At 37.6% G+C, this 72,089-nt stretch overlaps 2 protein-coding genes across 11 annotated transcripts in view; one reads left to right on the top strand and one right to left on the bottom strand.

The window, feature by feature from the left end:
- Positions 1 to 8,171, bottom strand: part of Nep2 (M13 family metallopeptidase neprilysin 2) — a 96,644-nt gene extending 88,473 nt beyond the window's left edge. For 2 of the 8 annotated variants that reach the window (XM_073984119.1, XM_073984159.1), the window contains exons 1-2: positions 7,965 to 8,156; positions 7,594 to 7,714 (exon numbers count right to left, since the gene is read on the bottom strand). In XM_073984119.1, coding sequence (XP_073840220.1) covers positions 7,594 to 7,610 — 17 coding nt within the window. In that variant the 5' untranslated portion in view covers positions 7,611 to 7,714; positions 7,965 to 8,156. Of the gene's footprint in view, positions 1 to 7,593; positions 7,715 to 7,964 lie in introns of all 8 variants that reach the window. The other 6 variants (XM_073984149.1, XM_073984112.1, XM_073984169.1 and 3 more) reach the window with 6 other exon arrangements.
- A 25,899-nt stretch (positions 8,172 to 34,070) lies between these two features.
- On the top strand, positions 34,071 to 55,200 carry Wdr33 (WD repeat domain 33). Of its 3 annotated transcripts, none has more exons than XM_073984078.1 (8): positions 34,071 to 34,368; positions 34,476 to 34,774; positions 34,949 to 35,218; positions 41,304 to 41,455; positions 44,099 to 44,196; positions 52,885 to 53,011; positions 53,083 to 53,316; positions 53,383 to 55,200. In XM_073984078.1, exons 2-8 carry the CDS (start codon positions 34,490 to 34,492, stop codon positions 54,596 to 54,598), a joined length of 2,382 nt encoding a protein of 793 aa, XP_073840179.1. In that variant the 5' UTR covers positions 34,071 to 34,368; positions 34,476 to 34,489; the 3' UTR covers positions 54,599 to 55,200. The 3 variants fall into 3 exon arrangements, with proteins under 3 accessions (XP_073840179.1, XP_073840187.1, XP_073840198.1); XM_073984086.1 differs by having other exon boundaries at positions 34,074 to 34,411; XM_073984097.1 differs by having other exon boundaries at positions 34,075 to 34,368; positions 34,457 to 34,774.
- The last annotated feature ends 16,889 nt before the right edge of the window (positions 55,201 to 72,089 follow it).

The following is a 72,089-nucleotide window of genomic DNA, read 5'->3' as shown; positions in this document are numbered from 1 at the left end:
AAAGGATGATCCGACCTTCAAATGTTTTTGTGAGATTATTATACATATAAAAAGCGAGAGACTTTTAAAAAAAAATTTGACGGATTTATGGCGAAAAAAACTAAAAATTTTCTAGTTAAAATCGAAATTTTGACATTGACAGTTCACAATTAAAAATGGATTTTTTAATTCCGTTTCGCTTAAGTACAAGATCATTGGGTTCTTATTGATCCCACAAAAACATATGCTGATCGGTTTATTCGTTTTCGAGCTATAGTGGGCACCGCAAACTGCTTTAGTAACACTGTGCAATACTTTTCAGTAAAAAAAATCCGAAAGTAGCTCAAGATGTGATCTATCAGACGAAAATAAAATATTCGTAGTTTTCTTGTAAAAAACTCATGAAAAAAGTCATTTTTCGGGCTGAATAAGTGTCCATAACACCTTAAGAAAATAATATCGCTACTATCGGGAGTTTTAATGTACTAATTGTTACTAGTTTTTCGATAACATAAAGGAAAATTTGTTATCGTAGTAAAAAATTGCAGATTCTTGCAAGTTCTGGAGGGAACATAATATTTTAATAAATTTATAATAAAACTATAAAAGCTTAATGCAAAAGAAGCTTTTACAGCGAGAGCCTTAGGCTAAAATCCTATACTAAAGATTTTTTACATAATGTCTCTATTATGTCAGGAAACATGGACTTGCCCACGAAAAATGTTTTATCGTTGTAATCGAAAGCACAAGGACTACCTTTGATAAAAGTTTCAAAACGATACTCGAGTAGACCTTAAACTACATTTAAGCGTATATTTTAAAATTTTCTGGAACATAATGTATATTTGGAATATGTTTTCTACATCCAATTGCATACTCAGTTCGTAAGTTATCGAGCTCATCTGTAATTTTAGTTCGTTGGGTTTGTGGAGCTTTATTTTTATTGTCAATTAAATGAACCATCAAAATTGTCCTTTCGGGAGCGTATGGAGCTATTAGAACTATTACCCAGCAAAATGTTCGATGCCAAAGATGCCATTCAATCATGGGTGAAAGTGATCTGGCATGTCATCTTTTTAGCAAAGCAAAGCAAAAGATGCTATTCATTTTTGGATCCAATGCATGTCATTTACACCAATGCTTTGACATGTCATTTTCACCAATGCTTTGGCATGTCATTTCCACGAATGCTTCGGCATGTCATTTTCACCAACCCTTTGCAATGACATTATCATTACCACGAGAGTTTTAACAACGTTGGTTGTGATTTCGAGTCTCCGAAAACATCAAGACTATTGTAAATAATTAATCTTATATATTTAGAAAAATTTGTATAAATAAAAACACAAAATTCATCTCTATTGGATCGATGGATTAGGTTCAAATGCTGATGAAAAGATCGGATCTTTCACGACTTCCTTTGCATGGGTTCAAATGCTAATGAAAAGATCGGATCTTTCACGACTTCCTTTGCATTGGTTCAAATGCTAATGAAAAGGTCGGATCTTTCACGACTTCGTTTAAACCAATGCAAATGATGCCATGAAATCACGTCGTCGCATGGAACCCCTTCCTTAAAATTTTGCTGGGTATATTTAAAGATTGACTATACAATGGACTCCTATGGTAAGTTGGTCGTAAGTTTTATTTTTCTTTTTCTGGCCTCAGACGTTCCAAATCTTTGTCGGCCATATTATCTATTGCAAATGCATAAAGTCCGTCCAATGTTTTTTTCTTCTGAACCTTCCGCAAGAAAAAGGAAAGCAGCCGCCATCAGCTTATGCCGCCATAGGTAGCCAAAGCGTACCGCTCGCTTGTGTTATTTATTTTTTCTTAACATCACAAAAAATTTCACTATGCAACACTGAAAATGCATACTAGAAGTATGCATTTTTTGAAAGACTCCAAAAACCCTAGTAGGGTTTTGTCCTGTCAGATCCGGGCTAAATCTACACTTTTTTGCATTTATCATGCCTTTATCTCAGAAACGAATAGGAATTTGGCCTTGCTGTCTTTAGCAATATTGTAGCCCTAAATTAGTAGAACCAGCGTTTAAAAAGCTATTAGCAAAAGCACCGAATTTTTGCAGCTTTGCCTGCTAAAATTTCTTCGAAATATGTTTAGCAACAATGAACAACGAAAACATGTAGCAACAAATTTCACAAAAATATTGCTAGCGATGCTGATGCTATTTGATATTGTCGCTATAATAAAATAGCATCGGTCACGCCTACTCATATTTTGCAACACACATGATCAACACATATCAGAAAAGACAATAAGCAACAAAGTTTCAACGGCTTAGCCAGGTTTTCAGCAAATAATTGTTTTTGAGATCAGGGTTACCAGTGTAATGCATTAAAATCACGACATAATTAATTCCACTTTTTCGTTCAAAGGACATGTGAATTTTTGGTGCAGCCGTTCAATATACATACATATATTTTTATTTTTAAACAATAATAATTAGTATTCTTTAGGTTCTACCATATGATGGAGGCATTTTGACATTAAATGACACCTGACTGCGTTGGCAACTCTAATCACAAAACCACCCTCGGTTTCTAATTCGCAGCGACGAATGGTCAGCCGACTGCTAAATATGTAGCGTGGTTGTCGATTATGCCTAACGAAAAAAAGATTAGGCGTAAAAAACGAAATAAGCAAAAAATGCACAAAAATAAATATGCGTTCGGTTGCTTATTTAGCCGTGTGTGTCAATATTGTGTAGCAGTTGAAGTGTACAGCTAATGCTAATGTTTTAAGATGCTGGCCTTTAAACCATGAGTAGAACTTATCTTTTGAAAAAACCACATAAGAAAAACTCCATCTAGGGCATCAAAATCTATAAAATATAGAAATTTTTACATAATTGTTGAAATTGTGGTCAGTATCGGCTAAACTATTGGGAGTTGAACCAAGTAACCTTTTGCAAAAATCTTCCAAATAAAGTTCTCAACAATTCTGTAGAACATTCTGAAACTCTAAAATGCTTACTTCATGTTGTTTCAGCGGTATTTTGCATCATATCTTTTACAACACGTATTTCAAACACAATTCACACCATCCCACAGTAGAGTTGTACAATCTAGTTCATTTGAAAGATCTAGTTCAATAGATCAGCTCTTTTAACCGAAAAAGCTTTCAGTAATCTAGTTCAAAGTTCACTATCCAGTTCAATCATTCGTATCAGATTGTTCGTTTGATGAAGAGGCAAACATACACCAAATAGAACAAACAGTTGAATAATGTAATTTAACTACTCCAGAACAAAAATATTATATTTACATAGTTTTATTCCATTCATAAAGAAAGATTAACTTGGTATTAATTTAAGAAAAAACGTCCTTCATTTAGGTGGCTGGCAAAAAATCGTATGTTGTGTGTGTGTAGAAATTGTCATTTCGAAAAAGCTTTGAGCGTCGTGTGCGTTTCTTCTTTTTATTTTTTCTATCCAAAACAAAGCACTTCAATAGGTAATGGATTCGACATATTGGAATATGTTATGTCTCTATGTTTCTGTAGAAATCTTCATTTTCGAGCAGCTATTCCATGTACTTTGATCCAAAACGTAAACAAACTCATCACATACGAAGGCACCACTTAAAACAGACGACGGCGTCACTTTGCATTTGTGAACGACATGTTGAACTAGATTGTGAATCGTTCGTTGATCGTACGGTCACCGACTGATTATAGTTCAGTGAACTATAATGAACTATATCGACTGATCTAGTTCATACGCTCTTTTCAATGAATCGTTCAATTGAACTAGTTCATTCATCAACTGTACAACTCTATCACACAGTGGATGCGCCCAACGACAAAAATCCAAAAAATTCATGTCATCATTTTAAAAATTCAAAGATGCAAATCGCTTCAAAACATTCCAAATTTTTAGAAACTCAACTTATTTTTTCCATTTTTCGCGGTTCTTAAGATGAAAAGGCCTTATAAACTTGACTAATTTTGAAGAAAAAAAGTGTATTGAAAAATGAGAAAAAATGGTTATATTCTAAGCGAATTTATTAAACAAAGGACTATTTTTATCACCTTACCTTATGTTGAATCATTTAGTAAATTGCCCAAGCTAAATTTTACTAGTTATGAAAATTCCTTTAAATTGCCAGGGTTGCCAAATATTTTGATTATAATATTGGTAAAAATGAAATTATTTATTATGGATATATGGATGGATAAAGTTTTAGTCACTTTCCAAAAATACGCAAGAATGGCCACTAGTACCAAATGGAAGCCTAGCGCCTGTAGATTTAAAAACTGCATAGACTTGTAGCGGAAATTTGCGGTTTTGGCAGTTATGACCACAAGTTATCTCCCCTTTTTAGTTGCTGATTTTATATTTTTTGAATTTTTAAAATTATTTTTATCAAACTTTCTTACATTTATGTTCAATATAATATTTTTGTGCTATTAGTGATTTATTTTATCATGGTAACTTGGAGCCGCACTGAAAACTCGCGATTGAAAAATAAAAGGTTTTGGGGGTATACACTTTAATAAATATTTTTTCTTGTTTGGGACACCCTAATGTTGCAACACGTCAAATCGTGTAAAAATTTTCCCGCACTGCAAACCAAAAATACGTTATTACAGGTAATTCTGCAGAAAAAGAGAGATTATATCTTATAAAGTACAGAAAAATATATGGTAACCCTATGGAGGTTGTGGCCAAAAAAGGGATACGTAATCGATGTCAATAATCGACTATTCGATCTTTCGATTTTTACCTTCAACGGAAAAGTCGACTTTTCGATCATTCGATTTTCACCTTTAACAAAAACGTCGATCTTTCGATTAGAGTTGTATAGTTCATGAACGAACTAGTTCAATTGAACGATTCATTGAAAAGAGCGTATGAATTAGATCAGTCGATATAGTTCATTATAGTTCAATAGTTCACTGAACTATAATCAGTCGGTGGCCGTACGATCAACGAACGATTCACAATCTAGTTCAACATGTCGTTCACAAATACATACATAAAGTGACGGCTTCGTCAATGTTAAGGGATGCCTTCGTAATGGTGATTATGTTTTTGGATCAAGGTACATGGAATAGCTGTCCGAAAATGACGATTTCTACAAAAACATACGAGACATAACAGCTTACTTTACGGATAGAAAAAGAGGAAAAAATAAAAAGAAACACACACGCACAACGCAATAACATAAGATATAAGATTTTTTGCCTGCCACCTAAATGAAGGATGTTTTTTTTTTTTTTAAATTAATTAATCTTTATTTAAGAATGCAATAAAACTATGTAAATGTAATATTTTTGTTATGGAGTAGTTAAATTATATTAGCCTTTTGTTTGTATTTGGTGTATGTATGCGTTTTCATCAAACGACCGATTAAGAGCCGGTGAACGATTTTGATCCGAATGATTGACCTGGACAGTGAACTATGAACTAGATTACTGACCTAGTTTAGTTTTAAGAGCTGAGCTATTGAACTAGATCTTTCAATTGAACTAGATTGTACAACTCTACTTTCGATTATGATCAAAGTCGACTAAAATCAATTTTTTTATCTTTTGATTTTATAGCTTTTTTGATACATATCGCTGTCAACAGAGGGAAATATTACAATATTTGTCATATAAATAATGTTGGGTAAGAAAATCGAAAGTCGCTCATTAAAGGTCGACTTTTCGATTACTCTGTAACCAAAGGTCGACTTCGATTTTTAGACTTTTCAAAACAAAAAGTCGACTTATCGATTAATCGAAAGTCGACTTTCCTTTCCCTAGGCCAAAAGTGGACCAATTTCACATTTATTTTTAAAATCCTGTTCACAATTTAAGCCTAATCGGTTTAGATTTTTTTAAATATCTGTGAAATACATTAAATCGAGATAGAAATCATATATGGGGATATAGCAAATCATGGACCAATATTGACAGTTTCTCGCGGGGAGGTTTACTATGCAATAACAACTCCTAGTTTCGGAGTACAGCGAATTCGGTTGAACAATATGTTGGCAACAGTAAAATACTTCAATTCAGAATGATTCGTTACATGAGAACCACGCGAAATTTTGGTCCTAGGACTTCAATATTTTTGTTAGAGTGTTTTTAGTCCCCTAGGACCAATTGATAAAAATTTCAGTTCGATATATCATCTAGAAGTATTTTTGTCACACCTTCCCATGTAAGTGCCACCACTGTGCATCAGTTTATTCTCTCATTTCGGATTTCACTACTTTATTGACATTTTTATTAAATCGTCGTTGAAAAATGTACTGAAAACAACGGCATAGAAGCATTTTACAACAATGACATGTTATGAAGAGTTGTGTATTACATTCCAGGGAATATTTTTCCAAAAGAAAATTTTCAGAAAAAATAAACGTTTTTGGAGATACGCTGCTAAATGTATAAAAATTGTGGAATTTTTACATATATTTTGAAATTTGAGGCAATAAATGTAGTTTTTCGAGTTCATTATTTTTCCAAATATTTTATTCTTGTCCTTATTTACAAATTTACTTTAGAGGTCAAAAGAAGATTCGCATTGGTTTCAGAGATATAGCCCCGAATTTCTTTAAAAACTCAATCTTTAACCATGTTTAGATGGGGCCATAAAATCCGAGCTGGATCTGACACAACAAAACCCAACTAGGGTTTCCTGTTGTTTGGGTCTGTACATTCAAAAAATCGTCAGTAAGAATTGTTTGCACAAGATAACCTTAAAAATGTTGCAAGATTGACTATAAAACGGACTGTTTTGTTACGTTTTTCGAAATTTTTCACTTGTTTCTGGTCTCTTGCGTTCAAAATCTTTGTAGGTCATATAACCTATTGCGATAGAATTAGGTTCTTCCAATATTGTTTTTTGAACCTTCGAGAAAAAAGGAAAGGAGCCGCCGTGCTAAGGTAGCCAATAGACACCACAGTTACTACCTATGCGATAATGCAGTGATCGACACCTGTAGAGGGTCCGACAGACGAATTAAACTCCTCAAGACAAACACGGAGGAGACTGACTGGAGGAAGGTATCGACAAAATGGTCAACGACAAATTCAGCAAAGATCTTCCTTGGCGTATCTCCGGAGTGACGTTCTAGGCCAGGGAGTGAGAAACTCACTTCCAAATGCTGGCAGGGCATATAATAATAACCCATAACAACATGGTCGGAAATCGAATAAAAGTGGTACATGAGCGTAGATTTTCAAACTTTTCCCTATTTTTATTTATCTCCAAACTTATTCAAAATTTTCTATTGTTTTGGCAAGCAATTTTTCCACAACCACAAACCTTGGAATCAATTTTTTTCTTGGATTCTAAATTTAGGTATTCAGGTTTGTTATACAATCATTTTACTAATACCTAATTAGAATTTATTAAACACAGTTCGATGGTGTTTTAAGAATATTTTTAAAGTCACTTAAATATATATTGACGGCTTTTTTATTATTTATTTTTATTAAACTCTCAAATTGTCTAAAAAACATTAAATTCTGTTTTGATTGTATATGTTTTTGAAGCACTTTACAACCTGTTCTTCTTCTCCTTTAAAAACATTGCAATAAATGTCTGGTACATATCATAAAAATAAATATTTATGTATGGATTTTTTTTTCAAAACTTACTTGATAACAGTTTGCATATTTGCAATTTTTTTAAAAATTCAGTTATTACTGGTTTTCAGTTGATGCCCGTTGATGCCGGTTCGCAAAGCGTAGTTATAAAATTACTTTTGAACTCTGTTAACTTTAAGCAAAAATAAAACAAGAAAAAAATTATTACTAAATTTAAAATAATTTTGAAAATATAAATTAATATTTTAATATTTATTTATTATTTTTTTTTTTCAAAATTCTAAAACACATTAAAATTAATATTTTTTCCAAAGCATTGACACAACTTCAATTTATGTTCACAGCTTAATTTTTTCATTAATTGTTTTCTTCTATTTTTTATTAAATCTTTTTAGGCAAATCAAAAAACAAATAATCTCTACCGTTATGTTCAATTGAAAAAAAATCACACACCCGCACACGCAATGCTAAAGTTGATTTGTTGTTGTTATTGTTTTAATAACGGTTCTCTCTCACTGTTAATTAATTTCTGTTTTTTCACTTGGCTTGGCATGCGTTGCTGCGTTCATCCGTGCACTACTGGCGATCAACTGAAGTTTAAATGTTAACGAAACATTATTTTTATATCTGCGAATCGAAAGGCGCCGCGGCAATTCGGCCAACACCGAACACTGACAGCGAAGTTTACAGTGCGGCCGACGTAGCCGGCGCAGCCGGCGATGTTGTTAACATAACAAAAACCCGTAAACAAACACAACAACACACAGCCAACAAAGAGCAAAGCGAAAAGTCAGCCAGATATGATGCTAACCATGCAATTCAATGGCCAAGACCGACACGCACACAAACATGAACGTAAATTCAACAGTAAAAAGTTTGTATGAGGAGGATACAGCAGGACTTTCTTGGGAGTTTGTGTTAAAGAAAAAGGGAAATTCTATTTTCATTAAATGTTTTCTTCTTTCCTCAGAGCTCTCCCTCTCTCAATACTTGCCTTTCAAGCTATTACGTTAACATAAATAGTTTATCTGCCAGCGTTATGTTAACAGAGCGGCAGAGGATATATGGTATTGTTGCTGTTTGCGCCACACTTTTCTTTCGCTGTTGGCAATTCCACAGACCGGAAATAGTGTCCAACAATGAGAGAGCAGTATTGCCATATTGAAATTTAAAAGTAAAACAAAGATAACATTTCGAAAAAAAAAAATATTGGAAACTAAAACATAAAATTGGCCGCATTCTTCGTTATAGAAAGAAATGTAAAGTCGGAGCAACTAGTTTCTGATCTAAATAGCACAAGTAATTTCCTATAGAAAGAGTCTATAGAAGCACCCTTTCTCACGGAAAGGGTCTATAGGATCACCCTTTCTTAAAGAAAAGCTGTATAGGAGCACCCTTTCTTGCAGAAAAGCTGTATAGGAGCACCCTTTCTTGCAGAAAAGCTGTATAGGAGCACCCTTTCTTGCAGAAAAGCTGCATAGGAGCACCCTTTCTTGCAGAAAAGCTGTATAGGAGCACCCTTTCTTGCAGAAAAGCTGTATAGGAGCACCCTTTCTTGCAGAAAAGCTGTATAGGAGCACCCTTTCTTGCAGAAAAGCTGTATAGGAGCACCCTTTCTTGCAGAAAAGGTCTATAGAAGCACCCTTTCTTTCAGAAAAGGTCTATAGAAGCACCCTTTCTTGCAGAAAAGGTCCATAGTAGCAATCATTCTTTCAGAAACGGTCTATAGAGCAACCTTTCTTTCAGGAAAGGTCAATAGAAGCAACGTTTCTTTCAGAGAAGGTCAATAGAAGCACCCTTTCTTTCAAAAAAGTCAATAGAAGCACCCTTTCTTTCAGAGAAGGTCTATAGAAGCACCCTTTCTTTTAGAAAATGTCTATAGAAGCACCCTTTCTTTCAGAGGTCTATAGAAGCACCCTTTCTTTCAGAGGTCTATAGAAGCACCCTTTCATTCAGAGGTCTATAGAAGCACCCTTTCTTTCAAAGGTCTATAGAATCACCCTTTCTTTCAAAGGTCTATACAATCACCCTTTCTTTCAGAAAAGTTCTATAGAAGCACCTTTTCTTTCAGAGGTCTATAGAAGCACCGTTTCTTTCAGAAAAGGTCTAGAGAAGCGCCCTTTCTTTCAGAAAAGGTCCATAAAAGCACCCTTTCATTCAGAAAAGGTCCATAAAAGCACCCTTTCATTCAGAAAAGGTCTATGGAAGCACTCTTTCTTGCAGAAAGGGTCTATAGGGTCTTTCAGAAAAGTCTAGAGAAGCACCCTTACTTTAAGAAAAGGTCTATAGAAGCACCCTTACTTTAAGAAAAGGTCTATAGAAGCACCCTTACTTTAAGAAAAGGTCTATAGAAGCACCCTTACTTTAAGAAAAGGTCTATAGAAGCACCCTTACTTTAAGAAAAGGTCTATAGAAGCACCCTTACTTTAAGAAAAGGTCTATAGAAGCACCCTTACTTTAAGAAAAGGTCTATAGAAGCACCCTTACTTTAAGAAAAGGTCTATAGAAGCACCCTTACTTTAAGAAAAGGTCTATAGAAGCACCCTTACTTTAAGAAAAGGTCTATAGAAGCACCCTTACTTTAAGAAAAGGTCTATAGAAGCACCCTTTCATTTAGAAAGGGTCTATAGAAGCACCCTTTCTTTTAGAAAGGGTCTATAGAAGCACCCTTTCTTTTAGAAAGGGTCTATAGAAGCACCCTTTCTTTTAGAAAGGGTTTATAGAAGCACCCTTTCTTTCAGAAAGGGTCTATAGAAGCACCCTTTCTTTTAGAAAGGGTCTATAGAAGCACCTTTTCTTTTAGAAAGGGTCTATAGAAGCACCTTTTCTTTCAGAAAGGGTCTATAGAAGAACCCTTTCTTTCAGAAGGGGTCTATAGAAGCACCCTTTCTTTCAGAAAGGGTCTATAGAAGCACCTTGTCTTTCAGAAAGGGCCTATAGAAGCACCCTTTCTTTCAGAAAATGTCTATAGAAGCACCCTTTCATTCAGAAAAATCTAGAGAAGCACCCTTTTTCAGAAAAGTTCTTTAGAAGCACCCTTTCTTTCAGAAGATTTCTATAGAAACAACCTTTCTTTCAGAAAAGTTCTATAGAACCACCCTTTCTTTCAGAAAAGGTTTATAGAAGCGCCCTTTCTTTCAGAAAAGGTCTATAGAAGCACCCTTTTCTTCAAGAGATGGACTGTAGAAACACCATTTCTATCAAAAAAGGTTTATAGAAACACCCTTTCTTTCAGAAAAGGTCTATAGAAGCACTCTTTGTTTCAGAAAAGGACTATAGAAGCGCCCTTTTTTCAAAAAGGGACTATACACAGAAAAAAATTGTAACCAATTGATAAAAAAATTCAAAAATCTGATTAATTTTTAATTGATTTTCAGTTTAAAAATAATCGATCTATTATCAATCATATAAATCAATCAATAGACCGATTATTTTTAAACTGACTAAAAACTGGCTGAAAAGTTATATAGAGATGAACCACTTTGAACAGAAAAAACATTTCGGCAACTGTCCATGTCTGCATTACTTTCCGACTAACTTTATATTGGTCGAAAAGTTATCTAGAGATCAACCACTCTGAAAACAGAAACATGTACCTTCTGCAAAGTATTTGTGTTTGTCGAAAAAATAAGGCACAAATGTATAAATAATTCACACTTTCTTTTTCTTAATATTCTTCGTATAAATGCAGCATCCAGTTATAGAATACAGTGTTGATGGACTGAACATATTCGTACATATTATTCATATCGTTCTGGTATAAAAAAGGAACACAAAGGAAATATACAAATTTGTCTCTTCTTCTCTATAACAAAACATAACAAGAGAGAGATAAAGATAGGGAAAGCGAGAAGAATATGAAAAGTCATAAATAAAAAACACACAGAAACAAAAATTGTTTTTTTTCACATTATGTTTTAAACTGACTACAAATAGGCAAAAAAAGTTAGTTTATTATCAGTCGAAAAGTTATCTGGCGTTGGACAATACAGACTACTCAGGCGCTCATCGCCATGTAAAATTTGTCAGTTGGCATAAGGGAAAATAATCGATAAAAGGCCACTTATGTTTAAAAAAAGCTAGCTTTATGTGGGCTTTAAATCGGCCACAGTCCCTACAGGGTATCTATCTTCTTGGTGCCACGGCGAATGCTTGTATGTATACTAAAACTTTGGTTTGTTGTTTTTATGAACCTAACAAAAGAAGAGGGAAAGAAAAAAATGTTTTGTTCGAAAGAAGCATTTATTTTTTTAACCAACAGTTTGGTGGCAGTTTTTTATGAGGAACCAAATTTTGTAATGTAATGCAAAAATCGGAAAAAGGAGAATCGAAATACATATTTTATTGGACGAAGAAGCAATTGCACGGTAGTACTATTTTATATATTTGAAATATGATGCACCTATTTATTACAATTTATTCCAGATGCCGATTTTCCGCTGATGATTTCTAATTTAACAGGAGAATTTGTTTTATTTCACAACTAACGAGAAGCGTTCAACGAGATTCCTGTATTTTATATTTAAAAGAGTTTTATTTGTTTTCTTCCATTTAAATTCAAGTGTGACGCAAAATTATTACTTTTGTTATAAATTTTTTCATTACGTTTTTCTTTCATTTATTTCTTGTATGATTTATAATTGTGTATGTACCTAGCGTCTTTTGTTGTTTTGCATTTGGCATTCCATACATTTCAATAAAAAAAACAACCACCACCATTTATAAATGTGTGTGTATGTATCTATCTTTTTGTGGCTTTTGGGTTTGTATTTAACAAAAAATCGACAAAATAATTGTAAATATGAACATATTTTTATCGATATTTACTTTGATATTTAACAAACCTTATTGTAGGTATATGTGACAATTTTTTTATCGAAGAAAAATTAAAAAATCGATAAACCAGTTTATTAATATAAAAATATTTTATCACTTGAAAAAAATAAAATTCAACAAAATTCTTAGTTAATATGAGAATTGCTTTATCAAAATAATTTCTAATGAAAATAACAAATTTTTTATCGACGATTGTCAATATGAACATTACTTTTATCGGCAAAAAATTAATTAAAAATTAATCAGATTTTTGAATTTTTTTATCAAATGGTTACAATTTTTTTTCTGTGTGTAGTCCCTTTTTGAAAAAAGGGCGCTTCTATAGAAAGTTAGTTTATTATCAGTCGAAAAGTTATCTGGCGTTGGACAATACTGACTACTCAGGCGCTCATCGCCTTGTAAAATTAGTCAGTTGGCATAAGGGAAAATAATCGATAAAAAGCCACTTATGTTTAAAAAAAGCTAGCTTTATGTGGGCTTTAAATCGGCCACAGTCCCTACAGGGTAAACTAAACGCCACACACAAACCCAGCACATTGTTGTAGCAGAAAATCTCTCTGTGCCATAAAAAGTTATTTTTCTAGCTCTTGAGAGCGAGAACATGTGACAAACGTTGAAAACCATTATAACAACAAATATTGGTTAAAAAACTTAAACAAATTTCAATGAATTATTTGTTTGAACTCGTTTGTCGGTCGCTTTTTGGTAAAATTTTCATGTTTGATATATGCTTTGTTCCAGAATCTGCAAGAAGCTATTATTTTTTACTACGATAACATTTTTTCCTTTATGTTATCGGAAAAAATAATAGTTCTGGAACAGACCAATATACTTTCCCAATATATTTTAAATATTTTATCGACATTCAACAAAAATATGGTGATGAAGCTTTTAATCAAAATTTTCGGGGTGTCTTTTTTTCTGTGTAGAAGCTAATGAAGCCAGACTAAGATGCCAACAGAGGAGATTATACTCGTCGATTTAACTTTTGTTGCAAGTAGAGAAGATTCGAGATGCACTGCTCCTTTCCATGATGCGATGTTGTTTTCTCGTTGCCCAACATCATCATGCATTCCGAAAAATGGACACTGCCACAAATGCATTACACGCCATAACCACACATATCAGTCGAGGAGTGAATCAGAACAGGTAATGTGACCAAACAGCTATGGTGGCTCTTAAACTATTGAAGACTTTCGATACCATCAACCATGCCAAGATGTTCGAGGACAAAACAAGTTAAAAAGCGTTAACTTCGGCCGGGTCGATCTTTTTATATTATACGCTGATCAAGAATATATATAGATTATAGGGTCGCAAATGATTATAACGATGAGTTACAAACGGAATGACAAATATACCCTCCATATTATGGTAGAGGGTATAAAAAAGTCCTTCCTACAACCGGGTTGTAAACTTTGAATATTCAACTATATGTGTGGACGCCATTTTTTTTTTTTGTTGAGAAGAATTCGAGACATTTCCTCAATCTCAACCTTTCTGAAACTCCACACATTCCAAATGGCATATTGATCTTGATATATGCTGACGACTGTACAATCGTAGCGTCGGGTCCTATCGTCGATGACTTATGTGATAGGTAAAATATCTACATAGCTGACTTAGTGCCGATCTTCCATCATTCCAGGGTGTCTCCTCATGACACCAGTGGACTACCCTCATGAGGAGGCGAAGATTTTAGCGTTGTGTCAACCCAGCAAGATGTTGTCGATGAATGTAGTGTAGTGGACAGGCTTTCTCCTCTCCTAGGCAAGTCAGGAGAGATTTTCGAAATCTAGAGAGAGAGGTCCAAACGTATTGACGTGATCCTCTAGATCAACGAGGGTATCAGTCTGGCTTTGATAAGGCTCCCAGTTCCAAACTTGTAGACAGGAATTTGTCAATCAATAATCTTTCGACATAGTGAAACAGGCCCTAAATTCTCCATGTTCCTCTCAATATGACCCACTACCTAATGAAGAGCTGTTTCTCTTGATTTGCCTTTAATGTGGCCATGTTGCGAGTTGATTAAAGAGGCGGTGTCTGTATGGCTCCTAATAGCCAGGTTGAATCGTTTTCGAGTATCATGAGGAGAAAGGAGGATAAGCGAATTGGTCTGTAGCCCTGCGGTTTGCCTTTAATGTAGGCATGTTGCTAGTTGCTTAACGAAGCGGTGTGTATATAGTTCCTTATCTTGAGGAGAAAGGAAGATAAGCTAATGGGTATATAGTTCTTCGCTTCAGAGTGACTAGATTTCCCTGACTTTCACCTCTTTCCACAGGCAGAGTACGCACGAAAAAGACATCAAGCACTATATTTGGCATATTCGCGGTGAGGCAAATTAGAGCATTGCCGGTGTTATACCATCAGGACTAGGTGATTTATAGGGTTTGAATATATTGACTGTCCATTTTATCTTGTTTCTGCTAACCACTTTTCCACATCTGCCTGGTCTTCACACTCCGTGTGCTAGGAGGCTCCCTGCTAGGAGGCTTGAAGCCTCACGATCAGAGTCTGTTCACGTACCATCTGGTTTATTGATGCTCTCGATGGATTTGGGGTCCATGGAGTTGAGCTGGCAAACTATCGATTTTGATCGCTGTCGCAAAACTTTGCTTGCATCGGATTCCAACCCAATTATTTTTCGAATAATTCGCGACATATATCCCAAAAAACATGTTTTGGCGATAGCAATCAAAATGAGTTAGTTTGCCAGCTCTACCTTGGAGGGTATTATTCGAAACCCAGCTGCGTCTTTGACTCCTATCAATTCGCAGAAATTAGCCCAAGGATTTTTCTCGGGCCAAGCGAAGAAGTCAACGTTGGCATTGCTTAGTCCAGAAATCATATTCTTGTAGATATATGGCTCCTGAACTAAGGCAATGTCTACATCAGAAATCGTGACGGACATGAGTTGTTCGGTGGCAGCAGCTTCACAATGGTACGTGCGTGAGGTGGATGTAGACGGAATCGAATTAATCCCAAACCGAAATTTTGCTTTCCCTCACGTTTACGTTAATAATCTTCCCTTATAGAGTTCATAGCGCAAACTTCAAATAGATCCTTATAAAGAATGTTAAACCGGCAAAAAGCTCTAGTGAAAAAGCTGTTTTAGACTAATAATGGTCTAGCCAGATGTAATGAGATATGTGTTCTAAAGGTCCAGCATTTTCAGTAAAAGCTCCTTGTCCACGGTAGGTGGGGGAACCCATGCTGGAAACATTTGACAGATATTCAATATAAATGACAACTTAAATGATGCGTTCCATTAAAATCAGTTTGATGTAAACGCAGCTCTTGTAAAATTCGCGTTGGGCGCCGTTTTGCATATAAATCTAAAGTTGCATTTAAATCTCAATAGGTTTTTTTTCAAACAATGCGTAATTTAAGTTGTCAGTTCCATTGAATATCTATCTATTTTCCCAAAATACTCGTTTTAGGTGCTAGTGTGAAATAGGTTTAACAGTACGGTTTAATTAGAAAGTTTGGCTAATGGGTACTTTACACGATATGTTTTTTGCATATGAGTTGTCACTTCTCCCATACAAAGTGACAACTCATGTGTAAAACACATATCGTGTAAAGTACCCATAAAGGTAGAAACACAATGAAATACGCCGCTTTATCACGCTCAGTTTCATGTAAAAGACTAAAGGCCAAGTACTGAATTAGGCATCATTTGAATTAGGTAGTAATTGGCCTTTAATCTTTGACGTGAAACTGAGCGTGAAAAAAGCGGCGTATTTCATTCTGTTCACACCTTAAAGGTTTAGCTCTGTTCCAGAACTAAAAAGTTTTTACAATTTTTACCACTTTTACATATTTTGCGTTCCCGTACACAAAATTTATATGAAAATCGTTTACGACTTTTACCACTTTATAAATTACGGGAACAGGTCATTTGTGTCAGTTTAATTTTTTTCTTTCGAGTGTTCCTAAAACTTACAACATACCATGGCAGAACTACCAGGTAGTGGTATCACACCAGCTGATCGAACATGAAAAGTCAAATCCCTTTATAAAAAAATTATTTTTGTTGTAATTTCCCCAACAACATAAAGAAAGTTTTGACATAACATATTCAAAATTTTACGATGCCACTACCTGGGTAATTGTGCCATGCAACATAAATAATCTGTGTATTAGTAAGTTTACATTTACGAAATCCACCCATTTCAACTGTCAATTCCATTGTTTAAACGTCAAATGAAATCCAACGGATTCTCAAAGAAGGTATTATAAACACACACACCCACTTGTTTCTTTTGTGTTTACTAATTTTGAAGCTACATGAATTCAGGAAAAACAAGGGTTCCATAAATTGCTTTCACTTAAATCTACCTCATTACTTTTACTATGCTTAATAAACTGGATTTTAACTGTCAAATTCATTGGACATACGTCAAATAAATCCTCAGAAAATAGGTTACGCCGTCAAAAATCTCTTGTGTATACATTGCTTAATACAAATTTATATTTTACAATAACGGCATGTTCACATTAAAGCATTTTAAATGGTTAACCTCCTTTATGAAGATTTTTTTGACGCGCAGGCAATGGATTTGACAGTTGAAACCAAATTGATTCAGTAAATGCAATTATATGTAAACGTACTGCAAGGATATCACATTGAACAAGGTATTCTGGTATATAAATCACAATGAATTGCGTTTTGCAACCTAAACTAAAATACACCTTTATTATTTATTTAACGATCATGTTCAACTTGATTATTATTTTTATTATGACAAAATTTGCATAGAACAATAGATCATTTTTATCACAGTCAGGGACCATAAAAGCCTCATTGTTTTCCTTATGAAATCCTGCACTTTGAAGTTAGAAAGAAATAACAAAAAAGCAACAGTACATAATAACAAGAAACAATTCAAGTGCAATTCATTGTTTCATTTGAATTGCGAGTATCGTGTAAATTATATTCTATAAATCATTTTAAATGAACTTTTACAGAAGTCCAATACCGTTTGCCATGCCACCAACCAATAAGCAGCAGCAGCAGATCATGAAAACAAATGGCCCAACAAACGTGCTTAGAATAATGAGCAAATTTTTAATCAAAATAAAACAAATTACAAAAAGCCGAAAAACGTTTATTTGTCGATTTCAAGATTCCAATAACGCAGCAAAAGAAGCAACAACAAAACAAGGAAATTTTTACTTCTCCAAAACATTACGATGAAAGTCAATGACATTGAATTGCAAAACAATTACCTGACAGAAGGGAAGATTTACGAAAAAACGAAACGAAGGAGTACATAAAATATGTGACAAAATGCAAATGATCAAACTTGCTGTTCTTTTATTTGACCCTTTCGCATGACAGGTGCCACTATTGATACGAAGATTTGTTGGTAAGATCGTATATAAAAAAGAGAATTAAACATTTTAAAATTTTAGAGATAAACAGAACAGAAGCCTGATAGTAAAAGCTGGACTACACGGCTAATTCTGAAGTAGACATTGCCTTAAGCCCTAAACACATCCAACGTTTGAGTAAAGTTGGACGTCATTTCTGATAGAAGAATGAAGAATAATTCAATCTATGTTGCCCTTGCTCTTTTATTCTTCTATCAGACCAACTTTGCTGAAACGTTGGATGTTTTTAAGGCTTTAGTTCAGGAGGCATTTACATACGTATGTACATATCTACAAGAAAATGGTTCGTAAGCTTAACTAGGCGTTTACACCAGACAATTTGTTTTCAAAAAAACTCTGATTTTCTAAAGGCCTGGGTACATAAGCTGCTCTGTCTGATCAATATCGTCTTCATGTTTCATTCCACCAGCCATCATATCCACAAATTTCAATTTGACCAAACATAACCCGATTTAATTTCATAATTAAAACGAATGCGAATTAAATTCTGACTTCCAGTATTGAACTAAAACACAAACACACACTTATTGTCAATGCTTGGTTCATTACACTTTAATTACCCAACGGAATTGAAAGTGTAAACATCATTTCATCATCGATTGTTTTCATTTCGGGGGTTGACTTATCGTCGTCTTACTTATGTAAGTCAGGTTTTCACAATTCCGTCTAAACGTTCACCTCCATGTGAAGTACCAAAAAAAAAAAACGAAAAAAGGCCATTGATTTTTAAAGTTATGGATGTTCTGAAGAAAACATTTGTTTTTGTAATAAGCCGTAGAACTCTTGTCGAAAAAGAAAATGCTTTGACTTCTTTATAATTATTCATAATGTAAATAAAGTGATGAAGCGGCATCAGTAGGTTAAGGCCCTGGCACAATCGGTCCGTTGTGAGTCACGCGTTGAAACAACTACCACATGAAAAAAGTGTAAGTGATGCCAAATTTTTTCTTCTAGTTTGCATGCGGTTTTTGTAACGTATCGATTGAGCAGAGACCTTTAAGGCCGTACATGGAATGTATGAGGGTAGCAGTCATGGTTCAATTATTAGAAGGTTGGGCAGGTTCATGAAATTATAAAAAAACAACTCTGCTTATACATAACTTCAAAATGACTAATAACAAATGCAACAAGTTTTGTTTATTTGTCAATGTTTCTTTTGTTTTCATTTAATTTCAAATATTACTTTTTCATTTATTAAACAACCAAAATGTGTCTCATCGAAATAATGTTTTTAGACCTTCAGTATATGTGGACGAAATCCGTATCAGACAATTTGGAGTCGAGTTAGCCATGCCCGGACGTCTGTCTGTCTGGAGAGCACGATAACTCTCGAATGAATAGACTGAATCGGTCTAAAATTTGCCCAAACATAGATCACTTCTCAAATTGGATCAAATCGATTTCATGGAACACGTTGGATTCCCTATTATGACGGTACAGGAGCAAGTCCATACGTCCTAAGAAAATTGCACGAAAGCTGCAAAAAACTCCTACGGCCATCATGTGTAGTGGCTGGTGAGGACGACAACTCTCGAACCGAAAACTGCGTTGGTCCAAACTTTGCATATCATAACATTTCTAGTTTGAAGATGGTGCTCTAACGAACCACTACTTCCGGCCCCTCCCCCACAAAATTTCACCATTTTAGTTTAAGAACAATTTACAATTTGTGTTCAGGATGGAGATAGACATATCCCGTTTCTATATTTTTTTGTTATTATATTTTTTCATGTACTGCCCTGTTGATAAGCGCAAATTCTTAGTCTCTTCCAATTTGTCCATTTGTTCCAGTTCAGGTAAAAATCTTCACCCACATATTAACAGCCCAATTCGATCACAATGTTTCACTTCAAATCCTACATCATAATTAAAGAGCACCACACCAAAATTGCCGCAATAGTCTTCATCAACTACACCGCCACCGACGTCATAATGTCCTTAAGGGCCTAACCTGTACCTGGAGAAATCCATCCATCTATCCATCAGTTCAAACTATCTGCAAAATATATAAATCGGTTAAAAATAAAACAGAAAACAAATATTTGGGCTTACCAATCAACTAGGAATCATTGGAGTGTCGTAAGGCTTCTGGTGTAGTTCCAAGAAGTGTCCATTTCAGGCACAATAACATTTCTTGTGTGTTTTACTTTTTCTTTTTTATTTGATTTTGAATTACTTGTCAACCTTGTTAAAAATCAATGTATACAAACAAACAACTTCAAAACTGTTTTGACACAATAGGCGGACCACAAGAAAAAATTGTAATCAGCTGCTTGCTATGGCCTACCTTGTAATGATTGTACCATGGTAGCAGTCAGGTGTGGAACTGGCAAGGTAGAGTTGTTTAAAGTATATATCCCGATGTACTCTAGGTTATAGACCCAACATTAGCCCTTTCATAAGGCACTGGTCATAGGAGACTAATGGTCATGACGAGTTACGGCATTCGGTCCTCTACAATGACCAAAGGGGCATAGCGCTGGCAGAGCAGAATGATAGCTCTACGTTTTACACGATCAACGAGGACGCCCCTGCAAGAATTAGCGGAGAGTGTCACAGTTCACAGGATATAACCATCGGGACACCCGGTCTAAAACGGCGTTTGCACTTCAACTTTTTGCCGGGTTAACCTTCTTTATGAGGATTTATTTGACGTTTACGTTTATTTGAAAAATAGTAAAACAGTTTTATGTGGCAATGATTTTGCGAAATCAGGGCCAAACTTCATGGTAGAACAAATATAAGGTAAAGTTAATACTACAACAAATACAACTCGAACAACAACCACAAAGGAATTTGTTTTTGTTTGTAACGTTACTGCCAGTTGTATTTGTAAACAAAACAAGGAAATGTCTATAAATTATTGGAATTTAAAAAACTAATAATTTTTCACATTTGGTTCAATATTTTGGAAAACATGAATGAAAATTCGTTACATTTTCAATTTGAATGTTTCAATATCATTCCACTAAATGCATAAATTCTCGCAGAAAGTAGAATTCTTGCAGAAAAGTTTGGGGTCGCTGGAAATTCATAGAAAAAGGAGAAGCTGTTTCAATGTTTTGTTTTAGAAATGAAAGAAGCACATGTTTATTAGGGCTTTATTTTTTTTTTAATTTTAACAAAATACCTCACATATTAACAAACGTTGTATCGCCTCTACAAGCGGGGATTTACTGCGCGGCTTATCGTTCGAACTTAGAGGAGGTTACATATCATTGATATGAAGAAGTCTTTCTGGGAAATGTTTTTTTTTCCGAATGATATATTTTTTTTCTCAAAAAATATATGTCCCTAATGTACATCGAAATAGAAATAAATGTATAAAATGTCATATGAAATTTGACACTAACGTTACAACCCAGTTCAGTCAGCTGTGTATTACTGCTACCTTTTCTTATTCTACCATGGCCAAACTTACCCCCAGTTTTTGTAACTTATTTTTGTTCGTTCGTCTATATTCGTAATAATTTAGGCATTCATAGCTCAGCCCCCAGATGACATACACATCTAATTTTTAGTATACCCGTTCCATATATCGTTAAGGATTCCTCATTTAAAAATCAGCGCTCTACATTTGCGCTAAAGCGAGTAAATCGATCTACAAAATTTGACAATTCGTGTGAGAAGAATAAAAATTTTTACAAAAACTGGGGGTTATAGCTCTGCGTGTTCTTCCACGCAGAGCTATAGGTTTGGCCCTCATGAATGAAAGTCACCAATGTTACCACATGTTTTCAAAAATTGCACGCATCTGTAAACGGTAGAGTTGGGCAATCTAGTTCCTTGTACTAGTTCCAAAACGTATGAGTAACATCATGAAATGTAATGTGTGATATTAATAGTACGTTTATATATAACCGTATTTAACAAACCCACTGGGTTTCAAATGTCAATTCCATTGCTTATATTTCAAATAAATCCTCATAAAGAAGGTTAACCCCGCAAAAGGCTATAATATGAACATGGCCTAAAGCTCTGTTCCGGAACTACAAAGTTTTTACAATTTTTACCACTTTTAGTAACAATTTGTACAAATTGTAAGTAATCGAACACACATATTATCAAACGCGTAGGTAAAGATTACTAAAGATGAAAACACATCCAACGTTTGAGTAAAGTTTTGTGTCATTTCTGGTAGATGATTAAAAGACAAAGTGCTGCCAACTGCCAAGTTTAAATTTTCTTTAATCTTCTACCAGAAATGACACAAAACTTTACTCAAACGTTGGATGTGTTTTCAGCTTAATAGGTAGCTACCTATCAATTTACCTAGGCGTTGAAATTACGGGCATTATACATTTTGCATCAACAGGCAGTCTTAAAGGGAAAAACACAATCAGCCCGTCGCTAGTGTCAATAATCGATTGGTGTCAATAATGATAAATTGTATGAAAACGTAAACAAACATTTTGACGTATTGAAGAATTTTCGGTTAAAATAGAGTTGTTGTTGTGTTACTTACGTAACCTGGGGCTGGATTCTTGTTCAATGAAAATTTTAAATGAAAACTTCTATAAAGGAAATAAATGTCATATGAAAAATTTTATAATGCAAATATTTTTCATTTCAATTTTTCATAGAACGAAAATACAGCCCCTGGTAAATAGATCTTAATTTTGGGTGTCATTTCTGATAAAAATAATAAAGAAAAATTCGATATATTGCCCTTGCTCTTTTATCAGAAATGTTCTGAAATGCCATGGTCACAATAATATTTGTTTATAGTGCGGTCACACTAGAGTTTTTTACCGGGTTAACCCACTTTGAGAGGATTTATTTGACGTTCGCGCAATGGAATTGACATTTGAAATCCAAACCCAAAGGGTTAATCCGGTTAAGTGTAACCGGGGTATTACATTGCTTGTTTACATTTACCGCCTGTTCATGTATGTCGCACGGAAACCTGTACGAAAGGAAAGCAGTCACTCGCTTCCGTCTAAAAATGCGTTCATGTATTTCGCAAAGTATCGTGCGACTGCCGTTACGTATCCTATGCGAAATACTACTCATTTGAATGTACATTTGTACAACTATGTTCCATAAATGAGAGCCAAATGAGAAATGAAAACAAAGTCCACATATACATACAAATATTGGAATATGTGTGATTTGTTTTGTTTGAAAAATAAAAAGTGTCGGTATTTTGAATTATTTTATTTAATTGATTTCTTTAAAATAATGAATGAAAGCGCCATTGAATCGTATCTGTAAAATTTTTATTTTGTTTCAAGAATGTGTTGCATAAATTTGTTTTAAGATTTTCGGCGTTATTCGCGAGTTTACGTTTTACTCGGCAGCTACAAAGCAAGTGAGTGATTTTGACTTTCTCTTTCTATAAGAGACAGTCCTTTCGAAATACATAAAATAGATTTTCGTTTCGAAGGTGTTTACATGAACAGAAAATGATTTTTTTCCACTTCCGAAGCGCAAAAAACCTTTCGGTCGACATACATGAACAGGCTGTTTGTATGTGATTTTATTCACAATAATGAATTTTGACAACTAGTATGATGATCAGCTGTTTTTGGCGTTACACCTTTCTTATTCCGCCATGGTATTGTATAAATTATCTCTTTATAATGAATTTTCACTACAATGTGTTAATTCTTTGTCCCGGGTCTGGATTCTTGTTCTATGAAAATTTGAAATGAAAAATATTTCCTTTATAATTCTATTCATTTGACAGTTTTTCCCATGGTACAATCATTACAAGGTAGGCCATAGCAAACAGCTGATTACAATTTTTTCTTGTGGTCCGCCTATTGTGTCAAAACAGTTTTGAAGTTGTTTGTTTGTATACATTGATTTTTAACAAGGTTGACAAAATAAAGTAATTCAAAATCAAATAAAAAAGAAAAAGTAAAACACACAAGAAATGTTATTGTGCCTAAAATGGACACTTCTTGGAAGTATACCAGAAGCTTTACGAAACTCCATTGATTCCTAGTTGATTGGTAAAGCCAAATCATTGTTTTCTGTTTTATTTTTAACCGATTTATATATTTTGCAGACAGTTTGAACTGATGGATGGATCTTACGGACGGATTTCTCCAGGTACAGGTTAGGCCCTTAAGGACATTATGGCGTTGGTGGTGGTGTAGTTGATGAAGACTATCGCGGCAATTTTGGTGTGGTGCTCTAAAGCATGATTTGAAGTGAAACATTTTGATCGAATTGGGCTGTTAATATGTGGGTGAAGATTTTTCCCTGAACTGGAACAAATTGGAAGAGACTAAGAATTTGCGCTTATCAACAGGACAGTACATGAAAAAATATAATAACAAAAAAAATATAGAAACGGGATATGTCTATCTCCATCCTGAACACAAATTGTAAATTGTTCTTAAACTAAAATGGTGAACTTTTGTGGGGGAGGGGCCGGAAGTAGTGGATCGTTAGAGCACCATCTTCAAACTAGAAATGTTATGATATGCAAAGTTTGGACCAACGCAGTTTTCGGTTCGAGAGTTGTCGTCCTCACCAGCCACTACACATGATGGCCGTATGAGTTTTTTGCAGCTTTCGTGCAATTTTCTTAGGACGTATGGACTTGCTCCTGTACCGTCGTAATATGGAATACAACATGTTCCAAGAAATCGATTTGACGCAATTTGAGGATTGATCTATGTTTGATTGATCTATGTTTTTGGACCGAATCAGTCTATTCGTTCGAGAGTTATCGTGCGTTTCAGACAGACGTCCGGGCATGGCTAACTCGACTCCAAAATGTCTGATACGGATTTCGTCCACATATACTGAAGGTCTAAAAACATTATTTCGACACACATTTGGTTGTTTAATAAATGAAAAAGTAATATTTGAAATTAAATGAAAACAAAAGAAACATTGACAAATAAACAAAACTTGTTGCATTTGTTATTAGTCATTTTGAAGTTATAAGCAAACCGGCATCAGAGTTGTTTTTTTATAATTTCATGAACCTGCCCAACCTTCTAATAATTGAACCATGGTTTTTCCCTTTATAAAAGTTTTCATTTCACATTTTCATAGAAACAGAATTGAGCCTCCGGTCCACACTAGAGTGATTTCATTGCAAAAATTGCATGGTGTTATGCCAAGTTTACACTAGCGCTCCAAAATCCACTGGATTTCACGAAATCCTGAAATACACCCCGGTGTTTACACTTATTTTTTGTTGATTTCAAACATATCACAATGATCAAGGTAGATGCATATGCGCAGATGATCGAACATGAATTAATCATCAAAAATATAAAAATATAGAACTTTATTAGGAAAATTATCGTAAAATTATCTATATATTGTACTAATTGTGTATAGTACAACAAATGAAAAAATAAAAAAAATGATTTTATCGTTGAGGCATCATAATAAAAAATTTTGATAGATAAAAGTTGTGCTCAGAACCTGCATAATATTAGTACTTGCAGTAGTTTTCCTGTTTAGTGCTAAAAATGCGTTCCCGTACTCCGAAATGTAGCAAGGCTTGCACTTCTCTTTAAACAAAAATAGCGCCGAATAACACCTTCTCCTGTTTTCTGCCATACAATTTTGGCCTAGTAGAAACTAGCAGCAAGTATTTTCATTGGCATCTTATATGATAGCTGATACGTTGATTTTGACATTTATGCAATTTCAGTCATTTTTCCGTTCCAGTATTTTTTAAGAAATTTGTATAGGGAAGCAATTTTTGACTATTCGCTCTTTTTTTCTAACACAACCATTAAAAAAGTGCGGGAACACAATGAAAAATAGCATTGTAACAAAGTAATTTAATATTTTTGTCACATTGTTTACAAATTTTGATTCTAAAATTTTTTGTTGCAGCAATTGACCATCTACCTTGTTTATTGTAATACGTGAAAAGTGTTGCCACTTTTGGTACTTTTTTAGGCAAAAACAGGGTTGTATATCATGTGTACTGAGATTTCGATGTTGATTTCGCTGAAATCACGAAATGAGATGATTTCATTTTTGTATGCGAAATCATGATAAATTTAGCTTGATTCCGCGCGAAATCACGAAATGCCTTCGAAATCACGAAACGACGACGAATGTAAACTAAGCATTACATCAATAACAATAATTGTGGCATTTACCATACAAAACGTCAAATTTGTTCACAATAACGCATTATTGTGATTTGCTTGTTTACCTTTTGTATGTGTTTTTATTCACAATAATGCATTCTGACAACTTGTGTCATAATCAGCTGTTTTTGCCGTTGTACCTTTATTATGCCTGATTTAGACTATGCTGGATTTAGCAAATACAGTGGATTTAAGTTGTCATTTTCATACAACACATGTTAAGTAAAGCCAGATAATTGCTAAATCCAGCGTAGTCTAAATGAACTTTTATACCCCGGTTGCACTTAAGCGGATTAACCCAGTGGGTTTGGGTTTCAAATGTCAATCCCATAGCGCAAACGTCAAATAAATCCTCATGAAGTGAGTTAACCTGGCAAAAAACTCTAATGTAACCCTACTATTATGCTACGTTTATATTTACGAAATCCACTCGATTTCAACTGTCAAATCCATTGCTTAATAGCACGGTTACACTACAGCTTTTTGCCGGGTTAACCCACTTCATGAGGATTTATTGCTTAATCTGGTCAAATCTGACCAGATTTGCCATACAAAAATTAAATCCACTCACGACTGGGTTTATTTTAAATCCGGCACAAATCCACCAAAAATACAGTGTTGTATTCGGTATTTGTGCAAAAAAATCCAACTTTACTCAAAAAGTACCAAAAGTTGCAACTGTTTTTGCAACAGAGCTAGTCGTGTTTTACACGTTTACGATTGGTAGCATGAAATTTTATGGAGTTAATAAATCTAAAGTTATTTGAAAATCATAAAATTATTAATTTTTTTACTTTATACACTTTTTTAAACAAAAAGTACGCTTGATACCATGATACAAAAATGTATCCCTGTGTGTAAAATATTCCAATATGAGAAATTGTCATACGAGAAATTGTAAAAGTGTAAAACACGACTTTATTAGTTATTTTGTATGTATACGTAAACAAACATCAGCTAACAGTTTATATCCTCGAAAAGCTAAGTGTAACCAGCAAAGATTAACCCACTGGATCTATTAAACCCAGTGGGTTAACCTTCAATAGTGTAACCGGGGTATAAACGTCAAATGAAATCTAATTGATTTCAGATGAGTTTTCATTTGACGTATACGCAAAGGAATTGACAGTTGAAATCGAGTGGATTTCGTAAATGTAAACAAAGCCTTAAATTGCCAGGAACAATTTCATGAAATTAGGTGTTTGTAGATCGAGTTCCCCACTTTGATGATATTATAGTACGTTTATATGTAAGTCCCGGTCGACACTAGAGCGATTTTATTGAAAAAATTGCATTAAATTATGCGTCTCTAGATCGACTTCCTTAGTAGAGTAAAATCATTAAATTGCTGTAGTGGGGAAGTCGATTTAAGAACGCATAACTTCATGAAATTTTTTAATGAAATTCACGCTAGAGTGGACCGAGACTAACCGGATTTAACAAACCCATTGGGTTTCAAATGTCAATCCCATTGCTTATATTTCAAATAAATCTTCATAAAGAAGGTTAACCCTCCAAAGGATATAATATAAACATGGCCTAAAGCCCTGGGTACATAAGCTGCTTTGCCTGGTTGCCTTGCTTTCCTGCTTCATTTTTGACATAATAAAAATAAAAGAATAAAGGAGGCCGAGCAAATTTCGAACTGGGTTGCCCTTTTCTTTTTTATTCCAAAGACATAGAACTGTAAAGACTGGAAAAGATGCATTATGTACAAATGTTTATGAAACAAAGTATATAAACATTTTACCAACAACAGGGGTATGTTAATGATAAAAAGCCCATTAAAGCGCAATTCGGCTTATACAAATTGTAGAAAAGCAAAAAGTTGGACTCAGGATTGCATTCCATAGCAGTTTCCAGTTCATGAATATGAATTTGGCGGTTAAAAACGCTTGAAATGGTTAACTACTTAATAGTACGTTTATATATAATCGGATTTAACAAACCCACTGGGTTTCAAATGTCAATTCCATTGCTTATGTTTCAAATAAATCCTCATAAAGAAGGTTAACCCAGCAAAAGGCTATAATATAAACATGGCCTAACAGAATGTTGTTATGATATCGTAACAACAGAGCTTAACTCCATCTATTGACAAATGTTAACAATTAAGTTTTCCAATTTTTATGTATTTAAATCTTTGTTTATTCTTTTATCAGAAGCAAGCAAGGCAACCAGGCGAGGCAGCTTATGTACGTAGGCCTTTAGGTTAGGTTAGGTTAGGTTAAAGGACGCGCAGCTGTCGTGTTGGACAGCCACTCCACTCGGAGACCTTGTGGTCCATTGTGTTCATCCTATAGTAAGGGTAGGAGAAAAGAAAAGAAATAATAGCATATCGAGTTTAGAAATAGGAAAAAGGAATAATTAAGTAAGTTAGAGGATAGTTGAGAATGATTAAGTAAGTGCTACGGATTGAGAGATTATTTGTAAGGAGAGAGAGAGAGCGAGTAAGGAGGTTAGCCGTATTAAGATGCTGTAGTTTGTTCGTGTTGAAGCCACTTCAGACCCTTGGCGAGAAGAAGCAGTGTTGTCGGCTTGGCAGAATGTTGTCAGAGATGATAATGTATGTTCACCCATTGTTTGAACTCTCCTGGTCCTGAGCATTGGACAACGGCATAATAAGTGCTCAATCGTCTCTGTTTCTTCTTCGTCTTCGCATAATCTGCAGTAGTCCGTGGGGTCATCTCTATCCCATTTGCAGGTCATTGATCTTATCCTGCAGTGTCCCGTGATAACTCCAATCATTAGTTTTAGATCGGGTTTTCTCATAGAGAGTAGGGAAGTGGTCTTCCTTTTGGAGAGGTTGGGCCAGATTGCCTTTGATACCTTGCAGCCAGGTTCGTTATTCCAGATCTGACCAACCTTCTCCCTGTATGTTTGTTCTAGGAGCCGCATGAAGTGACACAGGGGTGGCCTGATTGAGTTATCGATTTCGATGTCGTTTGACTCAGATCCGCGACGTGCCAGTTCATCCGCCTTTTCATTTCCCTCGATGTCGCAATGCCCCGGGACCCAGCACAAGGTAACGATTGATCGTAGGGCCTCCAAAGCTTTCCTGCAGTGCAAGACCGCAGCAGATTTGATTGAATGGGATCTAAGTGATTTTAGGGCCGCTTGGCTATCCACATAGATAGTCACCGGTCCGGCTATATCCCCTTCCATGTTTTTAATCAATTCTGCTGCTTTCGTGACCGCAAAGATTTCGGCTTGGAAGACGCTACAATTTTCGCTTAGCTTGTACGAGATCCGTAAGTTGAGGGTATCGCTGTAGACGCCCGCTCCTGTTCCCTTTTCCATCTTGGATCCGTCGGTATAAATCTCTATACCGGGTAGAGGTAGGGAGTTGTGGGTCCAGGCTTCTCTGTCAGGTATCCGAACTTCAATGTCATCGAAGTGTAATTGTGGTGATATATAGTCACTGATTACCTCCAAACCCACCGATAGTCCAGATTGTCGTAAGATAGCAGCATGGCCGTAGTCGAAGTTACGCCATGAATTTAACTCCTTGAGTCGGAGAGCACTCTTTGCTGCCAACTCCTGTACCACGAGATTCATCGGATGAAGATCCAGTAATACATTGAGAGCAGCCTGTGGAGTGCTTTTCATGGCACCGGTAATTAGGAGAGATGCCGCTCTTTGAACGACATTAATCTTACGGAGAAGGGATGTCTTACTCAAAGCATTCCACCATACCAATGAACCATAAGTTAGAATGGGGCGAACTATGGCCGTAAAAATCCAGTGTATGACCTGTGGTTTCAAACCCCAACTCTTACCAATAGAGTTCTTGCAAGAATAAAGGGCTATAAGTCCTCTCTTGGCACGTTCCTCGACATTCCTTTTCCACGTTAGTTGGTGGTCCAGGATAATGCCAAGGTACTTGGCCTCTAGGGAGAGCTTTAGGGCCACTCCATCCAGCGTTGGTAGGGTGAATGGTTTGACTTTTCTCTTGTTCGTAAATAGAACCAGCTCTGTCTTAGATGGGTTCACCCCAAGTCCATTGTTGTGTGCCCATCTTGATAATTTGTCCAGAGCTCCTTGCATGAGTTCCGATAGCGTTTGTGGGAACTTCCCGGTGATCATTATGACCACGTCATCAGCATAAGCTACAGTCTTTATACGTAGTTGGTCAAATTCCTTAAGTATTTCGTTAATCACCAGGAGCCACAGCAGTGGTGATAATACACCTCCTTGTGGTGTGCCCCTGGTGACAGACTTCCGAATGGAGGTCTCACCGATATTTGAATTGATTATCCTGCCGCTAAGCATTCCATCGATCCAATTGATCAGTGTAGTGGAAACACCTAAGTTCAAGAGTGAATTGTGGATGGATTCGAGTTTGACGTTATTAAAGGCGCCTTCTATATCTAGAAACGCTGCTAACGTATAGTTTGAGCCCATCATATTCCTCTCGATTAAACCAACGACTTCATTAAGTACAGTCTCCACCGATCTGCCTTTGATGTAGGCGTGTTGGGCAGGACTAATAACACTATTTCCAAGTTTGGACCTTATTCCTAGGTCAAGCAATCTTTCTAACGTTTTCAATAGAAAGGAAGATAGGCTGATTGGTCTGTAGTCTTTGGGAAGCGTGTGACTTGACTTCCCCGCTTTGGGGATGTATGTCACCGTGACCTCCCTCCACAGAACCGGTGTGAACGATAGACGTAGACAGGCCCTATAAATATGATCCAGGTGTGGTATCAACACCTCCAATGCGTTTTGTAGCATAGCAGGGAAGATACTATCTGGACCAGGTGATTTAAAGGGCTTAAAAGTGTTTATCGCCCAAGCTATCTTTGTGTGACTTATGATCTCCACGATGACACTCACTTCCCCTGTGGCTTGGTTACACATTGGTGGATCGGCTGAGCGATCTGGTGCATCCATGCAGTTGGGAAAGTGGGTTTTGGCCAGGAGATCCAGAGTTTCTAGACCGGAGTTAGTCCATGTGCCATCATCCCGCTTGATACTGCCGATGGATTTAGGGTCCTTCGACAGTACTCTACGAAACCTGGCTACATCCTTTACTCCCTCTATAGACTCGCTAAAGCAGACCCAAGATCTGCGTTTAGCCTTCTTTATTTCGCTGTTGTACTTATTGAAAGATACCTTGTAGTTCTCCCAATCTGTGGACAACTTCGTTTTGTTGGCTTTATTGTAGAGCCTTCTGCTAATCTTCCTGAGATTAGCCAGATCTTTCGACCACCAGACCGGTTGACATCTTCTGCCTGGGTAAGTGAGTGGGCAGGCGGTCTCATAGCTGTCCACCAAAACCTCTGTCACGTGATTCACTGCACTATTAACCTCTGTGGCTGTTTGGGGGTATCGTGACACTCCCAGCTTGGAGCTTACTAGTTCATTGAATTTGTTCCAGTCGGTTTTCCGTGGATTTCTAAATGGTGGCTGTCGAATGCCATTAACAGAGACTTGGAAGAATATCTTCCGATGATCCGAAAAGGAGCATTCTTCCGATACCCTCCAGTCACTGATAATAGATTCGTCTTTATTAGTGAGGGTTATGTCTATAACCTCCCCCCTGATTCTATTTTGAAAAGTGTATTCATTTCCCCTGTTGCATATTCTGAGATTATATTTTAAGATAAAATCGAATACGGACTCACCTCTGGCATTTGTGTCTCTGCTGCCCCAGTGGAAATGGTGAGCATTGGCATCACATCCTAGGATGATGAGGCAAGTGCTACCCATCTCTTTGACAAGCTTCTCCACGTCATTACCCGGTGGGTCAGGGCTCTCGAATGGCATGTAAATGGACGAGAATATGGTGGCTCCATGCGAGCTGCATTCCATCCTTACAGCCGTAATATCACCTCCGCTGAAATTAGAGAGGAATATTAGTTTAAGACTCTTCTTAGCAACTACACAGGTTCTTACCTTGTCCCCGTTGGATGTGGCGAAGGTGGTGTAGTTGCTATCGTTTAATCCAGCAACCTTATTCTTGTATAAGTAAGGCTCCTGGATTAAGACGATGTCAACTTCAGACTTCTTGAGGGCTAGAAGAAGTTCAGCAGCAGCCGCTTTGCAGTGATGCAGATTAATCTGCATTATGCGAAGCGGCTGCTGCCTCCGTTCCTCCACTACTTTCGTCCTAGGCGGAATCTGATCCATCCTAGACCAAAGTGTAGTTTGCCCTCACGAGTCCTTAAGTACTCTTGCCCCTGAGTGTCTATTGACACCCTGATGGCAACACCTCCATTTTCCGGATTGTGGCTGACCAGATTCCATGTGCTGGTCCGGAGATTGGGGTTTTGTCTGCCGAGTATGGTCAGTATGCGCGCGGGATCCACAGGTGGAGGTGGCACCCAAGCTGACAACACTCTTCTGAAAGGGACCTCGTTGACCCCAACGACTGCCAATTGACATCCCTCCCAGAGTTCGCCAAGACCCTCTATCGTGGAAGTGAGGAAATCCAGAGATTCCCTATTTTCACAACAGATGACCCTAACGCCTCTGTATGGAGCGGCACTGCCAAATTGGGTGTGTTTAGGAGGTTCCCCTTCTCCTGCGAACACGATGTCACGCAGACGAGTTTCGATAAGTAGCCATCGATCCTCTCTGATTATCCAATCAGGGTCAGATTTATCGATGACCGCTGCTCGCAACTCATCCGGCACCATCGGTCTGCTTGTTCTTTTTCCCCTGCTGTTGGTCTTGAGATGGGAACTGGAAGATTCCTTGTGGCCCAAGTTAGCTTGTGAGGCTGAACTGGCTGCGGCATCTTTCCTGTTCCCAGTCTTAGGGCAACCGGCTGGGGAGGTATGAATAATGGGTTGTTGACCTGAAGTGGGCCTCTTTGCACTGGGGAGTGGCTCCTCCATTGACCTGTCTCTCTTCACCGCGATTTTTGGTGAAGATGGATTGGGCTTGGTAGGTGCTCCCCCAGGTGCGGAGACCGGTGTTCGGTCGGACTTCCCAGATTTTGAACTCTTATGATGCGTCCCCTTCGGCTTGGCTGCCTTCTTCTTTGAGGTTTGCCCTGTCTGTGTGACGGGACATCCCTTTGAAGAGAGCTTTGAGGTCGAAGGAGGCGAATCATTTGATGGTTTACGGATCATGTCAACATCGCTCCCAGTTTGGCCCTTGGGGGCTGTGGGAGTCGATGTAGGCATTGACCTAACCTCTTCGTTTGCCGTAATAAGAGAAAGCTTGCTGATATCAGGTTTTCCCTTGGGTAAGTGAGGGTGAGATCTTTCGATCTTTTTCACTACCTTGAGATTAATCCTGATCAGCTTGCATTCTCTCAGCGTTATAGATGAGGGTTACCTGTCAATGAACTTCCTGAGGAAGTGCATTGCTCTGTGGTACGCCTTCCTCTTTTTGGCCCATTTACTAGCAGAGCTATCTGAGGTGGTGGGAGCTTTTCCGGCCGGTATTTTGGTCGGAGCTCCTTCCTCAACAGCAGCCAGTCCTTTTGAGCCAGCAACATCGGCTGCGGCCGATGGTTGGGTAGCTGGTGCATCGGTTGGTCCAGAGTTCATACAGGCCTTTACTCTACTATGCCCCGAACCAAGCTAGAGTGATTTTATTGAAAATTTTTAATGAAATTATGCATTCTTAGATCGAGTTCCATACTAAAGTAATTTTATGATATTACTGTGGTGGGGAACTCGATCCAAGTCCCGGTCCACACCAGCGTGAATTTCATTTAATTAGGTGTTCTTAGATAGAATTCTCCAATAAAGCAACCTCATGATTTTACTCTACTATGGAACTCGATCTAGAAACGCCTACTTTCATGGCATTTTTTAATGAAATTCACGCTAGTGTGGACCGGGAATAAGAACGAATAATTTCATGAAATTATATATTTTTTTTGAAATCACTCTAGTGTGTACCGGGCTATGGAACTCATTCTAGGGGCTGGATTCTTGTTCTCTGAAAATTTTATATGAAAAATATTTTCTTTGTAATATTATTCATTTGATATTTATTTCCTTTATAAATTTTTTCATTTCACATTGTCACAGAAACAGATTTGAGCCCTAGGAATGCATAATTTTATGATTTTTTATGAAATTACTTTAGTGTGGACCGGGACTTTGTCCCATCAGCTACGTTGTAGAGAAGTTTGATTTGAGCACATCATGCTTGATTGTACGATTTACCGTATCATTGTTTCAATTGTCATCAAACAAGTACGAAATTTATACAACCATGACAGTTGGTTGAAAAGTAATCGATCTACAAATCCCATCTGGCGTGGGCATTATTAGCAGACTTTTTTGGCACAGACGACACATTTTTTCCTCGAAAATTATAAAAGTCCACAAAAATTTTAATTTTATTGTTGTGGAAGTGAGTAAATTGTATTGTAAATTAGGAAAAATGTGCCCTGGTAACTTTGCCAAAAGTTGGTGATAGTAAAAGTGTGGAATTTATATCTTTTTCAACGTAAAGTAGAAGAGAAGACAAAACGTCGCATTGAAAAAATTTCTCCACGCGAAGATTGTCAGCTAAGCTGAACAATAGAAAAAACACATTAATTTTTGTTGAAGTAAGCGATAATATTTTTTATTAACCAATATAGAATAATAAAAGTAAATATTAGCAATAAATTCACAGTGTGTATATTTTACATTTAGTTGGTTATCTTTGTTTTAGCCTCACCTCACACAATGATGGATGTATCACAACCCCCGCCTCAATTGACGGCGCCCTCACATTTAGCCACCAATATCAGTGTACCTCCACCCATGCCCGGTTCACATGGTCATTATAGGCCACATTATCACCACGGGCATCATGGTAATCCTAATAAACCGTATTTTAAATCATTTGGTGGTGGTGGCTTTCAGCGGCCGCATCAAATGACCCAAGATGACTTCGATGGCAAACGTTTGCGTAAAAGTGTTATGCGTAAGACTGTTGATTATAATGCCTCCATAGTGAAAAAATTGGATGTAAGTTTTCTATTTTGAAAATTAAAAGCTATTTTGCAATATCGAAGATCAAAAAGTTTAGAAGTAGAAAGAAGACTTCATGAACGTTTTTCATTAGACATTGTAAAATAGACCTTTAATTGTTGTAACATCAAAGGGATGCTAATTGGAATTGGATTTATTTCTTTTGTTTAGGCCCGTCTTTGGCAACGGGATCACAGAGATCGTTATGCCCTACAGCCTGAAAGTATATATGTACCAGAGCTTTTGCCACCTTCCAGTTATTTGGATAATCCCTCCAATGCTGTTACCACAAGATTTGTTAAGACTGCCACAAATAAAATGAGATGTCCCATCTTCACATTGGCCTGGACACCAGAAGGTCGTCGTTTAGTTACCGGTGCCAGTTCAGGCGAATTTACTCTATGGAATGGTTTAACTTTTAACTTTGAGACTATTTTACAAGTAAGTTTTAAATCATTATTGTGGTAATATTTAGGGTTGTGGAGTTGATGAAAGTTAGTTAATGAGCAGAGGACAGATTTTAAAGGTTTAGCTAATGGTGGTGTAGATCCTTCGTATATTTGAATATGTAACATTTTCTGAAGTGTAACTTTATTGTTTCTATTGGATAAACGACTTTATAGATGCATATTGCTTCCAAATAGTTTATTGTATTAGGTGCAACTTTAAGTTATGCATAATTAAGACAATTGCCTCGAATTTTTTGTACCTCATTTCATCGAAGACCACATTAGACTGGTTGAATAATCGGACTGGAATCGGATCAATCTGAAATGTTTAGCATAGTTAGGTCTTGCTATGCTGATTACACCAATATACATATCATTGGGCGGAAACCCATTCTTCACGAGATATAGGCTCCGAATTTTGAAACAAAATGTTCGTTCAATTGAAAGAATTAAGAACCAATATATTCCCCTATGAACAGCAGAAATCTCGGCTACGCCAACAACATTTTCGTTCGAATTCAAGTTTTTATATAAAAAATCGCCTTAACAATTATGTGTTTGCGTTTGTATATTTATCATGGAATGTTGGTCCGAGCTCTTTTGATCCGTTACGGTATATAGACGAACCCCGGGCCATGGATCCAGTCAGATCTGCTTCCACCACATTACACTAGATTGGTGAGAGGTGATGGATATAGGGGATTGGAGCACTTCAGAGGCTGCTCCGATATTAGCAGTCTTCAGGACTACTGGGATAAGAGTTATGTATATTGCTACATCTGTCAGTGTGTCTCCAACTTCTTTGTCTGAATACGAGTCACTCCCACAGTCTCTCCAACAAACACAAAATCAGCATCTAATTAGGAATGCCTTGAAAAGGCATTGTTCGGCTGACTTCCGAAACGTCAAGAAACTGCGTTGTTTCAGTTATTAGTCTTGCATTGTACAAGTGTTTTAAAATGCACACCGTTGTAAAAACTGCCTAATGCATCAGTTTTCTACCTCATGCTTATTTTGTGTGTATTCTGCGTTTCAAATGCGCAACAGTGACGTTGTGGAGTGCAATACTTCGTATGTCCAGTAAAAACCTATTTCACTTGAGCTTGAATCTAGCGAACCACACATGGAATGTTTGGGGTTAGCAGTAAAATGCTTTGCGTTTTATGCCTGATACCAGTCCGCTTCTGACCGCCTCACTTTTCTGAACTGGGACATCATTACAGCTGCAGTCGCTTGCTATATATCTGCTGGTCGAATACCCGAAATTAGACCAAATTTCCTAGCAGATGCGAAGGGATTAGCAAATGAACGTAATGAACTCTGTCGAGCCATCCTTAGAGAACTCATAATTAGGGAGCTGACACTGGAAATTAACAGGCTGGTCGGTGAGTATAAGCGGAACAACTGCATAAATCATCTGAAGAGTTGCAACCATGGAGACGGAATAAGCTAATTGTGGGGTACGTTTAGTAACACTCTCACGCTTGGCGGCTTTATGCTGACTGATCCAAAGAGGTGCGCAAGTTATTTTAATCGACTGTTTGTGGAAAACTCCGGGAGTTCCATCGGGAATGCTAAATAATCAAAAGCCTTGGGACTTATGATGAAACAGATGGAGAAGCCGGAAGTCGAGTATCTCACTGCAGTTCTCAACTTGTCGCTAGTCATCCACATCGTTCCCGAAGAATGAACTGGGTGGTCCCGTTACTGAAGCCAGCAAAGGATGATTGGTACAGACCCATTCCGCTGCTGTCGTCGATAGCAAAGACTCTTTACTCCTCCCCAGGGTCCAGTTGTCGACACATCAACATGGGCTTCATAAGCACGACAACACACATATTTGAGGATGACTCAGCCACAGCAAGCCGTGCAATAGAACGGGTTGGCGACGCTCAACTTGTCAAAAGCCTTTGACACTGTCAAGCACTCCACGTTGTTTGAGAACATTGAGCAGACCAACCTCCGGCCAAGTTTGAAACGCGTGGATGCTAGTCGTATATGTAATTTAAGAACAAAAAATCCAAGCCCCGAAGAGTGGAACAGGGAGTTTTTCAAGTGATATCTCCGGAACTGTTTAACCTCTACCTCTCCGTGTATTCCATACCCACCAGACGGATTGAGATCGTAACGTATGCGTGTCAGGTAGCTTCCCTGAAGTCATTTGTGAAAGACAGAACTCCTCTTTGACTGATCTTTCTGTTTTTTTTTTTCATGGACTGCAAAGGTGAATTCCGCGAACTGCAACAGTGTGTCTCCTCATATCATCAGTGGACCATCTACATGAGGAGACAAAGATTCTTCCAGTACAGCAGCACATTGGCATGCTCTAGATGCAGTATTTGCTCGTGTGCTACCTAGAGAGCCATCCTATACACCATATGGTGGATAGGACCCCCTCCAAGGCATGTTTACCCCCGCAGGGGATAGCAATATTAGTGCGATGTGGGGGCTAGACGTCACAATCCTCTCATTTGACTTCCTGTAGTGATGAACTGGGAGGCTGTGATCGACCAAAGGTTATCCACTCTCTGTCACGCGCCAACATAGTGCACTTCAAACTCATAGTGTAATTCTGGACTGAGTGACACATATTTGGTAGCGATCTCCTACCAAAGTAATGGTGAGATCCCCTAACACCGGGGTGTAATGCGATCTCGTGCCCATCGGTGTTCCCAAGGTTTGCAGCTAGGGTACCAACTGTATTAGAAGGGAGCCTCGTGTGATACCTGGGCGGCTCAACGAGTATTAGAGCCCTATTCATGGTAGAGGAGGGCTATGCCATGATTGTCCTTAACTCCACCATTGCTCAAATCTATATGGATGACTCGAAATATATAAAACAAAAAACACCAACCCCTAATCAACCCTCGATATCGACCTCAGCTATGACAATGGACAATGATGCAATCAGTGCAGTAAGAGGCAGACGACCTTGACAATGGACAAAGTCAGCGACGCCACTAATACTCAGAGCAGGGAATTGTTCGATCTCCTGAAGGAGAGTGAGTCTCTCAGTCTGAGTCAGGAGAGCCCCCGCCGTGTGACTGGACGATGAAATAAATGGATGTTACAATCATTCCATCTCAAAGGTCCAAGGAATCATCTCCTTCAGCCACTCAAGGGAGAAAAAGCATCGGTCGTTACCGACAGCGTAAGGATAGGTACAACTATAAAAGAGCGGTATATTACTGTTCTAGGTTCATAGACAAGAATCCCACTGAGGTAACTCAGGCGGAGATTCGGGAGATTGGATTGAAGCTTCGATTTGTGAGGCGGTTTGAGCGCAAGTACCCTCACGTTGAGAAGATCTTCCTTTCGATCGACCAACTTCCAACCCCTGGAAACGAAGCAGTTTCCAGCCCAATGGCTGTGACTAAGGCTACAACTTCGTTGTCTGCGTCATTGTCGGGCAACCCGAAACCCTCGGCCGCTAAGACAGCGGATCGGCCAAAACCTGATTCGAAGTTGGCGCAGGAAAAGGGACAGTCGCAAACCAACCAGCCGCACAGGGTGTCGCCACATTGGCATGCTCTAGATGCAGTATTTGCTCGTGTGCTACCTAGAGAGCCATCCTATACACCATATGGTGGATAGGACCCCCTCCAAGGCATGTTTACCCCCGCAGGGGATAGCAATATTAGTGCGATGTGGGGGCTAGACGTCACAATCCTCTCATTTGACTTCCTGTAGTGATGAACTGGGAGGCTGTGATCGACCAAAGGTTATCCACTCTCTGTCACGCGCCAACATAGTGCACTTCAAACTCATAGTGTAATTCTGGACTGAGTGACACATATTTGGTAGCGATCTCCTACCAAAGTAATGGTGAGATCCCCTAACACCGGGGTGTAATGCGATCTCGTGCCCATCGGTGTTCCCAAGGTTTGCAGCTAGGGTACCAACTGTATTAGAAGGGAGCCTCGTGTGATACCTGGGCGGCTCAACGAGTATTAGAGCCCTATTCATGGTAGAGGAGGGCTATGCCATGATTGTCCTTAACTCCACCATTGCTCAAATCTATATGGATGACTCGAAATATATAAAACAAAAAACACCAACCCCTAATCAACCCTCGATATCGACCTCAGCTATGACAATGGACAATGATGCAATCAGTGCAGTAAGAGGCAGACGACCTTGACAATGGACAAAGTCAGCGACGCCACTAATACTCAGAGCAGGGAATTGTTCGATCTCCTGAAGGAGAGTGAGTCTCTCAGTCTGAGTCAGGAGAGCCCCCGCCGTGTGACTGGACGATGAAATAAATGGATGTTACAATCATTCCATCTCAAAGGTCCAAGGAATCATCTCCTTCAGCCACTCAAGGGAGAAAAAGCATCGGTCGTTACCGACAGCGTAAGGATAGGTACAACTATAAAAGAGCGGTATATTACTGTTCTAGGTTCATAGACAAGAATCCCACTGAGGTAACTCAGGCGGAGATTCGGGAGATTGGATTGAAGCTTCGATTTGTGAGGCGGTTTGAGCGCAAGTACCCTCACGTTGAGAAGATCTTCCTTTCGATCGACCAACTTCCAACCCCTGGAAACGAAGCAGTTTCCAGCCCAATGGCTGTGACTAAGGCTACAACTTCGTTGTCTGAGTCATTGTCGGGCAACCCGAAACCCTCGGCCGCTAAGACAGCGGATCGGCCAAAACCTGATTCGAAGTTGGCGCAGGAAAAGGGACAGTCGCAAACCAACCAGCCGCACAGGGTGTCGCCAACTTCGGCTGTTTCGTCGGCGACTGCCTCCGGCTCTGCAGGGGTAAAGAAGAGCGGAGATTTACTAGGAGCTTCGATTATGCACAGGACTGGCTCACAGACCACTTAGGATCGCCGGTACCTGGTAAGGCTTGCCCTTCTGATGCTGTGATAAGCGTTGGTACAACGGGGAGGAAAGTAATTGGTACGTCCGACGGGCCATCGACCTCAAAGCAGGGTGGTAAATCGAAGACATCTGCCCAGGAATGCGTAAAGAAGGTAAGATCTTCTGAGGACCCACTTTCGACTACTAAGAGGATGTTGGAACGTCGACCGGACAACCACTCCGTCTCTCTTGCTGAAGTGACGCTCGCCGGACGGTAAAAAGGCTCATTAATATGTGAGAATTCTCCCGTGTCCATAAGGTGATCTTTAGGGAAACGTATGTAAGGTAGGATTCAATTATCGACTAGAGCAGCCATAAATTCTAAGAATACATTTTTATGCTAATATTTTGCGTGCCACCGTGGTGTTCCAGTCCCGAGTTCGATTCCCAGACAACTCTCCAAATGTGGTGTCTTAAGACACGCGGTTCGGACTCGACAATAAAAAGTTGGTCCCATATTATTGAGCAAGAAGTCGCTCTCGTCCCATCTGAGATGTTTTTGGGAAAATATGTATGGCTGACATCCGTATCGTCATTTGCTTTGTGTTGTTTAAACTTCGTCAAAATATTTCAGTTGCACACTCATGCATGGTTCCTCGAAAATGCAACCAAATTCATCAGAAATAAAAATGATTCAATAATGATTCAATTAATTAATTAAAACAATGATACATGTTTGCTTTTTACCTGCATTAAAAATGCGTATATTTGACGTTTTGAAACACGTAGCTTCGCAGTTGTTAAGTACTACGGCGTTAAGAAACATAATTAGTCCAATTATGAATATCAACTCCCCGTGAGTTTTCTCACTTTCTCCTTTAAATTGAAACGGCAGAATACCACAACTCACGTTGAGTTTTACACTCATAATCACCCTGATTACTTCGCATATTTGCAGTAATTTGCCAAGCAACTAACGATACGGAAGTCAGCCTATATGTTTCAACAATTGGGGGTTATAATGAACGAAAATTTTCCGTGAGTTTTTTTTTTTTCACTTTCTCCCTTAAGGGAATTTTCGTTCATAATAACCCCCAATATGAGACCTTTGTCATAGGCTTTGGTAAGGAAATGCGCATAACCAAAACTTGATTTAATTAAAGCATCATTTTGTGATTCTTCTTAAAGACATTCACCGCTCCACAACCTTTAGAATATAGAATAAAACACATCTTAATTTCCAAATTCTCTCTCTTTTCCCGCATTTAGGCCCACGATACATCCGTGCGAACAATGGTATGGTCTCACAATGATAGCTGGATGGTGACCGGAGATCATGCAGGTTATGTTAAATACTGGCAATCAAATATGAACAATGTGAAAATGTTCCAAGCCCACAAGGAAGCAATTAGGGGAATAAGGTATAGAATAAAATTTATAATTTTTTCTCTATTCATTTTATTGCTGCATTTTCTAAGAAAGAGAAAATAAAATAAAAACGTTTTGTTAGGGATCATTCTGTGTAGGATTTGTTGAAATAAAAAAAATAAAGAACAAACTCTCATTCGGTTAGGTCTGGTATTGGTTGTGCGTTCCACAAATAAAGTTTTTCAACGCCTTTTTAACGCCCCCAATTACCAGTTATTTGTTTTTTAGTCTGTACAAAAATAAACTGTGATATTTGTTTAACATTCTCCAAAACTTTTATTGAAAAACAACAAATAAAAAGCCAAAGACTGTTTTTATATTCACTATTCACAACATTTATAATATAAACAAATTACAAATAATAATAACAATAAAAATTAAAAGATTTTCTTTAAAAAAACAACTTCAAAACTAAACGTTTTTAATTTCGTTGAATTGAAAGAATAAATACGGTTGGTTTGCTTTTTTAGACGCATCTTACCAAGGAATCGATAATAAACTCGAAAAGAACATATTATCCTACCCACCACAGCATTCTTCTATGCCGCACAATCTTTTACCCGCTGCAGAAATCAAATCATTTTTGAAAATAAACATAGCAAGTTAAAAATCACCTTTACTTACGCACACCCAAGTGAGGAGGCCGAGAAGATTTTTTACAAAATTGTTCAATTAGCCAAACTAATTAAGTTCATTAAAACATTCAATTTATTATTTTTTGTTTCATATATAAAGGACATAGTTTCTTTATTGATGGCGCTACTCGGTAGCCACACAGTCATATAGTTCATAAGCAATTTCGAAGTTTTTGGGAGGAAATGAAGGAATTCATTCCTCCCCCGCATCACCTCAAAAACTTAAAAGTTGCTTGCGAAATATTTCTCATAACTTCCTTTATTTTTTATCATTTGCTTTGTTTTGGGTCCAAAATAAATAAATTGAAAAAACATGTTTGCATCGACACGAAGACATAAAATACATTTCTATCTTATCTTTTCCTACTGTATTTTATTGATCAATTTGGGAAGAAACGAAGGAACCCCTAAATGTTAATTTGAACTTAATTCTTACTGAGCCTATTCCTCGACATTCCCGCGAAGGGATCTAATTCTTATTAACATAGGCAGCAATTGAACACTCACTTGTGGGAGATTTCTCGCGTTCACTTCCTTTCAAAATTAAAATATGAAAAAAATAGTGTACTATTGTTCCATATTTTAATTTATAAAAGATTAGCAGCGTGTTTCTGTATGTCGATAAGAAAATGAATGTGTACGAAATACTACCAAACTCGTGTGTTTGTTTTCAAATTTGTTTTTGCTTTGAAGCAAAAAGTATGGGTCGGTTTCATTATTCGCACAAATTTTCGTTTCGGCATACAGAAACAGGCTGTTAAGTTGTTATTGCTTTGGCTTTTCACTTTTAATAGGGCGAGAAAGTGAAAGTGGAAAATCTCCTTAAGTGAACGTTATTATCGGGTATGTTCTGAGACACACTTCACACCTCAAGCATTTTGTTCATCCCATTTATTCCTACTTTTTGCGAATTTTTGGGGCAAATTAAAAAGAAGAGTGCACCCTAGTCCGTCCATAAAATACTCGAAAAATAAGCGTTAATAGGGTGAACAAAATGCTTGATGCGTGAAGTCAGAGGTGAAGTGTGTCTCAGAACATACCCGTATAATTAGGTTGATAGTCTACAGCGAACAACAAGGCTACTATGACCTTAGTGAATGTCCATACGGACATGTGGCGATTTTCATCGCCCTCCTCTCAACCTAAACTACCCTAAGGCATGGTTTTATACTATGTTCTAATATCGAGCATGTTCTTAAAACTTGACATATTCAGTGGTTTAGTCATCTACAAAATCCAACTGAAGGTCATTAAATTATTTATCACAACTTTCAGTAAAAGTCTTAATTAATAACAAATTCCACGGCCTAAAAAATTTTATTGAAACTCAATCATTTGTGGACATGGGTCCTACAATCATATCTGATTTTTCTCATGGAAGTTTTATATACAGTATTCTTAGGCATAATACAGTACATACAATTTAAGAAAGTATTTTTGATTTCTTTCTTAAAAAAAAATTAAAATGGAATGTGGTGGGGTGTGGTGGTGTGGAGTAGGGTTTATCGCATGGTCGGTTATAGCCGACATTAGGGTTTCAATTTTTTTTTGCAATTTGCTGTTTTCTTCACACAATAAAATCCCGAAGAAAAACCATTTTAAAAAACAATCTTATTTAGGTCTCATTTTTTTCTCTATTCATTCCTTCGATGTGATCCATGTAAATAAAGAATTTCGTTTCGAAAACAGCAAGGCTTTGGCATTTTTATTATAAATCTAAGAAAGTATTGAATGATAAAACCAAAAAAAACATAATATTTTTTATCTCTTCTTAATAAACATTTTATTTCCTTTCTCCACGTTCATATGTTATACGAAACACAAAATAAAAATATAAAATGTTTCGTCGTCGCTGTCTTCGTATTGTTTCGGTTACACTTCTGTTACAACCTAATGACATGATTTTGAAAATAAATAAATCATCTTTGCTTCTTTGTGGATCCTGATTCCTGTGATTTCCTGTTAATCGACTCACAACACATCGCAAAAAAAATACTACAGTTTCAGTCCGACGGATAGTAAATTTGTCAGTTGTAGTGATGATGGTACACTGCGTATATTCGATTTTCTACGATGCCAAGAGGAAAGAGTTTTAAGGGGTAAGTACAACAATGTTTTATTATCTTTTAATGGGAGTTGACATCATCAAAGTATCTTTATCTAATATGTAATAATCGGGTAAGTTCTGAGACATACTTCAACTCTCACTTCACTCTTCAAGTATTTTGTTCACCCCATTTACTCCTATTTTTGCGAATGTCTTTGGGCTAAGATTCATTAGGGTATTTAATAAGAATAGTACACCCTAGTCCGTCCATAAAATACTCGTAAAATAAGCGTAAATGGGGAGAAAAAATGCTTGAGGCGTGAAGCGAGAGGTGAAGTGTGTCTCAGAACATACCAGAATAACCCACCTCAGATGTGGGAGCCACATGAGTCGAACAACCCATTACAAAATCGTATAAACAAGCTACCTTCTGCTTTACAAGTAGGCTAAAAACTAATGAGTTACATTTTACAAGGAAAAACTGCTAACGTTGGCAGAGAGTGATTGTGTCCGGATACCAAACAGTCGGCAAACGAGTTTTTTTGATACAAAAATACGAACATTTGTGGATGTACATAAGCGCGGCACAATATGTAGTGTGTTTAGCTATATACATATCGCTCATTTACTCAAAGAGTGGCATAACTCAAAAAATGGGTTTTTGGAGTTAACAATTTCTATTTTTTCTACTACTTCTACTTTATCTTCTGTCAAATTTTCAAGTTGATATCTCTAAAACTCATCGAGTTACAGCTTATTTTCTAGAAGTTTGGCATAAATCACCAAAAAAGTTTTTTGAATTTATGAAGCTCTAAAACACTTTAAATCATGCTTGATCTTGCACAGATATTTAGCACTGATAGCTAGCTCTTTACAAAAGATGGTCCAAGTAGATATTTTATTTTTTGTGTAATAACATTTTATGTTGGGAAGTCAAATTTCAATCGGTAACTTAAACGCGTTTTTCTCGAAAGTTGATTTTTTGAGATGTGTCACTCTTTGAGTAAATGAGCGATATCAGAATCTCGGATGTTGAATTCCGTCAAAGGGCGAAGTAAAACATATGAAGTGTGGTAAAATTGAACATAAATTCACCTCAACAGTTCTAAAAGAAGAACATATCGTCACCTGAAACACTCAAAGGTTCACTTCTTTCAACTTATTTGTCGACTTTTAGCGACCATAGAACAACTACTTATTTCAAGTGAAATGACGTTATAAAAATATGTAATTGTGAAGCCGATACATATCGCTCATTTACTTAAAGAGTGGCACATCTCAAAAAATCCAGTTTCGGGAAAAACGCGTTTTAAGTTGGAGATAGAAATTTGACTTCCTACCTTAAAAAGATTAATAATTGTTCCACACACATCCCATACGGGTCATGGGAGACTTCTCTCATATCAATGAGTGCACCCCGATTCATATCAGCTCAATGATATGGGACCTACTGTTTATCGCCGAGTCCGAACGGCGTGTCTTAAGACACAACTTTGTAGAGAAGTTTTACATGGCTGAAATACTCAGGAAATGTCGCCAACACATTACCGAGGGGTATTTTGCCACCGTTGACAATTTTTAATGTTGAATGGCCGGGAAATCGAACGCACGACCTTCAGCGTGCAAGGCGGGTGTGCATACATACCATTGCACCACGGTGGCACCTTAAAAAGATTATTACACAAAAAATAAAATAACTACTCGGACCATACCCTCCACGTCAGTAGAATAGAACACCTAAATAGAACACCGAAGCGAATGAATCTTAGTTTTTAATCTTGTAGGGATTTAAAGTCGATAATGTTCCATATCAAACACAGAAAAAAATATGTTTCTAGCTCTTCGCGAAATGATTTTCTGATCTTTTTTCCGATAGTACTATGAAAAATAGGCATTTATTTTTGGTCATCAGGATAGAACAGTCATTTTATTATCGCTAATTTTTGAGATATTAACGCCGAATTTTCTTTCAGTCGATAAAGCGGGGCTTTCTAATCATTTTTTACTAAAGAAAATCGAAAAAAAAAAAAATTACGCGGTTGCCGAAATAATAGCGTAAAAGGGTTAAAATTGACAGATAATTGAAACATCTAGGAATATCAAAAGGAGTCCAAACAAGTAAAAAAATATCAGTCGGCTTTACCGACAGAGATATACCCTCAGCATATGTGAATTGAAACTCTCAGATCGAAAGTATTAGGGTGTTTTCAGAATTTTGTAGCTCTTTTTGAACATTTGAACTTGCCGACAAAAATGTGGATTAGGGTTAAAGTTCAAAAGTGTTGCGGAGGAGGTACTTAAAGAAATGGACCAACAAAGTCCATTATGGAAATGGATCTTATTTTGGGAGTCATATCTTTTCGATAGATATCGCGCCCACTAGTTATTTCAGTGGGTCATCGTACAACTTTTGGACCATTTAAGAAGTTGAACTAAATTTGGACAAAATATTAGAAGATCCAAAGTTGGGACCAAATTGGTTGCCGCGTTCAAAAGATATCGAGCATACGAGGGCGGTTCGGAAACTTCTTAGCCTATCAATGAAAGAGAATAGTTAGTTTTTCAAAAATATTTTTATTTTTCAATATAATCTCCTGAAACTTCAATACACTTAGTCCAACGCTTTTGTAGCAATTCTATCCCTTGATTAAAATAGTTTTCCTCAAGGTCTTCAAAATAGTGGTTTACAACTGTAATTGCATCTTCATTTGAGGTAAAACGCTTGCCAGCAAGGAATTTGTTTAGATTTGGGAACAAGTAAAAGTTACTGGGAGCTAAATCAGGAGAATTAGGTGGGTGGTCAAGCAACTCGTACTTTAATTCGTATCAGTGATTAATTGACATTTTTAAAATATTGGGGGGAAGTACCGGAAGTTGTGGATCGGTATTGCACATCTTCGAACTAAAACTAAGTTTGGACAAAATATGACGGAGGCCAAATTTTGGACCGTATCGGTTGCTCAGTTCGAGAGTTATTGTTTTTTACAACTTTCGGGCTGTTTTCTCAAGATTTTTGTTGAAGCAACTTGCATTCGCTGCAATCAAAGTGATTCGAGAGCAGGTCTTAATTGAATTTATCCCAAATTTTCTGTTGGAGTTACCCGAAGGAATGGACAAATATAGTCCATATTCGAAGCTGAGCACAATTTTTCCGAACCTTTTTCGAACTTTAGTGGGGGATGTACCTGAAGGAGTGGACCGATATGGCTTATCTTCGAAATTAAATTATGTTTGCACACAATATTACGAAGACCAAATTGTGGAACGAATCGGCAGATCCGTTCGAGAGAGTTAGCGCTCCAACCACTACACCCGGTGTCATAGGGTTTTTTGTACTTTTCAGGCTATTTTCTCAGGAAGTATCGAAAAAAAAAAATAAAAATAAATAAAAAAAAAGTATGGACTTGCCCCTGATGAAACTTAAACCGTTATATGGGGGGCTGTGAATACAAGTTGCTACAACAAAAATCAAAGCGATTCGTCAACAGGTCCTAAACTGAACTTTTTCGAAATTTTGTTTGGGAGGTATCCGAAGGAGTGGACTGATTGAGTCCATATTGGAACCTCATCTAAGTCTGGTAGAAATTTCAAATGTGCAAAGTATGGACCAAATCGGTTACTTCCTTCAAGAGTTATCGTGCGCACAAATTTTCCGAACTTTTGTTCGGAAGGAGTGGACCGATATAACCCATCATCGAACTTAAACTAAGTTTGGACAAAATATTGCGAAAGCCAAATTTTGGACCAAATCGGTTCATCCGTTAGTTATCGGGCGCACCAGCCAGACAGACGGACGGACATTACTAAATCGAATCCAAATTGTCTAAAACACATTTCGTCCAATCATACTTGGGGTCTAAAACCATTATTTCGATGAGGCACATTTTGCCCGTATGAAAGTGTATATAGCCTCGATAGCATAAATGCTGAGGGTATAAAAGAGTTCGGAAAATTTGTGCACACGATAGCTCCTGAAGGAAGTAACCAATTTTTCCATACTTTGCACATCGTAAAATTTCTGCCAGACATAGATGAGGTTCCAATATAGACTCTATTGATCCACTCCTTCGGGTACCTCCCACACAAAATTTCGAAAAAGTTCAGTTTAGGACCTGTAGTGCGATTCTCTAACTCATTTTTTGAGTTACCGACAAAAATCGGTAAAATTAAAATGCTTATAAATTCGGTAATTAACGATATTTTTCGGTAAGTTAGCGACCAACAGAAAGTCCTCGTAAATATCTACCGATGGCAACAGTGTTGTCAACTTTTATTTGAACTTTACATTTATAATTTTGAGTTTCAATTTTACCGACATTTGTCGGTAACTCAAAAAATGAGTTAGAGAATCGCACTACTGCTCTCGAATCGCTTTGATCCTTGTTGTAACAACGTGTATTCGGTACAAGTTTTATCAGGGGCAAGAACATACATCCGGAGGAAATGGACGGAAAGCTGTAAAAATCCGCTATGGCACCATGTGTTGTGGATGGGGCGCGCGGTAACTTTCGAACGGATAAACCGATTCGGTCCAAAATTTGGCAGTCGTAATATATTGCTCTATCGCGCCACTACCTGTACATTTACTAAGGTATATGCATTAGCAATTTGTTACAATGATGTCAAAAATTTTTACAAAAATAAATCATTTCGTACAGTTTTCTAGCACAACTTATTTCCGAAATTATTTCCTAAGGGCGAAACCAATAGCTCTGCGTGTTGCGTGTGCGTCCAAAAATACCAAAACAAAATACATGTATTTGTTGTTGTTTTCAATTTGAAATACAGTCGAAATCGCTTATAACGTCCGACGGAATTTGTCGCTATAACCGATATGTCATTATAAGCGATAGGGCTATAAAGGGCCCCAGAGATTTGGGACCTTTGGATATCGTCGTTATAACCGATATGACGTTATAAACGACGACGTTATAAGCGACTTCGACTGTACATGTATTTTGTTTTTGTATTTTTGAACGCACACGCAACACGCAGAGCTATAGATTTCGACCTAAAGTATTATTAAACGATTTCAGCACATATTTACATTTTAATCAATAATTTCGTTTTTTAGTTTTTGCTTTAAAATAAAAACATTTTTTAACATCTATCATCTTAATGTTCTTTGGAAAACATATAGGTTTTAATAGTTCGATTTTTTCATTCACGAGCAAATTCTCGATCGAATCGAATGTCGTACTTAGAATATGGGCTATATATGTCAACTCCTTTGGATACCTCCCACACCAAATTTCGGAAAAGTGCAGGTTAGGACCTCCTCTCGAATCGTTTTGATTTTTCTTGCAAAATGTTTCACTCAAGGCCCCTATTACGTGGTTCAAGTTTTTTCAGTGTCCATTTTTCTTACGCTGTAAAAACCCCCTACGGCCAGCCTGTGTAGTGGCTGGTGCGCATGACAACTCCCAAAGCAAATTCTGCATTGGTCCACACTTTGCATATTGTAATGTTTCTTCGAATATTAGATGAAATTCAAAGATGGTGCTTATAGATCCACTACTTCCGGTACCTCCCACACATATGTTCGAAAATATTCGCTAAAATTTTAGGCGCAATATCTCATAAACGGAACATACTTAGTTTATGTTCAAAAGTGGGCCCTATCGGTCCATTCCTTAGGGTACCACGCACACAAATGATCCACATTTTTACTTATTTTTATCGAAGATGCTCCTAGTGGTCCTGTTTACAGCGATATGATGTTTTTCGTGGACAAGTCCATGTTTCCTGATGGTCCTATCGAGAGGAATGACCCCAAAATAAGACACATTGCCAAAATGGACTAGGTTGGTCTATTCCTTTAGGTACCTAAATACATATGTATGTATTTTTTGGGAAAAAGGTTTTTCAGTTCACACAGGTTGAGGGTATATCTCTGTCGGCAAAGCTGATTTACTAATTAAGTATCCAATTTTGCCGAAACTTTCCAAATCGTAATATTTATTCCAAACGTATAATTCAGGTTCCTAAAAATCTATATCGGAAAGCTTTAGACAATCCTACGGTGACCAACTAAAATGATAGTGTCGTTCGTCCACATAGTTATGTATCTTCACGGTGCTCTTGAAGCAACTTTAAATGGAAGGTGCTTACATCTGGGAAGTTTTTGCGGATTCTGAAACTACAATGTTCATAGATGAGAAAAATCGAAAAACAAAAAAATCGCCGGGGCGCTTTTTAAATAAATCGCAATTCAAGTCGGCATAATTAGGCGTTATTTAGGTTTTCACGATTTTGCTTGCAAAGCGTATCGAAATGGGACAAAAAAATGTTGTAGCTATGAAATAAGATTGACCTTTATGATAATTTCATAGGTTTTACCGTTATTGAGATATATAAGTTCAAATTGGACAATGCATCGACTTTATCGCCTCCTCATAAAACAATGTCAAGACAGCAATTTCCCAACTTAAACTTGTGTATCTCGAAAATGGTACAACCTAGGAAAAACCAATCTTGTAGAGAATTTTCACAGCTAAAAGCTTCTCTCTAGTCTCATTTCGATAAGACTTACCGTTTTCAAGCAAATCGTGAAAACCTAACAAAAAGCTAAAAATGTGAGCTTAACAGCTACAACATTTTCTTTAGTCCCATTTCGATAGGACTTGCGGCCTCCAAACAAAATCGTGAAAACCTAAAATAAACATAAAAATGTGAATTTCGACCACGAATTTTTTAAAAATCCCTCCAACGATTTTTTCTTGTTTTTGGATTTTTCTAACCTATAAACATTGCTGTTTCAAAATCCGCAAAAACTTCCCAGGTATAAGCTGTTTTCACTTAAAGTTAGTTAAGGCGCACCATGTATGATATTGTTTTATATGGTAGCGATATAGTCAATGCATGTCCCAATTTTAACTTCTATATCTCAATAACGGTAAAACCTACGAAATGATCATTAAAGTCAATCTTGTAGAGAATTGTCATAGCTACAATATTTTCTTTAGTCACATTTCGACGGCACTTGCTGTTTCCAAGCACAATCGTGAAAATCTAAAAAACCCCTAAAAATGTCAACTTCAATCGCGATTTATTTAAAAAGCGCTCCGGCAATTTTTTTTTCTTTTTTGATTTTTCTCATCTATGAACATTGTAGTTTGCGCAAGAAACTTGCCAGGTGTAAGCATTTTCCATTTAAAGTTGCTTCAAGAGCACCGTGTCTTTACAACTTAAACTACGTTCGAGGATAGATTGTATCGGACAACTCCTTCGAAGGAGGAGCACGAAACTATTGACATCGGGCCTATCTTTTTAGTTGGTCACCGTCTCCCCGAAAAAGTTCACAACATTTTTAAAAATTGCAGTCGTTGTAACATTTTTTAAGAAGTTAGTCCTTGTGGTCCTGATTACAACAATGAACAATGGTATGCACACCCGCCTTGCACTCTGAAGGTCGTGGGTTCGATCCCCGGCCAGTAAACTTCAAAATTTTCAAATTTGTAATACTATACTTCCTGACATATTTACCCTACTGCCCCTACGGTGACCATCTAAAATGGACACAATAACAATCGTGGCCGACCTTTGGGCATTTTAATTTTTTCCTCAAACTTAAAATCGAAGATGCACTATATTGGACAATTCCGTTGGGTACCTCCGACATAAAAGTTCAAAAATTTGTCGCTTAAGAGTATTTAACAGGCTGCTCGAGGATTTATCTATCTTTTGTACCATTTTAGCGAAAAATACTTTTGTTCTAACTTGATATATGTAAGTTTGAACAAAATATTAGGTCTGTCTGGTTACTTTCCCAGCAAGAACTTTCTCAGAGAGTAAGGAGTTTTTATTCTCTTTTGCTAGAAAATTGTAAAAAGTAAACAGACACCTTCCCAGCAAAAACCAGCAAGCAATCAGCTGACTTGCCAAAACAGAACAATTTGTCCGCCAATAAACGAACAAAATTAAGCAAAAATGTTGTATTTTATTAAAAATAAAAATGAAAATGATCCAAAAAAGAATTTTTTCCACTCTGCAACTTTGTTCTCCAAAAAAGCAATACAATTAGGCTTGCTATTTCCACAATAAAATTGTTTTTAATTTTCACAAACATAAATCAACGAAAAATTAAAAACAGATGATTGATTGTTTTCAAGAAGAAGAAGATTTGCCAGTAGTTGCTAGAAGAAATTTGTCAGCAAGAATTTGCAAACTCTCAGTAAAAGAACTGTCAAAATGTCTCTCTCGAATCGTTCTCCTTTGCTGACTTTTTGTGTTAACAGACGACTTCCAGCAACAATTGGTACAAATTGTTACAAATTTTAGGGTAACCACACAGACTTATTATTAGCTCCAAAATTTGACCAAATCGGTTCATCCGTTCCAAAATTTGGAATTGATTTCGACCAAACATACTGGGGTTCAAAACCATTTTTTCGACGAGGCACATTTTTTATCGTATCAATGTGTGCATTACCATTTTGATCCTTGATTCCGGGGAACATATCTGAATATCCTCCATTGAGTTGCATTTGTATTTGGGGACCACATTATCGCCGCATAGCTTATTCAGGATCGACCAATCGAATTGCTCCCTAAGAATTTCTTACTTTTCAGTTCATCGGTATACTTTGTTCTAGCATACAGTTTGTAATATAATGTTAGTCCAAATTTACATGAGAGGGCGCTAAGAGGTGGAGTGTTTCCATTATCTTCACCTCCCACTTTCAAATAATAACACACCATTTCGTCAATTTAACCTAAAATACAAATCTCTTCATTACAGGTCATGGTGCTGATGTCAAGTGTGTTCATTGGCATCCTCAAAAGGGTTTGATTGTGTCCGGTAGTAAAGATAATCAGCAGCCCATAAAGTTGTGGGATCCCAAAAGTGGTACAGCTTTGGCAACACTGTAAGTTCATAGCAAATTTAGGACCACTATTTTTCCCTTAAATCCAATTTTCTTCATTTTCTCTCACACAGACATGCCCACAAATCGACTGTGATGGACTTGAAATGGAATGATAATGGCAATTGGCTGATAACTGCGTCCAGAGATCATTTGCTCAAGCTATTCGATATACGCAATCTAAAGGAAGAGGCCCAAGTGTTTCGCGGCCATAAAAAAGAAGCAAGTTCAGTGTCATGGCATCCAATACATGAGGGTCTTTTCTGTTCAGGTGGTTCTGATGGTTCCATATTGTTTTGGAATGTGGGGTAAGGACATTTTGGGACATTTTTTTTTAAATAGCTAATAATGTTTACGTTTCTCTATTCGAGTAGAACCGACAAAGAAATTGGCTGTGTTGAAACTGCCCATGACAGCATTGTTTGGACTTTGGCTTGGCATCCTTTGGGTCATATTTTGTGTTCAGGCTCCAATGATCATACCATCAAATTTTGGACCCGTAATCGCCCGGGTGATTTAATGAGAGACAAATATAATTTGAATACTTTACCGGCAAGTTTGGCGGCCTTGGATGATGGTGAATATGATGATGCCATTATACCGGGTATGGGACCCGAAGACAAGGTCGAATTCACCGAAAGTTTAACAGCCGATAAAGGTTTTATACCCGGTCTCGATTTGGATCCATCGAAAAATTCCAATCGTGATGCCGAGAAGAAAGTGCCCTATAGTAAACCCATACCACGTAACTTTCAAGCCCAATGGGCAGGCACCCGAAGACCCGATGATATGGATGATGATGGGTTTAGTGTTCGTGATAGGCGGCAAGATAAAAGTGATTTAACACCCCAACAGATTAGTGAAAATGCCATTGAGGGAATGCTGGCAAGTGGAGTGTTGACCACCATGGATCCCCAGGCCATTGTGGGTATATTGGTGTATGGACGTTTTATACGTGTCCATCCTGATTCAAGACTTATGTGTGCTGTACGCCAAGGACCGGATTATTTGAATAATTACATAGATGCTGGTAAATTGGAGGAGCTGAGAGATGTGGTGCCAGCCAGAGACAGATCACGTTCAATGTCGCCCACCTTGGAGGGTAGGGAAAGTTCTCCACCCTCGAAAAAGAGTCGTTTTGAGCCACGGCAACATAATCCTCAAGCGGTGTTTGTAAAAGAGTTGTTAAGTCTAAAGAAACCCTTCCTGCCTTGTTTGTTGAATTTGAAATCCCAACCACCAGCGGAACGTATGACAGATTCACCTCAACCCAACAGTAACAATAGCAGCTTTCAATCTCAGTCGCCGGGACCATGGGCAAACAACAACAATTCCGGTTCTTGGAATAACGCGGCAAATGGTCCCAATCAAAATGGCTTTAATAATAATAACAACAACAATAATAATGATAAAAATAATGACATGTTCAACAACAACTCCAATAACAACAAATCAAATTCCAACAATAGCAACAACCAAAATAATGCAAACCGACGTAATCGACGTAACAATCGGGGTAATGATGGAGGTGGTGGTAGCGGCGGTGGTGGTGGAGGCCGTAATCGTGGTCGCAACAATCGGCGCTTCTAAATAAGAAACCTTCCTCCGCAGGAATAAAACACCACAACTAACTACGCCCACTGCTACTAACACTAGTAAAAGAAAAACAACTACTACAACAACAACAAAAGAAAATAAATTTAATATTATTTAGTATTTAATTGAAATCTAAGTACAGTACTAAGCTTTGAATTATTTTATAACAGCAATGGCAACAAAAAACAATAGAAAACTATTTTTTGTTTTCACTCAAATTCCAATGTAAATTTTAATCCGATATCTCTGCTTATTTTGTTTTTTTTTTTTATCAGCTGCACGCATCATTATGATTGTAAAGGATTTAGAGTTTTTTATTCAATTTTTTATAATATAACACAAACACACATGTACACTTACTTCTGCCTATTCCTTCTTCCCCTATCCCCCAACAAATCTTTAACTTCTTCTTCTTGTGTAATTGTTAAGCTACATCTTATAAAAAAGAATATGTTTAAATATAAATAATATTGAGAAAAGATGAAACAAAACAAAAAAACAACAACAATAACCAACTATAAGAAAACTCCTGTAAGAAATTAAAAAGAGAAGAAAAAAATAATATAAATAAGTTTTAAATAAGGTACAAAAAGAAATTGTTTTTCTTCAGACAATGAAGGGTTCTAAAGAAGCACCCTTTTTCAGAAAGGGTGTATAGAAGCACAATTTCTTACAAAAGGGGTCTATAAAAGCACATTTTCTTTCAGAAAAGGTCTAAAGAAGCACCCTTTGTTTGAGAAAGGGACTATAAAAGCACCATTTCTTTCAGAAAGGGTCTATCGAAGCCCACTTTCAAAAGCGTCTATAGAGCACCCTTTCTTTGAGAAAGGGTCTATAGAATCTCCCTTTCTTTGTGAAATAGTCTATAGAAGCACCCTTTCTTTGACAAAGAGTCAATAGAAGCATCCTTTCCTTAAAAAAGGATATATATAATCATCCTTTCCTTCAGAAAGGGTCTAAATAGTCATCCTTTCCTTAAGAAAGAGTCTATAGAATCTCCCTTTCTTTGAGAAAAGGTCTATAGAAGGTCTAAAGAAGCACCCTTGGTTTCTGTAGAAAAGGTCTAAAGAAGTATCCTTTGTTTCTATTGAAGTAGTCTAAAGAAGTATCCTTTGTTTCTATTGAAGTAGTCTAAAAAAGCACCCTTTCTTACTATAGAAAAGATCTAAAGAAACACCCTTTTTTGAGAAAGGGCCTAAGGAAGCACGCTTCGTTTCGATAGAAATTGTCTAATGAAGAACCCTTTTTCAGAAAGGGTCTACAAAAGCACAGTTTTTTTCAGATACGGTCACTAGAACACCATTTCTTTCAGAAAGGGTCACTAGAAGACCCATTATTTCAGAAAGAGTCTATAAAAGCACAATTTCATTCAGAAAGGGTCACTAGAACACCATTTCTTTCAGAAAGGGTCAATAGAAGAACCCATTCTTTCAGAAAGGGTCTATAGAAGCAGAATTTCTGTCATAAAGGGCCTATAGAAGCACACTTTCTTTCAGAAAAGTTCTATAGAAGCACCCTTTCTTTGAGAAAGGGACTATAAAAGCACCATTTCTTTCAGAGAGGGTCTATCGAAGCCACTTTCTTTCATAGAGGGTCTATCGAAGAACACTCTCTTTCAGAAAGCGTCTGTGACAAAAAGTCTATAGAAGCATGCCTTCCTTGAGTATATAGAATCATCCTTTCCTTGTGAAAGGGTCTATAGAAGCACCCTTTCTTTGAGAAAGGGTATATAGAAGGTCTAAAGATGCACACTTTGTTTCTATAGGAAAGGTCTTAAAAAGCAATCTTGTTTCTATAGTAAAGGTCTATAGAAGGAGTCTAAAAAAGCACCCTTTCTTTCTATAGAAATGGTATAAAAGCACGCTTCGTTTCTATAGAAAGGGTCTAAAAATCACGCTTCGTTTCTATAGAAAGGGTCTAAAGAAGCACCATCTATTTTTATAGACAGGGTCTAAAGAAGCACTCTATATTTTTATAGAAAGGGTCTAAAGAAGCACCCTTTGCTTCTAAAAGAAGCACCCTTTGTTTCTATAGAAAGAATCTATAGAAGCACCCTTTGTTTCTATAGAAAAGGCCTAAAGAAGCACACTTTGTTTCTATTGAAGGGTCCTTAGGAAGCACACTTTGTTTCTATTGAAGGGTCCTTAGGAAGCACACTTTGTTTCTATAGAAAAGTCTAAAAAAGCTCCCTTTGTTTCTATAGAAAGGGTCTAAAAATCACGCTTCGTTTCTATAGAAAAGGTCTAAAGAAGCAACCTTTGTTTCTATAGAAGGGGTCTAAAGAAGCACCCTTTATTTCTATAGAAAGGGTCTAAAGAAGCACCCTTTGTTTCTAAAAGAAGCACTCTTTTTTTCTATAGAAAGAGTCTAAAGAAGCAACCTTTGTTTCTATATAAAGGGTCTAAAGATGCACCCTTTGTTTCTATAGAAAGGATCTATAGAAGCACCCTTTGTTTCTATAGAAAAGGCCTAAAGAAGCACACTTTGTTTCTATTGAAGGGTCCTTAGGAAGCTCCCTTTGTTTCTATAGGAAGGGTCTAAATAAGCACACTTTGTTTTTATAGAAAGGGTCTAAAAAAGCACAACCTTTGTTTCTACAGAAATGGTCTAAAAACACCATTTGTTTCTATAGAAAGGGTCTAAAGAAGCACCCTTTGTTTCTATAGAAAGGGTGTAAAGAAGCACCCTATATTTTTATAGAAAGGGTCTAACAAAGCACGCTTTGTTTCTACAGAAAAGGTCTAAAGAACCACCCTTTGTTTATATAGAAAGGGTCTAAATAATCACCCTTTGTTTCTATACAGAAGGTCTGAAGAAGCACCCTTTGTTTCTATACAAAAGTCTAAAGAAACACCCTTTGTTTCTATTGAAAGGGTCAAAAGAAGCACACTTTGTTTCTAAAGAGAAGGTCTAAAGAAGCACCCTATTACAATTATCCCATCTCAGTCGTCCAAAGAAGCGTCGGTCGGATCCGACAAGCCTTGGTGGAAGAGGCCGTGGAGGAGTAATCTACGGTGCAGATTAATCTGCATCACTGCAAGACTGCGGCTGCCGAAATCCTTCTCTCCCTCACAGACTCTGAAATAGATATCGCTTTAGTCCATGAACGCTTTTTATATAAAAATAGGGTTTCTGGATGAAACGATAAGCGTTTCTCACTATTCTTCGCAAACAATTGTGAGAAGGTAAGAACCTGTATTGTAGCCAAGAAAAGTCTAAATCTTATTCAACTCTACAATTACAGTGATGGCGATACGACTGAAGTGAGGCTAGACGAAGATACCGGTAGGGCTTTGGTACTAGCCTCGGTCTACATGCCGTTTGAAGCACCCGACCCACCAAACGGATTGGTGCGCAAACTAGTGGAGGAGACGACGGGCAATTGTAGGTTAGTGATGGGCTGTGATGCGAATGCTCACCACTTCCACGGGGGAAGCAGACACCATTGCGAGAGGTGAGTCCATGTTCGATTTTAATTTAGCTAATAATCTACAAGTATGTAATAGTTCTAATACTGACACCTTCCATAATAGGGTAAGGGAGGAAGTTATTGACTTAATCCTTACAAATATGGAATATACATCCATAGTAGACTGGAGAGTATCGGAGGAGTGTTCCTTTTTGGATCACAGAGCGACACACTTTCGAGTCTGTTATGGATGTAAACGGCAACCGCCTCATCGGAATCGATGGAGGGCAAATTGGGAAAACTACATATTTTTAGTTTCCTCAAGGTTGTGCGAATGCTCTGAACCACGTACAACGGTAGAAATTGACGGTCAAGTTGAAGATCCCACACATGTCCTTCGGGGTTGCTGTGAGAAGTCTTGCCCATTTTCTTATCCTGGTAGGAGAACTCAACCAGTTTGGTGGAACAAGGAGTTAGCCAAACGTAGGAAAAATAGACGGAAAGCTTATTGGGATCTCTATAGAGAGAGTTTTAACAGGTATAAAAGCGAAATCAGGAAGGCTAAGAGACATTCGTGGATCAGCTTCAGTGAGTCTATAGAGGGTGTTAATGCAGCAGCGAGGTTCTGTAAGGCGATTTCAAAGGATCCAAAACCCATTGGGAGCATCAAACGGGAAGACGGCACCGGTATAATTGTTAATAAATAAATAAAAACTTTCATAAGCCAAGACCTTATACCCATTCCACAACATGCTTACATTAAAGGGAAATCGGCAGAAACAGCGCTACATAGTGCCGTAGGGTACATACAGGCATGTCACAGAAACGAATTCCGATCGAAAGTGGAATTGATTCCGTATTTAGCTTCTTCAGAAAACGAAAATCGAAGAATTTTTCGGAATGAAACCACTTTTGATTTTGCAAACGGAATTGTATTTATACCCTACACCACTATGTGGTAAGGGGTATTATGTGTTAGTGCATTTGTATGTAACATACAAAAGGAAGCGAGATAGACCCATAGTTCCTTCTAGGGATATACATAGAATCACTTTCTGAGTCGATTTATGCATGTCCGTCCGTCCGTCCGTTCGCAACATACAGGTCGCATTTGTTGACCGATTTCGCTGAAAATTGGGGAATACCATTTTTTTAGCCGTCGGAAGATCAAGTTCGAAGATGGGATATATCGGTCCACGTTTTGGTATAGCCCCCATATAACGGTACCCCCCGATTTGCGGTATTTTGACGTTTTTAGCTACATTTTCAGACCGATTTAGCTATAACTTGACATTTAGGGTTCTTAAGTATCAATAAACTTATATAACAAAAGTTGTGGACATAGGTCCACGTTTTGGTATAGCCCCCATATAACGGTACCCCCCAATTTACGATATTTTGACGTTTTTAGCTACATTTTCAGACCGATGTAGCTATAATTTAACATTAAGGGTTCTTAAGTTTCAATAAACTTATATAACAAAAGTTGTGGACATAGGTCCCTGTTTTGGTATAGCCCCCATATAACGGTGCCCCCCGATTTACGGTGTTTTGATGTTTTTAGCTACATTTTCAGACCGATATAGCTATAATTTGACATTTAGGGTTCTTAAGTGTCAATAAACTTATATAACAAAAGTTGTGGACATAGGTCCACGTTTTGGTATAGCCCCCATATAACGGTACCCTCCGATTTGCGGTATTTTGACGTTTTTAGCTACATTTTCAGACCGATATAGCTATAATTTGACATTTAGGGTTCTTAAGTGTCAATAAACTTATATAACAAAAGTTGTGGACATAGGTCCACGTTTCGGTATAGCCCCCATATAACGGTACCCCCGATTTACGGTATTTTGACAGTTTTAGCTACATTTTCAGACCGATTTAGCTATATTTTGACACTTAGGGTTCTTAAGTGTCAATAAACTTATATAACCAAACTTGTGGACATAGGTCCACGTTTTGGTATAGCCCCCATATAACGGTACCCCCGATTTGCGGTGTTTTGACGTTTGTAGCTACATTTTCAGACCGATGTAGCTATAATTTGACATTTAAATATATTAGGTCTATAAATAAATGTACCAAATTATATCGAAATCGGTTCAGATTTCGATATAGCTCCCATATATTTTTCCGCCGATTTGGCGTATTTGCAGCACCAAACACGCTATATACTTCCGATTTTGATTAAATTTTGAATGTGTAACTGAATTCTGTCTCAAAATAAATGTCCCAAACTACATCGAAATCGGTTCATATTTGGATATAGCTCCCAAATATATTTTCGGCCGATTTGACGTATTTGCTGAAAACACGCTATTTACGTGCAATTTTGATGAAATTTGGAATGTGTGACTGAATTTAGTCTAGAAATAAGTGTAACAACTTATATCGAAATCGGTTCAGATTTGGATATAGCTCCTATGTATATTTTCTCCCGCTCTGTCTAATTTTGATGAAATTTGGGATGTGTATATATATGTATATAAATCAGTTCAAATTGATACATATCTCCTATATTTTACATATTCACAGTGGTGTAGGGTATCATATAGTCGGCCCCGCCCGACTATGATCCTTTCCTTACTGGTTTTATTTTGTTTAAATCTGCCACTTTAAAACACTCTAAAAACACTTAGAAATAATTAAAATGTTGTTTCGTTAACAAATTTACATTTAATTTCACATTTAAAATAAATAATTAAGTTTTTTGACTTCACAAAATCGATCGGAATCTAAAGAAGCTAAGACAAAAACGATCGAAATGAAATTTCGGAATTGCAACCATTCCGATCGGATTCTGTGACATGCCTGATAGAGAAGAATTTGGATGAATCGAATTTCACTCTGGCTGCCTTTCTGGATACATCTATTCTGCTCTAGAATTACTGGGTGTCCCCTCTATTCTAATAAACTGGATTGATAGATAGCATGCTTGGAAGCAGGCTAATCAATTCTAATATTGGGGAGAGCTCCATTAGAAGATCTGTTACCAGAGGCACTCCTCAGGGGGGAGTTTTATCTCCCTTACTCTGGCTACTGGTGATAAATGGGATACTCACGGAATTCGACAGACTAGAAACTAGGGTAGTTGCTTGTTGGAAATTTCTGTCTACGTTGCACAGTGCGAAATATGGGAAGTTTAGTGGAACTTTAAGAAATTTTGAAAGTTCATAAAATTTATTAAAGTTTTATTGAAATCGTTACCTAAATTCTGCTAATAACCCACTTCACTCCGTTTGTCGATTTAATCCGCGAAACGACTTAAAAATGCACTTAAAAGTTGCACTTTTGTTTCATAATTTTTTTCTTCAAGAAATTGATTGGCTCGGGCAAACGGTAAGACAGTATGACATGGTTTCTTTTTTTTAATATTTTACAAAACAGTTAAATTTTACTAATAAAAAATGGAAAAAACTCTTATTGTTATCGTGAAATTTTAATCGGAAAGAAGTGCTATTTTTGAAGTTTTCAAAATATTTTTTTTTATTTTCCGTGGACATTACGAAAGTGATTTTCGTATATTCCCGTGTTGAGATATAAATAATTTGAAAAAATGGATCCTCCTCTGTTCGCAAAGCTATGAAACAGCTGCGGAAACGTGCGGTTTTCGGAGATATTCAAGATTTTTTAAAATATTTCGGAAATTTCAGTTAGTTGCATTTTCCAAAAGTGAAAGGATAACCCGACAATGATCGCCATTGTTGACTGTGTTTTGAAGAAATGGACTCACCTATCCTAACAAAGGGGATATCTGTGATATTAAGAATAACCTCGCAATTTTTCATAGTTTGCAATAGTTGAAAATGTTAGTGACTTATGTATGTATGTATATTGCTACAGTTTAATATACTGTGCAGGAAGTACGGGGAAAGGAAAATTGTAACGCAGTGCCAACCTGAACTTAATCTGAGACATCATGAATAAAATCGATTGTATAGAACTGCTGAATGTACCAAGAAACTTTAGAGGTACAAATACAAAGCAATTTTTGTCTTTAACCTCGATAATACCTCGAATGGGGCCACCCGCTATATGGGGGCTACACCAAAACGTCAACCTACGTTGCTAATATTTCATATAGAGGTTTCCTATCTAAAGAAGCATCCTTTGTTTCCATAGAAAGGGTCTGAAGAAGCACCATTTGTTTCTATGGAAAAGGTCTAAAGAAGCACTCTTTGTTTCTATAGAAAGGGTCTAAAGAAGCACACTTTGTTTCTATAGAGAGGATCTAAAGAAGCAACCTTTGTTTATATAGAAAGAGTCTAAAGAAGCACCCTTTCAATGAAATTATCCTCTTCCATGTCCGAACAACGTGCCGCACACTAAAACACCGCTTATAGAGGCGGTACAATATTTGTTAATATATGCTGTATTTTGTTAAATTTGAAAAAAATAAAGCCCTAATATACAAGTGCTTCTTTGATTTCAAAAACAAAAGTTTGAAACAGCTTCTCCTTTTTGAATGAATTTTTAGCAACCCCAAACATTTTTGCAAGAATTATACTTTCTGTGAGAAATTATCCATTTAGTGGAATGATATTGATACTGTTACGAATGTAACTGATAGGTTTAAGTTAATTTAGTTTAATTTCCGTTAATTTAAAAATTTGAATTGTAACGTAAAGTTTTATTACGCAGTTACTTTATTTAAGCAACAACAACTACCATGTAGAATTCTCTTCATCATTCTAGTTCTCGCTTTACCTTTCGTTAATGTGCTTTTGTTTGTTTTGTCATAATGTAATTATTGTTTAGTTTGTTACTTCTTTATTTCTTGCATTTGTTTGTTGTTGTAATTACGTCATTACTGTGCTTGTATTCCCCCATGTATGTATGTGAGTATGGTTGTTCGCTTAGTGCGAATGTGCGTCTGTGTGTTCGTTGCACAGATTCGAGGTGTTGCCAGATGTTCTGGATATTTCTCGACCAAGGAGATTTTGGGGTATAAATAGCGGTAGGAAAGGCAAAGTTGAGTTAGTTGTGTTTTAAGCGTTGAACTGAACAGATCGGTTAAAGAATAGCTGCGTGCTAACTAGAGACTTGCTATGTGCTTAGTAATTAAAGTCGGTTCCGAATAAGTGTAATAAAGTAAATAAAACATTGTAGAAACGTAATCTAAAACGATCCCTGTTTTATTTGGTACAAATCGTACTGGGGAATAAAACAACGTGTACAAGTTCCGATACAGGCGTATGGACTTGTAGGGGTTCTAAATCTACAGAGTAGTTTTAGAGCCGAAATTAATTGTTGTCCAAAGACGAACAACAACAACACTTCAATGAATATAGGCAACACAACAAGTATTCAGGCGATACTTACGTGTTGCTATTAGGAAACTGGTGGTGTAGGTTAAATGAAACACTTAGTTTAATAGACGCAGGCGGTCTGAACTTTGGTTTTATTTAACAGATGATTGATTAGAATGAGTTGTCCTTTTGACATATGATTTGGCGCCGATAAATACAGATAGTCGAGGTTTTGGCAGATATCGATATCGCCTTCCGATTGGCTCCAAACCTCGACATGCTCCCCCTCTTGCACGGGTGCAACATTTAGAAAGGATGGTAGTAGTATTATTAGTCAACATCCTCGTTTTTGTAATGGGTATTAGATAACAAAAAATGAGTTGCAGGTGGTTGTTGTCATTTGTACAAAAGTTTTCCGGTCGTTACGACTGTTGACGACTATGTTGGTGTTTTAGCGTTTTCGGGTTTACAGGTAGTAGCCATTTTATTCCTCTTGAATATTTTTATCAAACGATGTGGTGATCCTCGATGGGAAGGATTCGTGTATGATAGTTTGGCAGCCACAGCCAATGTTTTCAAGCTATCGCCAATATATGCATCTGAAAAAAACTTTGAAACAGAAAAAAGAACACCACAATCCATATGGCTCACATTAATATATGTAAAAGTCTAATGTTTTTTTACGCTTTTCTGGCTGAAGCGAAAACCATTTTGAAATTATTATAGTAAATTCTTAAAAAATAATATTTTCCCCACCTCTAGTAGGCATTTTTTTTGAAACTGACAAATACGGCATATTAAAATATGTTATACTAAGTTTTTTTGCACTTTTCGGGCTAAAGTGTAACCTTTACCCTCTTGAATATCGATCTTTCATTTCAATTTCCAAAGCATTTATTGCGCTTTTCTGGCTAAAGCGAAACCAAATTCTTAAAAGTGTAGTGTAGTAACCACCTCCAGTGGATATTATGTGTTTGTTACTTTGCAGGCATCTCTAGTACTTGCATCTTAATTGTATATTATCTATATTTCATCTTCTGCATCCACCTCTAGTGGTTAATATTTTTCATTTTTTATAGTAAACTTTTATTTTTTTTTTTACCAAAGATTGTTTAAGCTGTTTTGCTGTGTTTATTTGTTGACTACTGTGTTTGTGTGTACAACAAAAAATGCAAAAGGCGCCACATTCAGACACAGAATATGGGCAGAATTTCTTAATTTTTTTTCAAACAAATTTAAAAATATTTTGTGTTTTTGGCAAATCAGCCGATTCGTTTTTAAGGCTTCGAAGGACCATGTACAAGTTCCGATACAGGCGTATGGACTTGTAGGGGTTCTAAATCTACAGAGTAGTTTTAGAGCCGAAATTAATTGTTGTCCAAAGACGAACAACAACAGCACTTCAATGAATATAGGCAACACAACAAGTATTCAGGCGATACTTACGTGTTGCTATTAGGAAACTGGTGGTGTAGGTTAAATGAAACACTTAGTTTAATAGACGCAGGCGGTCTGAACTTTGGTTTTATTTAACAGATGATTGATTAGAATGAGTTGTCCTTTTGACATATGATTTGGCGCCGATAAATACAGATAGTCGAGGTTTTGGCAGATATCGATATCGCCTTCCGATTGGCTCCAAACCTCGACACAACGTCTACACGGAGATTAGTTAAACCTAATTCCGTAACAATACTTTCAAATTGAAAATCTAACGAGTTTTCATTCATGTTTGTTTTTTCAAAATAGAACATTGGTGGAGTCTTTTTTATTGGGATAGCTAAAATAGCTATAAATGACCTTCGCCTTAATAAGGCAAAAATAAAAAATAATTTCACCATGAGCCAGGCTGGGATTCGAACCTGGGTCTCCGACAACTGAGTGTCAAGTTTGCCGGCGTCTTAGCGTTGTGAGCCACCATCAACTTGTCAAAACTTTAGTAGACAATAATTGATGATCAAAAAAAAATCTTCTGATATAGGAGAACAATTACTAATGACGTAGGAATAAAACATACCATAGTATTTGTGAACACTGAAAAATGGGATTACCTAGCAGGACTATAGGAAAAGTTTGGAGTTTCAATTAACTGACATAATTTCGCATATGCATTTATCTAATGAAGTGCGATATATATACTAGTTCCCAAGCTTTGCCTTCGTCTGCCACAAAAACAACATTCAATACGACTGAAGATCGGCTTAACCACCCGTGAAACGTAGCGCAATGGTTGAATGCGTAGGACTTCGGTAGACTCCTAATTTTTCAATGTATATAATAGGTCTAATAAGCTCAACTCGAAAGAGAATTAATTAAATATCACAATAAAAGACCTTCGCCTTAATAAGGCAAAAATAAAAAAGCTAATACAATTTTGTTTTTTTTTTTTTTTTCAAAATAGTCTGGCTTAATCCCATTGTTGTTGTTTAATTATTTTAAAACAACTAAATTATTAGTGCCTTACCTCTTGGCGAACAATGCCAAACTTTTTCCACTAATAAATTAGTTGTTTTAAAATAATAAAACAACAACATTGGGATTAAGCCAGACTATTTTGAAAAAACAAAATTGTTTTTCAAAATATTTATTGAAATGTGAAAAAATATTAGTTATTTTAAATTCCAATAATTTATGTATATTAATTTCCTTATCTTGTTCACAGTTACTGATGACACTAACATTACAAACAAAAACAAATTTCTATGTGGTTGTTGAGTTGTATTTGCAGTAGTATTTACTTCACCTTGTTTTTGTTCTACCATGCCTTGTAGAGTTAGAAAAATTAAAAGAAGACACCAAGGAGGAGGACGTTGGCTCCTAACCAATTTGTAAAACATAAAAGTAGACGTACTTTTATAAAATTTGGAAATGTTGAACCTAAAAACCATACCACATCATGGTAGAACCAGGTAAAGTAAATACTAAAACAAATACAACTCCACAACAACCACATAGAAATTTGTTTTTGTTTGTTAGGTTAGGTTTGGGGATGTGTAGTCAATATATATATATATATATATATATATATATATATATATATATATATATATATATATATATATATATTGACTACGCCACTCGGAGACCTTTCGGTCCATTGTGATCATCCATAAGGAAAAAAGAGGTTCAGAATTACCTGAAAAGACAAGAGAAGAGAAAAGAGAGAAAATAAAGAAAAAAGGGGGTGTGGTTTGGAAAGTAGTAATAAATGAGATAATTATAAAAGAGAATGAAGATATAATAAATAAAGAGAGGGTGGTTTATTTGGCGATGGTGGAAAATACTTTTAGAGAAGTAGTTACGCTTATGGGTCGCGCCGTCCCAGCCAATTCAGATTTTTGATGATGTTGTTTATGATTGTTGGTTCCATGTTTGAGTAGAAGGTTAAGCTTGGAGGAAAGCGTATTCCTGTTAATCTATATCGCTTTCGAGTTAACATCGGGCAACGACATAAAATATGCTCGATCGTATCCGTTTCCTCCTCATCTTCACAGAGCCTGCAATAGTCCACGCCATCATCTTCCCATTTGCCGATAAAAGCTCGGATGTTGCAATGGCCGGTAATGACTCCCGTCAATACCCTGATTTCTGATTTACTCAAACTTAAAAGTGAAGTTGTTCTCTTTGTTGAAAGATTCGGCCAAATGGCCCTTGACACGTTGCACCTTGGTTCATTATGCCATAGTTCCTTGGCTTGTTCTTCAAAGAACTTCTCCACCTTCCGAAAAACGTGACATATGGGTGGTTTGATAGAATCAGTGATAGCTTGACTTGTTGATTGAGATCCTTGTCGTGCCAGTTCATCTGCCTTCTCGTTTCCCACAATGTCACAGTGTCCCGGTACCCAGCAGAGTCGGACAGCGTTAGTGAGGTTCGCCAAAGCAGTTATACACTCAAGAACGGCCTCAGACTTGATATTGGGGGATTTGATGGCTTTAAGAGCCGGCTGACTATCAACGAAGATAGTCACCGGTTCAAAGATTTCAGCATCCAGACTTTTTATCAACTCTGCGGCCATTCTGATCGCGAAGATTTCTGCTTGGAAAACACTACAGTCGCTGTTCAACCTATATGAGTATTCGAAAGCTTCTCGCAGTAGACGCCAGCTCCGGTACCTTCTTCCATCTTGGAACCGTCTGTATAGAAAGCTAGACCGTCCAGAGGAGGGTTACTACGGATCCAGTCATCTCTACTAGGGATAACGACCTCAAAATCATCAAATATATGGATTGGTGATAAGTAGTCGCTGAATTTCCCCTGCTGATTCAAGCTAAGGTTTGGCCCTAGCTCCCGAAGAATGCATGCATGACCATAGGTGCTGTCACGCCAACGATTCAATTCATATAGCCTTAGGGCACTACGTGCTGCTTGACCTTTGATGCTAAGTCTCGTGGGCAAGAGGTTTAGCATCGCATTCAGAGCTACTTGTGGTGTACTTCTAAAAGCTCCAGTTATCAGGATCGAGGCTGCCCTTTGCACCTTGTCCATGTTGCCAGAGTTCGACTTATGTCGAAGCGCATGCCACCAGACAAGACATCCATAGGATAGGATGGGTCTCACAACAGTATTATACAACCAGTGTATAATAGCTGGATTTAACCCCCAACTTTTCCCAATCTAATTCTTACATGAATAGAGTGCGATCATACCTCTCTTCGTCCGTTCCTCGACGTTCCTTTTCCATCTCAATTGAGAATCCAGGATTGTACCTAGGTATTTGGCCTCAGGAGATAGATGTAACTGCACTCCATCCAATGTTGATGGTATGAAGTCGCCGAGCTTACCCTTTCTGGTGAACAATACCAGTTCTGTTTTCGTTGGATTTACACCAGCTTTGATAAGGCTCTTTGCATAAGCTCCGAAATTGTGGACAAGAATTTGCCAGTTATTAGTATAACTACATCATCCGCGTATGCGACAACCTTAATGCCCTGATTGTCGAATTCCGCCAAAATATTGTTTATCACAACTAGCCACAGCAGCGTTGAGAGTACACCTCCCTGGGGAGTACCTCTAGTTACTGTCTTTCTTGTTGTCAACTCCCCAATGCTGGAATTTATGATCCTGCTCTCCAGCATTCTCTTTATCCAGCAGATCAGGGTTTCCGGCTGTTGAATGGATTCAAGTTTTACGTTGTTGAAGGCTCCTTCTATATCCAGGAAAGCCGCCAAGGTAAAGTTTGAATTCTCCATGTTTCTCTCAATGAAACACACGACCTCATGAAGAGCAGTTTCGACAGATTTACCTTTCATGTAGGCATGCTGCGAGTTGCTCAGCGAGGCAGTGTCTACAAAGCTCCTAATCTCCAGATCGATCAGTCGTTCGAGTGTCTTGAGGAGAAAGGAGGATAGGCTGATAGGTCTGTAGTCTTTCGGTGCAGAGTGACTGGCTTTCCCCGCCTTGGGGATATAAGTCACCTTTACCTCTTTCCACAGATCTGGTACACAGGAAAGAAACAAACAGGCCCTAAAGATCTCCTCCAGAATTTGGTATATCTGCGGTGCGGCAAAATGAAGCATCGCAGGAATTACTCCATCTGGACCAGGTGACTTATAGGGTTTGAATGTACTTACTGCCCACTTTATTTTGTTTCTGCTTACAACCTTATCAATGAGGCTCTCGTCCACTGACGCTTGGACTTGGAAGTTATCACATTCATAGTGAAGGTTACTGGCGTCCGTGCAGTCAGGGAAGTGGGTCTCAGCTAGAAGGTTTAGAGTCTCAAGACCTGAGTCTGTCCACGTGCCGTCCGGTTTTTTGACACTACCAATGGATTTGGGGTCCTTCGAGAGTATCTTACGGAATCTGGCAGCGTCATTTACCCCTTCTACAGACTCACAGAAACAAACCCATGACTTCTTTTTGGCGCGCTTGATTTCACTCTTGTATTTGGTGAAACTCGCTTTATACGATTCCCAGTCACTGTCAAGTTTCGTCGAGTGCGCCCTGTTGTACAGCTTTTTGGTGTTTTTCCGCAGTTCGCCAAGATCCTTGTTCCACCACACCGGTTGGGATTTCTTCCCGGGATAAGTTAATGGACAGGCATCCTTATGGCAGCGGAGAAGGACTTCTGTTAGGTTGGACACCTTACTGTTAAGCTCAGCAACTGTTTCTATCCTTCCGGAGAGTGACAGTTGATGGTTCGTCAGATCAGTGAACCTGCCCCAGTCCGTCCTTCTCGGGTTCCTATAAGGATTTTGGCGGACTCCGTCGAAAGAGATTTCAATGTATATCCTCATATGATCGGAAAAGGAACATTTGTTGGATACCCTCCAGTTCTTGACGACAGAATCATCTAAATTTGACAGGGTTAGATCAATGACCTCCTCCTTGTCTCTAATTTTAAAGGTAGGGTCGTTTCCTTTATTACATATTCTTAGATTGTAAGATAATATAAAGTTGAAAATCGACTCACCTCTAGTGTTTGTATCTTTGCTGCCCCAGTGAAAATGGTGGGCGTTGGCGTCACATCCAAGGATTACGTTACAAACGCTCAGGTTCTCCTTTAGCAGCCTGTTTACCCCCTGATTGGGTGGATCAGGGTCCTCATATGGCATGTAGATTGAGGACAGGAGAGTGGCCTTCTCTTTACCGTTCTCCAGTCGCACCGTGCACATGTCTCCATTACTATAATTAGATAGAAAGATTAGATTGAGGTTCTTCCTACCTACTACACAGGTTCTCACCTTGTCCCCTTCGGACGATGCGAAGACCTCGAAGTTGGCATTGTTCAGTCCAGAGACCTTATTTTTGTATATATAAGGTTCCTGGACTAGAACAATGTCCACCTCTGAGTTCGTGAGGGACAGGAGTAGTTCGGCGGCAGCTGCTTTACAATGATGCAGATTAATCTGCAAAATGCGTAGCACCTGCCGCCTACCTACTCCTACTGACTTTCGCGAGGTGGAATCAGTCGGAACCGAACCCATCCTGAACCAAAGTTCAGTTTTCCCTTAAGGTACTCCTCTCCTGAGGAGTCTATCGCCATCTTGACATCCATCCCCCCATTCTCCTTACAAGGGGTTAGACTCATTACAGTCCAGTCCTTAGTAAGGAGACCTGGGTTCTGGAGCTCCAGCATCCTCAGCAGAAGTTCCTTATCCACGGTAGGTGGGGGAACCCATGCTGGGAATACCTTCCTAGACGGAATCTCCGTTATGGACACCGCAGCAATTTTTGCCCCCTCCCAAAGTTCATCAAAGCCATTAACGGTCTTCTTAAGGTACTCTTGCGAGCTCCTGTTGAGACATTTAATGACTTTAACTCCCTTATGAAGGAAGGCGCCACCAAACTGGCGGTCACCCTGGTTCGCCTCAGTGGACACAATGGCTAAACGAAGCCGAGTCTCGAAGAGCAACCAGTGACTTTCGCTGATTTTCCCGAAGGGGTCAGCTCGGTCGATGATTGCAACTAGGAGCTCGTCATCGTTTGCCACCGTGGCCGTTTTGGCGTAGGGTTTCCTACGTCCTCGATCACGGGCCTTGGTAGAAGCTTTTCCTGAGGAGGTGGACGCCTTCTCAGTACTGGTGCTACTTCCCTTGGCTTTGTGAGCAAGGACACCAGCATCTTTGGCGAAGGCTGTGGGCCTTCTGAAGAGCGAACCCGCTTCACAGTCTTTGACTGCGAGGGCTTGTTCGTCTTCTCCGAAGTCGATGGTGTCCCAGTCGATCCACCCGTCGTTGCTCCCGATTGGCTTGTGCAGGTCTTGGACAACTTCTGTTCGTCCGCTTTACCCTCGTCAGTTGGGGTAGGATCCGGATTTGGGAAAGTCACCTTCTCCAGTTGACTACTCTTACGAGAATCATTTGGTGTCGGATTATGCCCCTTATCCTTTTCCAGTCCTTTCTGGCTCGGGTTCGGCTTCGGAACAGTTTTAGGTTCCACCTTGCTGCCAGAAGCAACAGGCTTCACCTCCACCTTTTTGCTAGTCGCCGCAGTCTCTTTTGAGTCTTTGGCTGAAGCAGGGTTCGGGAGGAAGATTTTGTCCACCAAGAGCTCGCATCTGGGTGCATTTGGATAGGTTCTTTCGAACTTCCGTATGTACTTGAGCTTGCTCTTGATGAACATAATCTCTCTCTTGGTATGCGAGCTCGCGTCCCTTCCCACGAACTTGCGCAGATACGAAGCCGCACGTTTGTAGTGCCTCGTATCTGAAGCCTCTTTGGCGGTGTCCGTCGATGAGGTTTCCTTGGATACCCCAACGCAGGCCGGAGACTCAGAGTCAGTGGCTATTGTTGTAGTTTCCGTTTATTCCCCCTCGATGGTCAGTGACTGTTGGAGGATCATCTTTAGATTCTCCATCAACATCCATTGACTCCGTGGCAATCTGCCTTTGAAGCCATGGTAGAACAAGAAAAGGTAGCAGCAATACCCAGCTGACTGAACTGGGTTGTAGTGTTAGTGTCAAATTCCATCCGACATTTTATTTATTTATTTCTATGTTCGATGTATATTAGGGATATATATTTTTGAAGAACAAATTTATTCATCAGAAAAAAAAATATTTCCCATAAAGATGGCTTCATATCATTGACATGTAACCTCCTCCAGGTCCGAACGGCATGCCGCACACTAAAACACCGCTTATAGAGGCGGTACAATATTTGTTAATATGTGTGGTATTTTGTCAAACTTGAAAAGAATAAAGCCCTAATAAACATCTGCTTTTTTGTTTTCAAAAGCAAATGATTGAAACATCTTCTCTTTTTTCAATGAATTACCAGCGACCAGAAACATTTTTGCAAGTATTCTACTTTCTGCGAGAAATTATGCATTTAGTGGAATGATATGGAAACATTCAAATTGAAAATCTAACGAGTTT

Source organism: Musca autumnalis, unplaced genomic scaffold, assembly GCF_047663935.1.
Source record: "Musca autumnalis isolate F117 unplaced genomic scaffold, ASM4766393v1 scaffold_1, whole genome shotgun sequence".
Lineage (NCBI taxonomy): Eukaryota > Metazoa > Arthropoda > Insecta > Diptera > Muscidae > Musca > Musca autumnalis.
The sequence above is the reverse complement of the archived record's forward strand: the minus strand, read 5'-3'. Positions and strand labels throughout refer to the sequence as shown.

Excerpts from the sequence above, each read along its gene's own strand:
- Wdr33 (XM_073984078.1), top strand. The coding sequence starts at position 34,490 with ATGATGGATGTATCACAACCCCCGCCTCAATTGACGGCGCCCTCACAT. Across the intron at positions 41,456-44,098 it reads GAAGCAATTAGGGGAATAAG|TTTCAGTCCGACGGATAGTA; the intron begins GTATAGAATAAA and ends AAAATACTACAG. Across the intron at positions 44,197-52,884 it reads AGAGGAAAGAGTTTTAAGGG|GTCATGGTGCTGATGTCAAG; the intron begins GTAAGTACAACA and ends TCTTCATTACAG.